The 71745-nt window shown below is 44.2% G+C and overlaps 2 protein-coding genes across 2 annotated transcripts; one reads left to right on the top strand and one right to left on the bottom strand.

The window, feature by feature from the left end:
• The first annotated feature begins 3083 nt into the window (after positions 1–3083).
• Positions 3084–9018, top strand: Aqp8 (aquaporin 8). The gene is made up of 6 exons (XM_021167154.2): positions 3084–3272; positions 3389–3636; positions 5001–5127; positions 6029–6243; positions 7577–7711; positions 8412–9018. The coding sequence occupies exons 1-6, from the start codon at positions 3261–3263 to the stop codon at positions 8458–8460; spliced, it is 786 nt and encodes a 261-aa protein (XP_021022813.1). The 5' UTR covers positions 3084–3260; the 3' UTR covers positions 8461–9018.
• Positions 9019–16494: 7476 nt separating this feature from the next.
• Zkscan2 (zinc finger with KRAB and SCAN domains 2) lies at positions 16495–41340 on the bottom strand. Its single transcript, XM_021167942.2, has 7 exons — positions 40310–41340; positions 39315–39501; positions 36107–36177; positions 35618–35744; positions 30682–31368; positions 25988–26479; positions 16495–21836 (listed from the first exon to the last, which is right to left on the bottom strand). The coding sequence occupies exons 1-7, from the start codon at positions 40706–40708 to the stop codon at positions 20914–20916; spliced, it is 2886 nt and encodes a 961-aa protein (XP_021023601.1). The 5' UTR covers positions 40709–41340; the 3' UTR covers positions 16495–20913.
• Positions 41341–71745: the final 30405 nt, after the last annotated feature.

Raw genomic sequence — 71745 nt, 5'->3', positions numbered from 1 at the left:
GTTACTCCTCATCTTCCACTTTGTTCTTTTGAGACAGAGTCTTTGCTTACTAGTTGCTGTACACACTAGGCTAACCAGCCCACTAGTATCTGGGGATTCTCTTGCCTCTGCTTTCCACCCTGCCTCTGCATCTCTGTGTGGTAGGGACTCTGGAATTATGACTCGCTGGATCATTTCAGGTTTTATGTGAATTCTGGGGACTCAAACTCAAGTTTCATGCTTATGGGGCAAAGACTTTAACCACTGAGCCACCTTCCCACTCCTAGTTTGACTTTCTAAAACAGGAAGCGGTGCTGATCTGGGCAGAAACAGAGAGAATTGTTCTGGAAGATCTGCTGGGAGGATGTGTGGTGACTATCTTATCTTGCTCTCACAAGGACCAAAGAAACATACTGTGCACCGTGATGTTGGGGTAGAAGGAGGCAGGAAACAGGATGGGAAGACAAACAGCGTGAAAGCAAGGCCTAAACCTTTGGCCATACAAAGATGCGTAGGGAGGCCTGCTTCCCTGCCCTGGTTTACAAGGCAGGCAATTGTCTGGGTGTGTCTACCTCTGTCCTGGAGTGGATAGTTTTAATCTGTACCAGTGTGCTCAAGGTCTCTAGTCTTTTTGTGTCTCCCTTAATCATCTGACAGTAAGGACAATGACCAACAGGACTAATCTCAGGGATGCTGGGAAGAGATTCAGCGTGATGGTGGGGCTGGAGGCACATGTTGTGCATTCTCAGTAAGTGCTAGAAATGATGGTTAAACTCCGAGCCTTTAATATTAGTCCTCTGTCTCCATCCACACAGTCAGACCAGAGCTCTCAGCCTAGCAGAATCCTGAAACTCATCGGTTACAATAGTGATGGGCTCACAGCAGCTATTTAAATATTTGTGAGACAAAGAAGAGGGAACATTGCATCGCCCTGCCTCCCTTCCTCCCTCCCTCCCCCCTTCCTTATCTCTCTCAGTCTCTCCTGTCCTGAGAGTCTCTTGAAAGCTAACGGATATAGTTGAGTTTATAGAGTCTTTTCTTCCACTAAGTGGCCAAGTGTGTGTGTAACAGAAAATTGACCACTTTAACTATTGTGAGTGTACAGCTTAGAGGTGTTAATTATCCTCAGCTGCTTGTTATCTATCTCTAACACTCATCTCTAGAATGTCTTCATCTCCCCAACAAAAATAATCACTCTACTTCAGGCTTTGGAAACCACTAACTAAACAAACAAACAAACAAACAAACAAACAGACAGACAGACAAACAAACAATTTGTTTATTTATCTATTTATTTATTTAGAGAGAAAGAGAGAGAGAGAGAGAGAGAGAGAGTGTGTGTGTGTGTGTGTGTGTGTGTAACTCAGAGGACAGCTTGCAGAGGTTGGTTTTCTCCTTCTACCACATAGGTAGGTCCTGAGGATGGAATTCAGTTATTAAGCTTGGGGAAAAACTACTTTGACCCACTAGGCCACACTGCACAGTCTCCCTCCCCGCTGCCCTGTTCCTACTTTTTTTTTTAAGATAAGATCTCATAGAGCCAGGTTGGCATCAAACTTTCTGTGTAACTAAGGATGACCTTTCTGCGTAGCTAAGATGCCCCCTCCCGCACTAACCTCCCACGTGTCGGCATGACAGGTGTGTACCACCACGTCAGGTTCTGTGTGGTGCTTAGGAGAGGATCAAACCCAGGGTTCAGTGTGCAAAACACGCATCCCACCAACTAAGCCCCTCCTGCCCCCATCCCTCCTTTTGTATTTATAAACCCGACTGTCCCGGTTCCTTATATAACTTGATTTACATTGTCCTTTTGTGACATTTCACTGTTATTATGCTCTTAGGCTTTGTCATTGTGAAAAAGTGCTTTTTCTTCTGTGGCATGCTGTAAAGATTGGACCCTCCTCATGGAGTGCTCTCCAGGTGAACGTGAGGCAATGTATGCAAGGCTCTTAGCCAGCTGCTGGCACTGTAACATCCGAGTGTGCATTCTAAGGTTGGTGGACGTTAGTACATATGAACTCTTGCCCGTGGGTGTCTATATGGGTATTACAGGTCTGCGGGGAAGTGGTATAGCTCAGAGGGGGAGGGTTTCCCCTGGTGTAAGTTTTACAGCTTTGAAGGGAAAGGTTTCCTGGCAGTCAGGAGCCAAGGAATACCACAAAGCCATTCTGCATGACAAATTTCAAACAAGAGATTTATTGGAAGGGAAAAACCCATGAGGGTGGCTACCTCTGCTCAGACAAGAAGCGGCAGAGAACTGAGCAGAAGACAGGCTTTATTTTGGGCTTAGGGGTGGGGGACAGAACTTTCCAGGGTGGGGATTAGTGGGGCTTCAAATCCTGATCTTGGGCTTTTTACTCTGTAGGGCGGAGCTGGGCCACCTGAGTGGTGATTATAGCAGTTGGAGATCCTCAGGGGCAGGGCCTGGCCACTCGCACGCTGTGAGGGGCCTACACTTATATTCTGAGTTCATGGACTCTGGCATTTTTGTATTGTATCTGGAGCTACCTTGAGCCCTTTTCATTTCTTCACTCATTGAAGCCCTGTAAGAATGCCATGCCATTAGCTCAGTCGCTGTCATTGCCGATGAAACAGTGAAAGTGACTTGAGCTCAGTGGCACTCAATTGCGTGGTTAGCTCTTGGCTTGTACAGGCTGAGCTGGGGTGTCAGTGCAGGCAGTGTGAGCAGAGGGGTGCATCTCACTGGTGGTTCCCTGGCTTTGGGTAGGTAAGCCTGTAGGTCCTACCCATCCCCAGGTTTCCAAAGTCCACCAGCTTTACCGTACACAACAGTGCCATATTGTCCCTACTGCCTTAGGCAGCCAGCAGCCATCATCAGCTCACACACTTGCTGGGTCAGGTGATCAGGGTATTTGTGGAAAAGGTCCTGGGTGGGAAGGAGGCCCACGAGGACGGTGGAATGTCAATGGTAGAGGAGCTGGCTGTTACTGAGTGTGCAGTGTCTCCTGCTGGGACCCTCCTCAGGCCTGCACATGATACAAGCAAACCACGCCTTTCCTGTTGCTGGCACTAAGCCCAGCAATCATTGATCCCACGTGGCCCTTGCCCTGTTGAGATTAGAAAAAAAAAGTTGACTCTTCTGGGCCACCTCCCATTCGGGCTTTATTGCTTTCTGGACACCTTTGGTGAATGTCCCCAGTCCTTTAAAAGCGCAGAGTCCGCTAGACTCTACCTCCAGTCTGTGACCTAGCGATAAGTGAGTACAATCTAGGGCAGCCGGTGCAGCTCCTGGTAGCTCTGGCTTGGATCTTCTTGAGCAGATGTCTGGGGAGGTGAGTCTGTTGCCTGGGCAAGGGCACTAAGGATTTGTTCAAGGCTGGGGGTGGGGGCTTCTGTCTGGGGGCCTCTGCCACCCGTGTTTCCTGTCTTTTTTTTCTCCCTACGGCAGACACCGATGTGTAGTATGGACCTACCTGAGGTCAAGGTGAAGGAGACCAGCATGGCTGGCAGATGCCGTGTGTTCTGGTATGAGCAATACGTACAACCATGTATAGTGGAACTTGTGGGCTCCGCTCTCTTCATCTTCATCGGATGTCTATCGGTCATTGAGAATAGTCCGAATACTGGGCTCCTGCAGCCTGCCTTGGCTCATGGGCTGGCCTTGGGGCTCATCATTACTTCCTTGGGGAACATCAGGTGAGACCAGATCTCAGCATTAGCTTAGTGCCAATCTGGGGAACTCTTGGGCACCCACTTATTGTCTTACAAACGTGGGGGTGGGTCATCTAGCTCTGCAGCCTGTGAAGACTATTAAATAGGAGTCATACTGTTACTACATGTTAAAGTTAGCTTCAAGCCAACATATACCCGTTGCTAGCTATGCCTCTGCTCTATACTGAGCACGATTTAGATATTTGATTCTAGTGACAAACTTAAGAAACAGGTTCTGTTAGTTCCCGTTATATTTGCAAAAGAGAAAAGTCCACATCACTGAGATGAGGTATTTTCTAGAAGGTGGTGGAGCCAAGAGTCAAATTCAAGCTGTCTGGCTTAGTGTCCAAAGCCGAGGGATTGTCTTGGGGAGATGGGATTGTGGGGTGCTCAGTATTCACTACTGTTGCTGCTACTCTTTGGGAGTGAATTGGAAAAAGCAAAGCGCCGGGTTCTTGTCCACTGCGATGCACAGAAAGTGCAGGGGCTTCAACCTGACAAGAGCCTTTTGTTTTTTTTTAGAGGCAGAAAAATGACCATCCCTTGGTTTTTTATCTGGGTAGGAGCCCAGTAGAATGGGTTGAGGGGAGGTGGACTGTTTCCCAGAAGAGCCAGCTGTAATGGTGGACATTCCGATTGGGTCATCTGACAGGGGGACTGGGATAGGGCTGTTCTCTATCTCACTCGAAATCAGATCTGAGTGAGGACATTGAGTTACTGCCCTCTGGGAAGAAACAATGGACAGTTTATTTATTATCTCTTTAAATGGGTGGGTGGGGGTGCAGGAGTTCTGAGCAGGGTGAAAGGCACATGACTGTCTATCTAGGTAGGCCTGGTGGCTTCCTGGCTGGGCAACCAAGGCGAGCCTCTGAGCTTGTGTTTAGCTGTGTGATGTAGAAGAGGGCAGCATCAGCTTCAGTGAAGCCCGGAGTATGACCAGCAGGCAGAGCTGCCTGCTGAACACGCACCGGCATCTTGCTTTTGCAGTCAGCTGTGCGGACTGTAGGCACAGCACTTTGGCCACATTTCTGAAGGGCCAGAGCAAGCTCAGAGGAGTCGGAGTAAGCCATGGATGTTCTCTGTATGTGTTTGTCTCTAAGGCCACCTAGGGCCTGGGGTTAGGGCCTGCTCCACCCATCCGCAGCTACCTCTGCTCCTCTCACCCTAACACAAAGCTCTTCGTGGAAAAACAGGAACGATTTGCACATTTCTGCTTATGGAAGGGACTGGGCTGACTCCAGCCTGCAGGCTCAGCTTGGGGGACAGGCTGAAGTACATATTCCCAAGGGATGTCCCTGTGGTGAGCCTTGGAGCATGTCCTCATGGCTTCCTTCTCTTCTTGGTTGTAGCGGTGGACACTTCAACCCTGCTGTGTCGCTGGCAGTCACAGTGATCGGAGGCCTCAAGACCATGCTGCTAATTCCCTATTGGATCTCCCAGCTGTTTGGGGGGCTGATTGGGGCTGCCTTGGCTAAGGTGAGTGGTCCCTGCTGGAATAGGGCTAGTGGCTTGGTACTGATGGAGTCCCCTTTCCCCTCTCTTACCTTTGGGTTTGCTTGAAATCTTAGAAATCTTTCCATCAGTCAAAAAGGCTACTTCCCGGGCCAAGGAGATGCCCCAGCAGTTAAGAGCACTGGCTGCTCCTCCAGAGGACCTGGGTTCAATTCTCAGCACCCACATGGTAGCTCACAACCATCTGTAACTCCAGTCTGAGGGCTCTAACACTCTTTCCTGGCCTCTGTGGTTACTAGGCATGCATGTGGTGCCCTGGCATACATGAACACAAACCACTCATATATAAAAATAAATAAAAAATATATTTTAAAAAGCAAGTTCTTCTTAGATGCAGGTTCCCCTTCCACAAGCACTGGTGATGGAACCAAGAGATTTGAGCATGCCAGAGAAACGGTCTACCATAGAGCTTCATCCCCTGGCTGGGCTCTGTATATAATTCCTGGGGCTCCTTCCATCCATCCCTCCTGCTCCCCCTCCTTTCTATTCTTCCCTTCTCCCTCACTGTTGACTCCCACCAGTGCCTGCCCCCGTGAGACTGACTCACTTTCAACCCCTCACTCTGTCTTCTCAAGGCCCTCAGGTCCCTCAATGTCTTCATCTTGGAGAGCTTGAGGCAAGCTAGTTTTGCGCTCTTTTTCTCAGTGAAGATTATATAGGGGGGATTAGGGCCCAACACCCATTATCCTCAATTTTCAGAGGTGCAAAGCAAGGCTCAGGGAAGTCTTGTAGCTTCTTCGGTTACACATGAAAAGGGGAGAAACTGGGAAACAGACATGGCTCTGCCCAACTGCAGATGGGTGGGAGCACGGACCTGTCAGCTCCCAGCTGCTCTTGTCTAGGCTGAGAGGCTTTTTCTCCACAGGTGGTGAGTCCAGAGGAAAGGTTCTGGAATGCATCCGGGGCAGCCTTTGCCATCGTCCAGGAGCAGGAGCAGGTGGCAGAAGCCCTGGGGATAGAGATCATTCTGACAATGCTGTTGGTATTGGCTGTGTGTATGGGTGCTGTCAATGAGAAGACAATGGGCCCTTTAGCCCCATTCTCTATTGGCTTCTCTGTCATTGTGGATATCCTGGCAGGGTAAGTATCCTTCAAAAGTGTGATGGCTGCCCTGTGGCAAATGGAGAGAGTGGGCTGGCTTTGGGCAGGCAAGAGGCAATGGTGGGTAGGTGGTATCAGGCAGTGCTAGGTGATTTTTGGCTAGAGAATATGGCCACCCTTCTACTTCATTTAGGGCTAAGTCAGAGGTCTGGATGAAAATTCCTAATTTCTGTAATAAGAAATAAAGCATTCTCTCGGGGTGTTGACTCTGCCTTACGAAAAATTATCTCGAACCCTGGTCTCTTTGATTTCGAGCTTCTTGTTAGTTTTGGGAAGGCATTAAGGAGACAAAGTTTGCTCAGGAAAGATTTCTCCCTTGTATAGGTAGTCAAACTGTGGTTCCGAAAGGCAAGAAATGACTCAGGGTCACTGAGAGTCTAAAGTGACAAATCTGGGACAATTACTCACATCTGCTGAAATGTAAGAGGTCAATTCCAAAAGTCCAGTTCCTTTTTTTCCATTTGGACACAGAACCAAACCTTTCTCAGTCTCCGGGCTCTGTCCCCTTGGATGGTCTGGGAATGCGGTAGCTCAGCAGTAGTGGTGCTTTGCTGCCACCTAGTGACACTTGCTTCACTTACAAGTGTGCTCCCCTACCTGGATGGGCTTCTGGACACAGAACCCACTGAAGGTTATAGATCAGCCTGAAGGCACTGGGTTTGGAGACAGAACCCAGAGATGAGGTGTGCCTTGGAAACAAGCTCCCTCTGACAAGCCCAGGGAACGTGCCTCCTTTGGTGTGCCTGGGAAACAGAGCCCCTCTGGAAGTAAGGCCCAAGTCTGTGACATGAGGTCCTCGGTGTGCCAGACACACTTTAGTAACCATCAGGACACGCACATTGTGTCATTTTTTCCTGGCTACAGCCTATGGAGCGGATACTGCCATCTCAGTGGATATGTAGAGAGGTTAGACAAAGGTCACAGAGTAGAACTGCCCGGGCTGGACTTTGAATGTAGGTCAACTGGACTCCAAAATGGGCGGTGCTCCTTGGACTTTGCTTTCTAGACTTGGGAAAGGAGCGTGTTCCACTTTCCCCTCCTGTCGTGACTAAGCAAATGCTTTTGTTGACCATTTGTTCTAGAAGTGTGTGTGTATGCGGAGGGGCTGATATGGTGGTCGTGTAGCAATCACCCTTTGCCAGCCTAGAGCTAAGCAAGGCTCCCTTACAGCCTCTGGGATCCACCCAGGGGCCCTGGTATGGGCGTTTAGAGAGGATGTCTGCTTGGGGATGGCTGTAGGCCTGGTTAAGGATGTGGGTTTGAGGTAGGGCCTTCTGAGATGCTGGTAACTTGGGTACCTATGTGTCTGCAGTGGTAGCATCTCTGGAGCCTGCATGAACCCTGCTCGTGCCTTTGGACCTGCTGTGATGGCTGGCTACTGGGACTTCCATTGGATCTACTGGCTGGGCCCCCTCCTGGCTGGCCTCTTTGTAGGACTGCTCATCAGGTAGGAGGGTGACAGAGAATCTACAGCTACTAGATTGGCATTCACATAACCTTGGAGGAAAATGGGAATCTTCAGAGGGAACTGTGATGCCTCTGCCTAGGGCCTTTGGCTCCATGTGACAGAGACCCACTTTACAAGGGGGAACTAACTGGCTCTTAGGATTGAAGTGTTCACGGGTGTCACTGGCTCCAAGTAGGACTCAAATGTGTTTTGAAGGACTTGGGATATTCCTATGGGTGGGCTTCATGTTTAGGTTGGCTTTAAAAATATTTTTATCTATTTTTTTTACAACATATTTAGATAATATTCTTTCCCTTTGGGGCACCAATTCCTCCCAGACCTTCCCTATCTTCCCTTGGCTGTGTCTGGGAGGGCTGAGTCTGGGCTGGATGTATAGCCTTCTTGTAACGTTGCCCACTGCAGTCTAGAGGCTTCAGGCTATGCCTGGAGTCGGGTGTAAAACACCATTAATCACTCTGTTGGTGATTTCTGCATGGCTACCCATACACACCCTTCTGGACAAGGTATGTGTGGGACCAGAGAGGAAACTGCCCCCCCCCCCCCCCACCACCACCACTGCCTGAGAGGACTCAGCTCAGGAAACCACCTGTCTAGAGAGTTCTGGGCTTAGAGATTTGTAATGGAGAGCTGGGTCTTTCTTGCAGAGGAATGGAGACCTCACAGGGCAATTTATTTTTAGGCTCCTCATTGGAGATGAGAAAACCCGCCTAATTCTAAAGTCGAGGTGAAGAAGAACTGCTGGTGACGTTCCCACTGCCTGGAGTCCTCAGCTGCTTGTCCTAAGTTGAGGACGGAACCATTCCATTATCTCCTGCAGGACCTGAGCTCACAGGAGTCACCATGGCAGCAGCTGACCTAGGCCTGGCTTCTCAGGCAGGCAGGCAGGCAGGCGGCTGCTGCTCTGTCCTGAGCATGCTCCTTGAAACCTGGAATTCCTTTGTGCTCATGGAGTGGGCCTGGGGCCCAGCCTAAAGACAGGTAGAGACCACATAGAAAAAGATGGTAGGCCTCTCTTCTTTCGAGAGGGCAGGGATTAGAAGGGCTGAGAAGGTGGAGAATGTGGTTGCTAATGCCCACTGTCCATTTCTCTAGCCCTCTTTCTTTTTTACTGGGTTGGGTTTGGAACCCAATTCATGCATACTAGGTGAGCACTTTGCTACTGAGCCCCCTGCTCTCCACACCCTCTTTCCTCTTGATTACACTGTTACAGAAGGGCTTTCAGGAGCCCAAAGATCTTGCTTCCTCAGCTCCCAATCTGACTTTGTAATAAATGGTGTAGCATTGCATCCCAGGTGTCTGTTGACTTGTCTTTTGTTTAAGACATGGGCACTGATGCGGAGGAAATAAAAGTCTGGGTGGAGAGGCTGGCTTGCAGAGCCAAGGTAGGTACTTATATGGTCCCTTTCAGAGTCTGTCTGCACTCAGATGGAGCCACTGTGGCATTCAGCCCAGAGCACAGTGTTCATTTACTTACACTCTAGTTGGAAAACCCTGCTGAAAATTTAATGTAAAGCCCAGGGCCTTGGTGAATGCCCAGTACTACCTGGATATGGACCAATCCATTCATTGCACTCTAGCTGGGGATGAGGTGGGGGTGGGGCAAAGATGCAGGAATTCTTCATGGAAGGAGAACAGCAGCAGACAGCATAGACTGATGAGCCACTGGCATGTGGGTGAGAGACATGAATAGAATAAAGAAGGGATAAGGAGACACAGTAGTAACACATCTTCCAAGTGGAGCATGGTTCTACTCTAAGAACCATGGGGCATGGGTTTGATTCCCAGAACCCACATGGTGGCTCATGAGTGTCTCTAACTCCAGTCTCAGGTGTGTCTGGCTCCTCACTCTGGTCTCCTGGGAATGGCATACACATGGTGCACAAACCTAAATATAGGTAAAACACTCACATACCTAATCTAAGAACACATCAAAAAGATCATCCACCATGGTCAAGTTGGCTTCATGCTAGAGATGCAGAGTTTGTTCAACATACTAAACCAGATAAATATAATCCATCACATAAACAGACTGAAAGAAAAAAAAACACATGATCATCTCACTAAACTCAGAAAAAGCCTTTGACAAAATCCAATATCCCTTCATGATAAAAGTTCTGGAGAGATTAGGGATACAACGGACATACCTCATCCTAATAAAGGTGATTTGCAGCAAGCCCACATCCAATATCAGCCTAACATTGGCCAATCAATATTAAGCCAATATTAACGTAGTTCCATTGAGACCAGGAACAAGACAAGGTGTCCCTTCTCTCCATACCTGTTAATTATAGCACTTGGACTCTTAGCTAGAGCAGTAAGCCAAGTGGAGGAGATCAAGAGGACACAAATAGAAAAGGAAGATGCAAAAAAAGAGTGTTTATTTATAGATTATATGGCTTTGTGTATAAAAGGCCCTAAAAACTCTGCCAGGAAACTTGTACAGCTGATAATACACTCAGAAAAGTGGGAGGGTACAAAATTAACAGACAAAAATCAGTAGTCTCTTCCTATACACAAACCATCAGTGGTCTCCCTGTATACAACCAGTGTCTTCCTATATACAAACATCAGACTGGGAAAGAAATCAGCAAAACAGCACTATCTTACAATAAGCTAATTCCCGCCCCCCAATAAGTCTAACCAAGAAACTGGAGGACTTGTATAATAAAAGCTTGAAGAATTGAAGGAGGAAACTGAAGAAGATATCAGAAGATCAAAAGATCTGTGCTCATGGATAAGTAGGGCTAATACAGTGAAAATAGTCATCCTACCAAAAGCAGTTTACAGGTTGAATGCAATCCCCATCAAAATTCCAAGGCAATTCTTCACAGTAATTGAAAAAAAAGTTTAAACTTTATATGAAAACTCAAAAATAAAAATCCAAGATAGCTAAAACAATCCCCGATTATAAAAGAACGGTGGGAAGTATCACCATCTTCCCACAGAAGTGTACTACAGAACTACTGTAATCAAAATTGCATGGTACTGGCATGAGAACAGACATGTTGGTCAATGGGATCGAACTGAAGATCCAGACATATTTCATATATCTATGAGCACCTGGTTTTGGACAAAGAACCTTTAAATAAAAAACACTAGAGAAAAGACAAAAAATGGTGGTCAAATTGGATGGGTGGTATTTGGAATGATCCGCAGAGATCCATACTTATCAACACACACAAAACTCAACTCCAAGTGGATCAAAGGCCCCAACATAAAACCAGATACCCTGAATCTGACAGAAGAGGAAATGGGGAGTCGGTTTAACTTGTTGACATAGGAAAAGATTTTCTAAACAGGGCACTAAGAGCACAGGCACCAAGAACAACAATGAATAACTGGGGCCTCATAAAACTGAAAGGCTTCTGTATGGCAAAGGACACCATCATTTGGAAAAAGCAGCAGGCTGCAGAATGGGGAAGATATTTACTAGTTACACATCCAATAGAGGGTTAGTATCTAAAGTATGCAAAGGCCTACAAAAACTGGACATCAAGGAAACAAATAACCCACTTTGAAAACGGGGTACAGGACTACGCCGAGTGTTCTCAGAAAGTGGAACACAAATGGCTGAGAAACACCTTAAGAGATGGCCAACATCTTTAGTTATCAGGGAAATGCAAATCAAAACTACTTTGAGATTTTTTTAATATTACATGAGTCAGAATGGCCCAGATCAATAAAATAAATGGTAGTACCTGCTGGCAAGGATGTGGAGAAGGGGGAACCCTCATCCATTGCTGATGGGAATGCAAAGTCATACAACCATTATGGAAATCAGTGTGGCAGTTCCTTAGGGAGCTGGAAGTAGATTTATCTCAAGATTCAGCTATACTCCTTTTGAGCACACCCCCAAAGGACTCTACACTGTACTACAGACCCTTGCTCATCTGTGTTCATTGCTGCTCTATTTATGACAGTCAGGAATTGGGAACAGCCTAGATGTCCATGAATGAATACTGAAAATGTGGCACATTTACACATGGAATATTACTCAGCTGTTAAAAATTGAAATTATGAAATTATCAAGATAAATAGATGGAACTAGAAAAAAAAAAAAAAAAACACCGCAAGTGAGATATCCCAGATACCAAAAGACAAACATTGTATATTTTCCCTTATATGTGGATATTGGTTTTTAAGCCTTTGGTATGCATGCTACAGTCCATATACCACAGAGGTTAGGTATCAAGTAAGGGATATGGGGAAGAGGTGGACCTCCCAAGGATGAGGAAATAGAATACATAGTTATGGAGAAACGGGGAAAAATGTAGTGGGAGGATTAAATGGTGAGGGGATGGAAGAGAGGGTTAAGGAAGAGGATATGGTGACAAACAACTAACTTTAAGGGCCATTTGAGGAGCATATGAGAACCTATTATTGTAGAAGCTTCCTAAAATATATACATATATGAAAGAAATCTAAGTGGGGTCGGCAAATAAGAGGGAAGGCAGAGCCCCAACTAGACATCTTTCACCACTGAGTGAAACATCAAGTTCCAGGAATGGAATTGGCCAATGGAGCCCCAGGGATGCCCTGTAAGTATCTCTGACTAATGCCAAAGCTGCTGGTTGCTTTCTGCGAACTAATGGTAAGACTCTATAGCTGAAGACAATACTGTCTTAGGGTTTCTGTTGTATGAAGACACCATGACTCTTATAAAGGAAAACATTCAGTTGGGGCTGGCTTACAGTTCAGAGATTAAGACCATCATCATCATGGCAGTAAACATGGCAGCATGCCAGCAGACATGGTGCTGGAGAGGTAGCTGAGAGTTCTACATCTGGATCGGTAGGCAGCAGGAAGGGAGAGTGCCCCGAGGCTTGGCTTGGGCTTCTGAAACCCCGAAGTCCACCCCCAGTGACACATTTCCTCCAACAGGGCCACAACTACTCCAACAAGGCCACATCTCCTAAAAATGTTACTGCCTATGAGCCTATAGGGCCAATTTCATTCAAACAACCACATTTACACAGCTAACTGAACACAGAGAAGTTGCGCTGGTGTCTAACTAGAGGCTTCTCTCATAATGACTAGTGTTCACAGTACTGGAAGGTGCCAGAGGAGAAAGGTAACCATCAGCCTAGCTATAAACCCTGTGATCTACAACAGTGACCTGCTTGCAAAAATGCTGGTGCACTAGTGGCACAATGTTGTAGGGGTAACCAATCACTTACTGAGTGGTTTAAGATGCAGTCCATGAGATGGAACCCATGTCTGACACTGCTCGGGTGGCCAAGAGCCCGGGACTGGATAGGCCACTGGCCTATGGAAAAACCAAACACTATTGTTCTGCTAAAGGATTATAGCACTATTATGGCTCCTAATGATATGGCCATACCCACAGATCAGAGCCTTGCTCAACCATCATCAGAGAAGATTCCTCTTGTAGTAGATAGGCACTAACAAAGAGACCCACAACTAGACAGTATGCAGGGAATAAGTGGTTTTGAAACACCCAGTCCTAAATAGGATGTCTTCATCAAACCCGACCTCAGGGCACAGGGATCTACGTTGAAGAAGAGTTAGAAACATTGTTAAGAGCCATGGGGGATGAAGGACGACAAAGAAACAGTAATTTCCAGATACAACAGGAGTGATGCACAGAGATGCATGCACGAGATGGTGCGAGAATGCAAAAGGCCTGTACAGGTTCAAGCCAGATGGGGTCCCGGTGCTGAGGTGGGGAAGTGGACATGGCTTCCACTCCTAAACAAGAATGTCTCTACAATCAATATCAACCTGCAAAGTTAAAATTAGTTTTCTCCAATGGAATCTCATTGGGTATGTTAACCACACTTTAGCATAGGCCCCGTGCCCAGCAGTAGATGGTCAACACAGAAGTAATTTGTAGACATTTTGTCTCTTATTGCTTTGGCTATTTTTTGTCTTATTGGTCTTTTGCTTGTATATTATGGTTTCTGATTTAGTGTGTTTTTTTTTTCTGTAAGTTTTTTTTTTTAATGTTTGTTTTCTAAAGAAAAAGCGAAAGGGCATGAAGTTGGACAGGTAGGTAGGATCTGGGAGAGTTGAGGGAGAAAAAAAGCATGAAAAATAATAAAAGAAAAAAAATCAAAAAGAATCCTGGGCTATTTATGAAAGAAAATAATTTTGATACTGTAAAGCAGCTCCCTGGAAAGACCACACTCACTGTGTTCACACTCATTGTGGCAGTTTGAATATGCTCGGCCTAGGGAATGGCACTATTAAGAGGTGTGGCCTTGTTAGAGGAAGTGCGTCACTGTGGGGGTGGGGGTGGGTGGGCTTTGAGACCCTTTACCTAGCTGCCCAGAGGACAGTCTCTCCTGGCTGCAGTAAAATCAAGATGCAGAACTCTTTAGCTTCTTCTCCAGAACCATGTATGTCTGGATGATGGGTGCCACACTTCCTGACATGTTAATGGACTGAACCTCTGTAAGCCATTAAATATTTTCCTTTATAAAAGTTGCTTTGATCATGGTGTCTCTTCAGAGCAACAAAGTTCAAACTAAGACACTTGCCATCTCTGTAAGCAAAGCACCCAGGGTAAAAATGAAGAAGAATGCTCCTTCCTGGGGAAAAGGCTCCATTACAATGGAGGGCTTCTGTGGCTGGCAGGATTTCTGTCTACATGGAGCTTCAGAATATGATCTTATTTAGAAATACAGTCTTTGTAGATTCAACTGAGGGAACTATCAAAATGAGACTATATTGGCATTGGGTGCTAAATACAAAGAGAGGGTTATTGTAAGAGACAGAAAAAGACACACGCCAGATGCAGTTCCTGAGCACACCACAGGAAAATGCAGACAGCTGATGTGAGAGGAGGCAGGAAGCCTTTTCTCTAGAGCCTTTGGAGGGGACACATCCTTGTGGATACCCCAACTTTATGTCTCTTGGCTTTTAGAATGGTGAGAGGATAAATTTGTCATTTTAAGTTACAAAGTTTGTGGAAATGTATTAGGTCAGCCCCAGGAAACAAATGCAGGGTTTGTGGAAATGTATTAGGTCAGCCCCAGGAAACAAATGCAGGTGGGCACTCTTATCCTCATCTTCCAGTGACATTAATGGACACTGGAGTTACTCAAGGTTACAGTATGTGGACAGACAAACTTGCTAAGATGAGCTTCATTTGGCTGCAAGTTCATTTCTGTTCCTAAGGGACAATATTATGTCTTTTGCCTTGGCTCTTGTCCATTTGTCTCGGCTAACACAGGGACAGAAAGGCATGTTATAATGTTTCACTTTAAGTTTACAAATGAGTTTCACAATCCAGTTTTCAATTAAATTTCTCAACTGCAACCCCCCAGGATGGATATGAACTCATCCTTTTAATACCACAGTATGTGTTTAGGGTTTGCTCTATAGAAGGGTCTCAGAATGTACCACAGTTAGACACTTGAAATCTCTTGGTCAACTGCCAGATCCAAGCCATCAGGCTTAGCTCTGTAATAATACTTGCCATACTATGCTACACTTGAATATGACTTCTATCTCTAATTACCTACTATAGAGATACATGTAGATACTGGCACTCCGTAGTGACTCAGCAATTAAAATTCTTGAAGTCTTTGGGTGGTATTAAAAGTTTGCCACACAAACCAGCAGCATATAAAATCCATGTGACAGAAACCCTTCATGTGGAATGCACTCTGTATTCAGTGAGTGGACTGAACCATCTTACTGCTCCTTTCATGGTTTCTGCATGTATAGCTGAGAGCATACACCCATGGAGGAGCTGGCCTTCTAGACTGTTTCAAAGGCCAATGAACATGATTTGGTGAGGGCTGTATGGAGACCACAGAACTTTTCCTTCTATCAAAGCAGTGGTCAAAAGCAACACTGTCTAAGGGTTAATGGCATATATCCGTAGTTTCAACACTAGGTTGAGATGGGAGAATTGAGAGTTTGAGGTAAACTTAGGTTAGACAGGTCTCATATTCCACCACCCCCCCAAATCAAAAAAGTGCAATACTGTGAAGGATGATGGAATCTGCCACCTCTAAGCAAGGCGTCCTTTTTGGTATAGATATTTTGGGTTAAAAGCACTTGGAAAATAGCCTATGCAAGAGGTGGTGTTTTGATTCTTCTTCTAGAAGCAGCGGGTACCTATGTAAAATACATTTCCCCTTACCAAGAAGAAACATTCTTAGGATGAGAGGTGGGGAAGTGGGGTTGAGAGAATTTTATACAGATCTTGTTAAAACCATGTGTCTCCTTTTAGCTTTTCCATCCTAGAGATGTTCCATAGTCATTTGTTTTTTCTGCTTGGTAGACAAGGACTCAGGGTTTACATTTTTGGGCCTTTATCTGGAAGACCCTCCTACATACACATAAGGCTCTGTATGCTCAGCTCCTGCTGTTTGTTTTTGTGTTAATCTACTCCTCAGGCCCAGCAGGAGACCCTAAGAGAATAAAATCTTCATTTTCTACAACTGTAGTGTGAGGGTAACAGCTAGAATTTCTTCCAGTTAGGCTGGCTTGCAAGTCTTATCAAAACCCCAAATAGTATGTATGTCTAAAATTAATTTTACCCCGAAAGTAAAGCAAACCATTATTTGGGGTAATGGTACTGGCATTTCAGAGGACTGCTGTACAGGGACTGCTGTGGATACACATGTCCCCTTCTGCTGGCTATGCAGGGCAGCTCTGAACTGGTATGAAACTCAAGTTCTTTTAACTAGTTACAAGGATTGGCCTTGAACTGTTTACATGTTTGCTTTTCTAAATAAAGACATCCTTCAAATTATAGCAAACCAAAGGAAGCCATTTATTGTAGACATTTCACACACAAGCTTTCAAGAGGACATCTAGATGAACAGTAATACAAAATGAAGACAAATGTCCATTTACACTTGAAGTGCATTCGAGTGGAGGTAGAGGCTTGGATCACACAAACCACTCAGCTGCTCCCTCCACTGGGGGTTTCCTAATCCATGAATCTTGTCTGTCACTGAGCACCAGAACTCACAAAATCCTTTATTCACTGTACCTACCCAGCTTTGGCTCTCAGAGTGATGGGGAGGAGGGCGGGCTTTCCTGCTACTGAACAGAAGTGGCTTGTCCTTTCACCTTTCTGAGCAAGCTGGGGTGACACTGCTGTCATCTTTCTAAGGTATGAGATGGACTCAATGTGGGCCAGAGGTGGCATTCAGTGGACAGCCAGGGTCTGAGTCTGGCCTTACTGTTTCTCCATGGCTTTGTGAGCATGAACTCCTGCAACCTTGGCTTAACTACTCAGAGAGGTTCTGACTTACCAGGTTATATCCAGGAAGTGGTTCTTCTGGCTTCTGGTCTAATGCACATTCCTCAGTGGCAGGATGCCCTGACCTGTTTAATGTGTGAGTTTTCTTCTTTACAAAAACATGTTTCTTTTCAGATGAATGAATTAGGTTGAATATGTAACAAAGTCATCAGTAAAAATTAGTGAGGTATTTGTAGGAATCAATGAAAGCCTAGGCAGAAAATCCAAACAGCTTCTAAATTTTTTTGACAGAATGCCAGAAAATAAAGAATCTGTTTACACACATACCATTGCTCAAAAACAGGACTTGAGGCAATCTCCAAAGAAATATGATGGAGTAAAATAAACAGGTGTAGACAGTTGGCTGAAATTGAGCTTTTCAGCAGCCAGAACAAGAGAGAAGCAGCAAGTTATAAAAATCACAGTGTAAGATTTTTTTTCTTTAAAAAACCCCCTTTTCCTCCTTGAAGTCCTTGGTATTGAGATCTATTGATTACTACAGAGATGTGGTAAAGATTTATTACTCAGTGCATTATTCTAACTCTCACACATCAGCGGACAAGAGAACCATGAAACAAGCATCTTGGTTTAAGATGTAGAAGATCTGTTGCTTAGGAACCGAGATAAGGCCCACTAGATTAATACGCATACCAACAGATTGTTTACAATTAGGTCTCTAGGTATGAGAACCCAAACCTCACTCCCACGGTTTCTTAGACACAGGAGACAGTCACGTGGTTGTGGTAGAGACAGAACAGGCCCTGGATCTTTTTTTGTTGCTGGGAAAGTGAGTCAAAAAGTGGTGTCCAAACCGGTTTTCTATTTGCAATTTACAGAAGGTCTTCAGGATGTGATCGCAACTCCTCTAGATGGGGTGATTGACCTTCCACATCACCGTGGAGTTAACTAGATTATCTTCTGTAACACTTACTTGGTGGAGTGTAGCCATGACCCCCATCATTTTTTAATTTCTCTTTGTGGTTAAAACATGGTCTTATCACCTCAATCCCTCTTGGAAGGGAGAAAAAAAAGCAATCACAGGAGCAGGCAGGGAGGGAGGGAGGGACATGGGTGGGAAAGCAGACAGGGAGGGGAAGAGGGTAACATGATCAGATATTGGGGGGCGGGCAGGACTGAAGCCCTGAGGGCCAGCAGGAAGAATGGAAACAGGTCACCTCAGAAGGTAGGAGGTGGGGGAACCTCCAGAATGTACCAGAGACCTGGGGGGTGAGAAACAATCCGGACTCAAACAGAGGGACCTTAGAGGGAATGCCCTACAGTGGGAAGAGGGAGCTTGTAGAACCCGCCTCCAGCAGAAAGGCAGGGCATCAAGTGGAGGGATGGGGTTGCCATCCCACAGTCAAAAACTCTGACTCATAATTGTTCCTGTCTGAGAAAACTACAGGGACAAATATGGAGAAGAGTCTGAGGAAAAGGAGGTCCAGCGACAGCCCAAAGTGGGATCCAGCTCAGGGTAGGCTCCAAGGCCTGACACTATTACTGAGGCTATGGAATGCTCACAAAAGGCACCTGTCATGACTGTCCTCCAAAAGACCCAACAAGCAGCTGAAAGAGTCAGATATAAATATTTACACCCAACCAATGGACAGAAGCTGCTGACTCCTATAGTTGAATTAGGGAAAAGCTGGCAGAAGCTGAGGAGGAAGGTGACCCTGTAGAAGGACCATCGGTCTCAACTAACCTGGACCCCTGATATCTCTCAGACACTGGATCACCAACCAGGCAGCATATACCAGCTGATATGAGGCCCCTAACACATATACAAGAGAGGAATGCTGGGTCTGAGTTCTGTCATAGAAGATGCACCTAACTCTCAAGAGACTTGATGTCCTGGGGAGTGGGGAGGTCTGGTGGAGTTGGGGGTAGGAGTGGGGTGGGGACATCCTTGTGGAGATGGGGGTGGGGTGAGGAGGTATGGGATGTGGAACAGTCAGTGGGTGGACCAGGAAGGGGATAAAATTTCAAGTGTAAAAAAAAGATTAAATAAAATTAAGAAAAAACAAACAAACCATGGTCTTATACATAACAGTTCTGAATCATGCTTCCATATAAGTATTGATCCTGTGTACATGTTACTAAGTGGCAATTTAGACTAATGTGCATCTTTTCTAGAGCTGGAATTCCAGAACATCTACATAATTATAAGCACAAGTCCACTGGCATCACACAATCTTACTGCTCTAGGCACAATACCAACATGTACCATTAGGAGTCTCTATTTCAGACAATACACAGGAAATTAGCTACTGTTATAGTTGTCAACAATTATAACATTTCCAACAAACACACATCACAAACAGTTATCAGCATTTACCTGAGTCACTTGCCTTCCAACAGGCTATCCTATGTTGGCACCATAAAGCACTTTTCTTTATACAATGTCTACCCTCTTTGATACTTTGCTGAATAGGTCTCAAAAGATTCAAACATATTCACATAAAAAATATCATCTCTAGATGTTTTCAAATGAGAGCATCTGACAGGAGAACCTAGAAACACCTGACTATGGCTCTCCTTCCACTATTGGGACTTCTCCCTCCCCAAAGCAGAGCTACATGGGGCTACCTATGTACTAAAGGTATGAACACCACAGGCCTCTACTTCAAGTAACTGTTTTGGGAAGATCAAATTTCTGAATTTCAGGTGTAATTCTATACGAGTTGATTATTTCCCACCAGAAACTTTCTGACAGATTATACCTGGTTAAAGTTTTTTTTTTTTTCTTTTTCAGAACAGGACAATGGGGAAAATAAGGTGGTAGAGTGGAAGTTTGTAAGTAATTTCACTTTCACTGAGTGAACTATAGAGTGGTGTTATTATTTAGGACTTTACAGTCAGGTTTATGATCTCACAAACAGGAACTAAACTTCAGAACCAGAGACTAATAGTGTAACAGTCAACCCTGGAAGTGTAGTCTGGACTGAGGTAGCGCTTTGATCTAAAACAGGCCTAAAGAGTCAGTTAAATACTTCACAGGTCTTATCTTCTTCCTTATAGCCTTAAACTTTTAGAAACACTATTATATTACATTGAAATGCAGAGCTAGGCAATTTGAAATATACCTACATACCATAGGTCTTGCTCTAAGTTAAGAGTCAGAGAAATGATGGGGTAGAAGTAGAGTTGGAATCTGATTGTCTCTTAATGAGACAGCACTACTGTGCATCCTCTCCCATCTGAGTGGGTCAGGCAGCCCAGAAGAGTCAGACAAGAGCACCCAGAACAATTAAGAGGTAAGTATAGACTTGTGATAAATAATACAAGGATCATGTGTCACTGGAGAAGCAGCAGCCACTGGAGTTAAGTCTTGAGGAACAAAAAGGGAGATGAAGGGTGAGCAGTTGCTTATCTTGGTGGAGGACAAGGTATTAGCAACATGATTTCTGTAACAACACAGGAAATTAGACCCTAGCTATTTGGATCAACTTCTTGATACAGACTTCTGAAGGAAGCTATAAACCTCCACTCTCCTTTTGTACCCTCAAAACCAAGATGGATCTGATACAGTTCTTACCAAATTCTTAAAAGTTCTACCCAGATATGAAAATCCATTGTCAAGCTGCTGCCAAGGTCTCATAAGGGTGATGGATAACACCATAAAAACCTTACATCATTCATATATTTGAAAATATATGGATTCATCCATGTGCAAGAGTTTTGAAATTTGCTGGACAATAGCATTAGCCTCAACATTCTAGTGAGAATTTTATTTTGAATTTAAAAAATCTTATCATCTCATTTATTGAAACTGCCAAGACTCATAGGAGAGAGGCAGACTGAGCATGTCAGACTATGAGGTGAGAACAGATGAGAGGTTTAGTTTACTTCGATTCTCAGGCCTGTCTTGGGAACTGTGATGTATAGCTAAGAAGATTGCTTCTAAGAGCAGAACTAGGATCAGATGGCTAACAGGGTGAGTGGAAAGGCAAGCTCACTGTCAAAAGGTCTTCCTGAGCTCGGCACTCTTGCCTTTCACTAGGTTCTCTGGGGAGTACACAGAGGGGGAGTATGGCAGCAGCTTTTCTCTCATGTGGACTTCCCGGTGTTTAGTGAGGAAAGAGCTCTTATTGAAATGTTTGCCACACTGGGCACATGTGTAGGGCTTCTCTCCATTGTGGATTCGCCGGTGTTCTCGGAACCTTGCACAGTTATTGAAGCTCTTCTCACAGTCCCCACATTTGTAGGGATTCTCTACAGTATGGATTCTGCGGTGGGCACTGAAGTGAGAACTGTTGGTGAAGCTTTTCCCACACTCTTCACACTGATAGGGCTTCTCACCAGTGTGGGTTCTCTGATGGATGATAAGACTTGAGCTCTGGCTGAAGCATTTCCCACACTCCCTGCATCTGTACGGCTTCTCTCCAGTATGGACTCTCTGGTGGGCTCCAAAATTTGAGGAGTCATTAAAGCTTTTCCCACAGTCAGGACATTTGAAAGGCTTTTCCCCAGTATGGATTCTTTGGTGTCTGATAAGGCTCCTGCTCCTACCAAAGCACTTCCCACAGACACCACACTTATAAGGATTCTCCTTCTGGTGGGTCATCCTGCACACAAGACGGGCACTCCTTCCAAAGTTTTCCCCATATTTGAGAAGTCTGTATGGCCTCCTCCCCACACAAGGCCTCTGATGCACCACAGCCTTCCCTGTATCTCTAGGTTGAGACATCAGCTTTCCCTGTCTAAGTCCTTGAAGGTTTTCACAGTGTCTTCCTGAGAAGTACTCCCTTTTACAGTACTTACTGGGGTTAGTATTCTGGGAAACAAGTCTTTTAGGTTTTTCCATTAATACCCTATGGGGCTCTGTGTCCTTAAACATTACCTGTGTTGGGTCTTCCTTAATAATAGTTCCAATTTCAAAATCTGGAAAAGGAAAAGACAATAGAATTTCACAAAATTCCAATATTAACAAAACAATTAACCAGGCCCACAATGCTTATGATCCTCTAATGTTCATGGCCACACACTGTGACTTGACTGAGCCACCATGCTTTACCATCTTTCACTTCTATAAAAAGGCCTCAAATTGTGTTTTTTGAACTGAATTGTATATCAAGATACTAGTCTCTATTTGTATCCTGATTAACTTAACAATAACTAGGTTTATCTCCTTGAAGTAGCTCATTCTGTTTCTATTCTTTACATTATTCTAAATATTGTACTATACCTCATTTAATAGACAACTAATAGACAATTTTAAATTCCTCATACTTCTCAACTGTCCACAGCTAGTCAGGTTCTACTTTAGAGTACTGTTTCTCTCACACCATCTGTAGCTTTTTTTTTTTTTTTTTTTTTTTTTTTTTGGCACCTCATGGACAACAATAATACAAACATTCTGTTTTACTGTTTCGAAAGCTGGAATTTTTTTGCTCTTTCATTACACCCCATTCACTGTAAGGTGCATCTTGGATTCAGCTTCTCTGTGGAGTTTTATGGGAAGTATGAATGACGTATGCCCCATGGAGCAGAAACTTTGGAATGACCTAGTATGGTTCTGGCAACATTCTGGTCACTTGTTAATTCTGTTTTTGATGTCAATTTTTAATTATGTGAAATTCATACACAGAGAAGAATAAACAGTGTAATATGTATAAAGAACTTCCATAGATGCTGGCGAGGATGTGGAGAAAGAGGGACACTCTTTCATTGTTGGTGGGATTGCAAGTTGGTGCAACCACTCTGGAAATCAGTCTGGAGGTTCCTCAGAAAATTGGACATAGTACTAACAGAAGACCCAGCAATTCCTCTCCTGAGCATATACCCAGAAGGTGTTCCAACTTGTAATAAGGACACACATTCCACTATGTCCATAGCAGCCTTATTTATAATAGCCAGAAGTTGGAAAGAACCCAGATGTCCCTCAACAGAGGAATGGATACAGAAAATGTGGTACATTTACACAATGGAGTACTACTCAGCAGTTAAAAACAATGAATTCGTGAAATTCTTAGGCAAATGGATGCATCTGGAGGATATCATCCTGAGTGAAGTAACCCAATCAGAAAAGAACACACATGGTATGCACTCACTGATAAGTGGTTATTAGCCCAGAAACTTAGACTATCCAAGATACAATTTGCAAAACACATGAAAATCAAGAAGAAGGAAGACCAAAGTGTAGTTACTTCACTCCTTCCTAGAATGGGGAACAAAATACCTATGGAAGGAGTTACAGCAGAGACAAAGTTTCTAAGATGGAAGGAAAGACCATCCAGAGACTGCCCCATCCGGGGATCCATCCCATATACAACCATCAAACCCAGACACTATTGCATATGCTAGAAAGACTTTGTTGACCGTACCCTAATATAACTCTCTCTTGTGAGGCTATGTGCCTGGCAAATACAGAAGTGGATGCCCATAGTCATCTATTGGATGGACCACTGGGCACTCAATGGAGGAGCTAGAGAAAGTACCCAAGGAGCTGAAGGGATCTGAAACCCTATTGGTGGAACAACAATATGAACTAACCAGTATCCCCAGAGCTTGTGTTTCTAGCTGCATATGTAGCAGAAGATGGCCTTGTTGGCCATCAATGGGAAGAGAGGCCCCTTCATCTTGCACACTTTATATGCCCCAGTACAGGGGAATGCCAGGGCCAAGAAGTGAGAGTGGGTGGATAGGGGAGCAGGGCAGGGGGGAGGTTATAGGGGACTTTGGGGTTAGCATTTGAAATGTAAATGAAGAAAATATCTAATAAAAATTGTAAAAAAAAAGAACTTCCATGAACTACCTACTTACCTTTAACAATGATCTATTTATGATTAATGAAGTTTCAAATTCATCTGGAAAAACAAATAACCCAGAATAGAGAAAACAATTCTTAACAATAAAAGATCTTCTGGGGGAATCACCATCCCTGACCTCAAGCTACACTACGAAACAATAGTGATAAAAACTGCATGGTATTGGTACAGAGACAGACAGGTTAATCAATGGAACAGAACTGAAGACCCAGAAATAAAAACCACACACTTACAGACACTTGATCTTGACAAAAACCCAAAAATATACAGTGGAAAAAAGAAAGCATCTTCAATAAATGGTGCTGGTCTAACTAGCAGTCTGTACACAGAAAAATGAAAATAGATCCATATTCTTCACCTTGCACAAAGCTCAAGTTCAAGTGGATCAAGGACCTCAACATAAAACTAGACACACTGAATCTAATAGAAGAGAAAGTGGGAAAGAGCCTCAAACTCATTGGCATGGGGAGGCAATTTCCTAAACAGAACTCCAACGGCTCAGGCTCTAAGATCAAAAATTGATAAATGGGACCTCATGAAACTGAAAGGCTTCTGTACAGCAATGGACACAGTCAATAGGGCAAATTGGCAACCTTCAGATAGGGAAAAAGCCTTCACTAATCCCACATTTGATAAAGGGCTAATATCCAAAATATATAAAGAACTCAAGAAGTTAACCTCAAAAAAACCCCCAAACAACTCAATCAAAAAATGGGGCATAGAACTAAACAGAGAATTCACAACAGACAAATCTTGAATGGCTGAGAAGCATTTAAAGTAATGTTCTTAGTGATCAGGGAAATGAAAATCAAAATGACCCTGAGATCTCACCTTACACCAATCAGAATGGCTAAGATAAAAAATTCAGGTGACGGCACATGTTGGTGAGGATGCAGGAAAAGAGGTTTTCCCATTGGATCCAACATTGTTCTGGGATTCAGAGGAAGTCACAGTCTATTAAGTTGATTCTGACAGTAACTGATAATTTGATTACGTTCTGGAGGTAACCTAAAAATATTCACAGGGACTCTTTTTATAGTTATTAAAAGGAAGCTGGGATCAGAAAGACGGCTCAATAGTTAAAGAATGGGTTGCTTTTCCAGAGGACTTGGGTTTATGGCTTTCAACTATCTATAACTCAGTTCCAGGGAACTAAAACCCTCTTCTAGCCTCCGTGGGCACCAGACATATACACCTTACACAGACATACATGAAGGCAAAATGCCCACAGATGTGTAGAGCCAAATTTGTTCAAGGTGTGGAATTTGGCAGGCATCATGAGCCATGGCTTAGATATGAGAGAACTTAAGGTGCGTGTAGAACACAGCACGGAGTTTTATTTCCAAGTAGCCTAGAGAAAGAAAACAGTAGCATATAGGCCTTGAAGGATAGGATGAGCATAGAGTAAGTGCTGCTTAACAAAACCCAGGTGAGAAGCTGGGCAGGATGGCACATGCCTGCAATCCCAGCGCTCAAGTAGGATAGGCAGGAGGATCACCAGTTCAAGGCCAGCCTGGGCAACAGTTTCTGGCCTCTTTCTCTAAAAAAAAGTACGGGTGAAAAATTTTGGTTTTCAGACTTTTACAGTTTAGGCAAGGAACAGAGAAGGACAGAAGGACTAGAACAGGGGCTATGGCAGTGGAAGTTGGCAGGTAGAGGTGACAGTCTACTCAGCAAGCCATGTCTCCTACCTGGGTATAAATGCTGAGTAAGGAGGCATTAAAATGGTCTTTACAGGACACCTGTGGGTTTTAGGTATGTCTATGCTTAAGCTAGTAGTTTAGCTGCCAACAAGCAACTCAGTGGACAGTGGTGGGCAAGCTGCTGAAGCCCAGGAGCAGAGTAAAGCCTCCCACCTGGTCCCTGCCTTCCTTTTTCTCACACACCACACACACAGCAGCCAGATGTTTCTCATTGGACCTTACTGACCACCCTCCTCCTTCAAGTATTTTTTCGATGTAGAATCTCACATTCTTCTCTATAGTTTTTCCAGAAACAAAACACTGTCTGACCCACCAAGGCTAAAGTCCCAGAGTCTGAACCAACAGAATGTGAGCAGCTGAGCCTCAAGCATGGTACCTGACAGGGAAGTACCATGACAACAGGGACCATTTTACTTAGTTCCATTTCCCTCTTCCTCTAACAGCAAACAGCACTCAAATATCTTCTGAATGAATAAATGTACATGAGCTGTGGGCCAGGTGTCCTGATTTTCAGGCAGTCCCACTTTCTCCTCCCCTTGACCAGAATCCCCGTGATCCTTACCAGCTGGGCTTTGCAGCAGGCCTGAAGGTCCTTCAAGTTCTGGCTCTTCTATTATTTCCTCCTCACTCAGTCTCTCGCTGCCAGAATCTTCTAACACTGCTTCCTGTGAGGTCTCCACAGGTTCCCAGGTTGTAGGCTCTTGGGGTTCAACCTCAATATGTCCCCTTTCCTGCCTTGAGAGGGATGGGACTTCTTCTGAGGCGTTGGTGGAAAGGGAGGATGGACGGCAGTTAACCAGGGCATCCATCTCCTTGTAAAATGCACAGGATTCCAGTACATGGCCATTCTTCACTTTTCGGTAACTCTTCTGAAGGCTTTTGAACTTGGTTCGGCATTGCTCTGGTGTCCGGAGAAAGCCACATTCTCGAAGTTGTTCAGCCACGACTCCATACAATTTGCTCTTCCGGTGACAGGCTTGAAGTGCTTCATAAAATCGGGTCTCTTGAAGGATATCAAGAAAAGTCTTGGTTTCTTCATAGCCCCAGTGCACACCTGCCATTCAAGGATAAAGTTTGAAAATATAAAAAAAGCAGCCTGGAACTTTTCTATTACACACATTCTATAGTGTAATAGAATACAAGTCTTATTCAGGGAATAGGACTGTGGAACACAGTCTTCTGGACATGACAGGCTACTGCACTCATGAACTCACAGCAGGGATGGCTATTTGTAGAAGAAGACCTACACAGTCAGTCAAAAGTCTAGCATAGGTGTGTGTGTGAGCATGTGTGTGTGCGTGCTCTCAAGTCCCTAGCACTTGAGAGCTTTTGGAAGAGAGAGAATTGTTCTTTCTGAGGAAGTTCCTACTGGTAGATCGCCTATGTTTCAGGGGATGGTCCCATACCCATACCCATATGGGCAGCACTAATTGTATTTAGTGGGTTAGTAAACAAACAAATAGATAAGAAACACATGAAGTTGGGATGGGGACTTGTTTCGGGGAGTTGGAGGTAATTGGTGAGTGCATATGATAATATTTCATTGTATACATTTACAAACTTCTCAGGGATAAAGAAAATTATGAGTAAAAGTTCTATTCATGATAGCAACAGGAACTAAGGAATATCCAGAAACAAGCTTTGTAAAAAGCAGAAAAATCTATGTTAAAAATCTACAATTATTTATTTAAACACATTAAAATAACTTGAAAAAATAAGATGTTCTGTTTCTGGCTACAAAGATTCAACCTGCACAAACGCCAAGTTTAAATAATCACCCAAAATTCCAATTCCAAAAGGGTTGACTTGGAAGAGTCCATGTAGTCTCCCATACTGCCACTGCTATGGAAACTAACTAAAGTACTTAGCTACCTACAAGTGTCTTTCCCAAGTAGTTCAGACAAATGGACTACAACCCCAAAAGAACAGACTGAAAGTTCTTATTACTTATTTTTACCAGTTTTCCTTGAGACTGAGAGCTATGTCCAAGTAACTATGGGTTTGATATATATATATATATATATATATATATATTTAAAAAAAAGAAATATATATATATATATTTTTTTTTGAGGCAGGGTTTCTCTGTGTAGCTCTGTCCTGGAGTTCATGCTGTACACCAGGCTGGCCTTGAACTCACATAGCTCCACCAGCCTCTGCCTCAGGATTAAAGGCATGTGCCGCCATTGCCCAGCTAACCCTGTGAATTCTTAATCATGTATTTCACATGAGAAAATTAAGCCCAATGTAGTTATATGATGCTTCTATGGTCACATAGTTATTAATTGGCTATTTAATTTGGTATGTCTTGGTTCCCAAATATTCAACAGATTTGCATAGAGTATCTATTCTAGTTTTTGGTAAGATCTTGCTGTGCAGTCAAGCTTGTCTCAATCTCACAGTCCTCTTGCTAGGTCCCGAGGGCTGGGTTTACAGGTTTGCAGCACCAGGCCTAGTCTCTGCATTTTAATGCCGGTCTTTTATCTGGGGTGCATCTCCTATGATGAGGAATATGCAGTCTTTTTTATAAAAGTATGTTAATCTTGGTTTAGTAAATTTGTAATTAGTGATATATTTAGATTTATCTCTACTATCTTACTCTCGTGTGGTGGTTTGAATGAGATTGGTCCCCACAGGCTCATACATTGAATGCCTGTTTCCCAGTTGGTGGTATTAAGACAAAAGTTAGTACCAGAAATAGGTACTGATGTGACAGGCCTGACCATGATGGTTCTTTGGAGGAATGTGGAACTCTTTGGATAGGGAAGTGATTGAATGCTCTCAGTGGGGCTTAATGGGCAATTGAGGAGGAACATGGAGAACAATAGTGTTGAGAGCTATGCATACTGTGGAGGCTTAGCTCAAGAGGTTTCCCAGGGGAACAATTATTAGCTAGAGACCATTGGGTAGAAAGCATTCTGGTGATATTTTGGTAAGGAATGTGTCTGCTTTTTGACCGTGTCCTAAGAATCTGTCTGAGGCGAACTTCACATTTTGGACAGTTTGCTGCCAGAGGAGATTTCAGGACAGACTAATGCTGAGTGTATCATGTGCTTATTAGTGATTGCTCTTAATGTGGGACTATGATGAAAAAGGACAAGCAGGCAGAAAGAAATATAAGTTGTACTATTTGAGGAGAAAAAGAGCACCAGGAAATTGAAAGCTGAAGAAAAATCTTGTGTTCAAAGAGATGAGAACTTTAAAGACCGGTGTCTGATGTGAAATGAAATAGAGTAGTGTCTTCAGGATAGCATAAGTTTCCAACTTATAAAAAGGAAATGCCAAGGAGTCTTCTGCTTCTAAAACAAATGAAAGCTTATTCAACAAATGAAAGCAACAAATCGGAGCTTATGTAAATGCGAATCAAGGAGAGGGCCAGACTTCACTCACTCCAAGCTTGCAGTACTTGGCAACTTCAGCAACAGGATTCTGGCTTTCGTCATAAAGAATATAGGAGTAAAGGGGTTGTGGGAACTTCCTTGCCAGTTAAGCAAAGCCACTGGGGACAGGCATGCGGCAGGGTAGTTCTTGTATTGTCCAGAAAGGCCAGTGTGAGGCTGTGAAAGTGAAGCCCAGATTGTGTTGGAGACGCTAGGATGTTGGAGGCACCCAAGCCTTGGGATGCTTGCCAAGGAGAGCTGCATGTAGGAAGTGAAATCAGCTTGAGAGAAGTGTGTAACAGTTAGCAATGCTGGAAGAGAAGAGCCATCAAAGGTTTCTGAGATCAGACTCAGAACTACAGGATTTGGAGTTTGCCCTGCTGGGTTTTGGTCTTGTTTTGGTCCAGTATTTCCTCACTATGCCCCATTACTCCTTTAAAGATGTGTTATTCTATGTTGGAAGTATGTAATTTGCTTTTTAAAAAAAAATTTACAGGTAGTTACAACTAAGAAACTGCCTTGACTCTCAGAAGAGACTATGAACTTTTAAACACTCTTGAGACTGAAAGATTATGGGGACTTTTAAAGTTGGACTAAATGAATTTTATTATTTTACAACAAGCCTGTGGGGGGGGCCAAGGAGTCAGGTGTAGTGGATTGAGTGAAAATGGCCCCCAGGCTCTCATATTTGAATCCTTGGTCCTTGGTTGGTGGAAGTGTTTGGGAAGGATTAGGAGGTATGGCTTTGTTGGAGAAGGTGTGTCACTGGGGAAGGTTCTGAGGTTTCAGAAGCCCACAATTCCCCTCCCCCTCCATCTTCCCTCTCTCCCCTGTCTTCCCTCCCTCCCTCTTTTTGCCCCTCTACTTGCTGATAAGGATATAAGCTCTCAGCTACTGCTCCAGCTTCATGCTTGCTTATCCACTGCCATGTTGGCCATGGATTCTAACCCTTTGGAACTGTGAGCCCCAACACACTTTCTGTAAGTTGTCTTGGTCATGGTATCTCTTCAGAGTAACAGAAAAGTTAACTAAGACATCTTGTTTCTGTATTTGTGTATTTAGAGAAGGGGTTCTGCTATTAGTCCACGTTACCTTCAAATTCTTGATGTTTCTACTTCCCAATTTTTGGCTTTACGGTTGTATGCCACCAGGCCTGGCTCTTACTTTTGTTTTTAAGTGACTGTCGTTCTGTGTTCTGTTTACTCTCCTTTCTTGTATTTTAAATTGGGCAGAAAAAAGTTTCATTTTCTTTACTCCTTTATACTGTTTGTTATTGGCTATACTGTATGGACTAATAATGCATCCTTCACTTATTATAATACAACTGATTCTAGTAATCCTTAAATAATAGTAGACACTTAGAACTCTTATGTTCCACTTACTTCCCTTCTATATGAAGGACTATAATGAATATGATTTATTATATATGTGTATATGAAAGCCTGTAGCTATGTATGAATAGTATGTGTGCCTCGTACCCAGAGGCCAGAAGGTGTTGGAATCACTGGAACTGGAGTGACAGATGGTTATGAACTCCCATGTAGATGCTGGGAACTGAGCTTGGGTCTTCTGTAAGAGCAGCCAGGGCTCTTAACAACTGAGTCATCTCTCTACCCGGACTCCCAAATGTTTAAACCCATGCTTCACTCTAAGCTGAAAAGAGCCTGAAGGCTCCTGAGAGTTGTACTCAGGCTACACTGGGGACAGCAGCAAACACCCTGGTGCCCTTTCAGTTTTTGGGGCATCATTTTGAAAGCAGCCTGGAGTATGAGAGCCCTCTCTAGGATTAGTCTAATGTAATGCTTTCCCCCAAGAGTACACTTCTATCTTCATACCAAGCCTGTGGGTGGGGTTGGGAGAACAATACAATTCTTACCACTTAGGTTTTGAAATAAGACAGGGGCAGCACGGATTTCAGACTTGCGTATAAACTCAATGCCCACTTCATCACCATCGGAGTCTTCAGCACCTTCCTCCTCCTCCTCCACCAAACTGACCTGCTCTTTAGCACTAATAGCAGTTCTCTTTAGTGGGAGAGAGGTCACAACCGTTGGCCTCTCAGTAGATGAAGTGTGGGCTGCAGGGTTTAACAAGGCATCCATGTCCTCAAAGAAGGCACAGGGTTCTAGCATGTGGCCATTTCTCACTTTTCGATAACTCTTCTGAAGACTTTTGAACTTGGTCCGGCACTGCTCTGGTGTCCGGAGGAAGCCACATTCTCGCAACCATTCAGCCACAGCACCATATACCTGGCTATTTCGGGGACAAGCCTGGAGTGTTTCATAAAAGCGAGATTCCTTGAGAATTGCAAGAAAAGTCTTGGTTTCTTCATAGCTCCAGTGCACACCTGCAATCTTTTCATCTTCCAAACCCCACTGTTGCTGCTCTCGCCACACTTTCCCTGCATTCCTAGCTGGGATCTGAACAGCACGAACCGACTTCTCTTTGATGTAGTTGCTTTGCAGGACACTATTCCTCTTGTTTGAGGAATGAAGACCTACACTCCAGGGTTCCTTTTTTTGTTCCAACTGGGCTATTTTGTTAGGTGCAGACACAGAGTCTCCTACAGTAAGAGAAATATATTTCACAGTGGGTACAATGCCATTGCGACACACCCTAGCCTCCTGTTTAAACATGTTCTCCTGGATTATTTGTTTACACCAAAGCTTTCCTCAGCCAGGACCATGCACACTGTAGTCATTTAAATGACTTCTTTGGCATGGAAATCTAGAAATGACATCATCTTGTCCCATATATGTACTGTTTCCATCTAGCCAGTTCTTTCAGAAGTGCCCTCAAGGGCAAGAAATGTCTCATTACTTTTGACCCTTTGTTTTGGATGATACTGTATCATATTGTAGCCCTGGTTAGCCTGGAACTCACTATGATGGCTTCAAACTTTTAACAATCCACCTGCTTCAGTTTCCAAGTGCTAGGATGCAAGTCCTGAGCCACCACAGCTAACTCAGTATTTGTTTCATTTACTTATATTTATATGCCCCAAATACTTCCTTGTCTCAGTGTACACACACACACACACACACACACACACACACCCTCTGGGGCTATTAAAAAAGTAAAGAATTTTTATTAAGTTGTATTAATCACACAGAATGGTATTGCCATAGAACAAAGAAAATGGAATAGACATAATATAGACATAGTAATCTGAAATAAAACCATTCATATATGGTCAACTAACCTTTGACAAGGGAAGAGGAGAGTATGTCCAATGAACAGCACTGGGAAAAGTGAGTCCATGTGCAGAAGAGTGAAACTGACTATCAGCTTATACCACTCACAAAGATTAGCTTGAAGTATATTAAATACCTACACATGGGGCTGGGGAGGATGCTCAGTTGGCAAAGTGCTTGGCACAAGGACTTGAGTTTGATCCCCAACATCCATGAAAGACAGGCATGGTGACAAGTGCTTGCAATTGCAGCAAAAGGACCTCCCGGTTCAGTGAGAGATCATGTCTCAGAAAATGTGATGGAAGAGAATTGAGGAAGACATCAGACACTGACTGCTGGCTTCCATCTGCACCACCCCCATGCATGCATATATGTGAGACCTAAATGTGGGTCCTGAAACCATAAAATCCCTAGAAAAAAGCACAGGGAAAGGGGAATTGACACTAATCTTGGAAATGGTTTTTCCTTTGATGTAACAACCAAAGTAGAGGCAATAAAAGCTTAAGCACAACAAGGAAAATAATCAAAGCAAAGTAACAGCCTACAGTCCAGGCAAAAAAATTTACAGCCATATATATTTTAAGAAGCTAAAATTAAAAATGTACAAAGGATCAGACAATTATTCTAAAAAATCTGATAAAAATGGGCAAAGAATCTGATGTGCAAATGGCCAACAGGCTCAACACCATTACAGGGAAAACAAATCAAAACCACGAGTTAGCGCACATCTGTTATAGTGGTTAGCATCAGAGATAAGAGGCACTGGTGAGGAGGTAGAGAGTGTGAACCCCATGCACTGCTGAATGGGAACGCATCTAGCCATTGTGAAAACAGTAGGGAGGTGACTTGAAAACTTTAAAAACCACAACAACCATGCGTCCCAGCTCGCCCACTTCTAGATATATTTGTAAAGAAAACCAAATCACTGTGGAGGCACCAGCTCTCTGACATTTATTGGAACATCATTTACAGTATCTAAGGTATAGAAAAAAAACCTCCAAATATTTATCAATGGATGAATAAAGAATATTTAAGTGGCTCGGTGGTAAACAGTACTGTCTGCTCTTCCAGAGGACCTGGGTTTGATTCTAGAGCCTACATGTTGGCTCACAACTGCTTATAATTATAGTTCCAGGGGATCTGATGCTCTCTTCTGGCCTCCCTGAGCTTCAGGCACACATGTGTGCACAGACATACATTTAGGCAAAATACTCATGCACATAAAATTAAAAAAATGAAAATACAGAATATGTGATAATATGGAAAAATTTATAAAATGGAACATAAAAATTATACCAAGAAGGCAATCCTAATGTTTTAAAGACTTAGGACCTGGAGAGCATTTTATCAAGTGAAACAAGCCGATGGTGAAAGACAAACATCATGCCATCTCAGCTTTATGTGGAATCTTTAAAAAAAAAAAACCCCTCAGTGTACAGAGGAACAGAACATTGGTTTCCAAAGGGTCTGAGGTGGGCAATATGGACAGCTATAAAGAATGTATTTCAGCATTAAGCAGGATACATTCTGGGAATCTAGTGACGTCTGTACCTTAAAATAGTGTACTTCAGACCTCTTGCTGGCTGAGAGTAGATTTTAAGTGTCCTTCCTGTTAATGATGTGAGTGATGGATGTGTTAATTGTGGTCATTATTATGAAACGTATATAAAATAATAAAATTGCACATTTTAATTACATAAAATTTTATTTATAATATAAACAGTAAGTCTGAAAAGATTTGTCAGAAGAAACAGATGTTCAAACAAAAACTTTGATGAAGACATATCAAATGAATAATGTGAGTCAGTCTGGCTTAAAGAGTGTGTATACAATGTATGTATAGTACCTTTGGAGGCTGGAAGAGGGTGCTGGGATCTCCTGGAATTGGAGTTACATGAGGCTACCATGTGGGTGCTAGGAAACAAACTCAAATCTTCTGCAAGAGAAGCCAGTGTTATTATCAATGAGCGCTCTTGCCAGTCCCAAACTCATTTTTTTTTTAAATTGTTTTTTTTTGAGACAAGGTTTTTTTTGTGTAGCTAGCCCTGGCTGCTCTTCTCTCTCTTGTCAATCAGGCTGGCCTTGAACTCAGAGATCTGCCTGCCTCTGCCTCCCAAGTGCAGGCATTAAAGATGCACACCACCATTGCCTATCCCAAACTGAAAATGTAAATGTATATTTGGCCAGAAATTACTCACCAGACATACATACAGTATTATGGTATTTGTAATACTTGTTTTATATCCATTGGTTATAAACTGGTATCAGTGCATACATACATATAACTTGTATGTATGTGTGAATCAGAGGATAACCACAGGTGTTCTTCAGCCACAGTCCAGCTTTGTGTATGTGTGTAGAGTTGCACTTGTGTGCCTAAATGTGCAGGCACATTTTGTTTTGTATTTTTACAGACGTTCTCTCACTGACTTGTAAGTCATCCAGTAGGCTGGGCTGGCTTGCCAGTGAGCCCTAGGGATCCACTTGTCTCTGCTCTGCTCCCAGGACCAGGATTTTAAGAACATAGCACTATATCCAGTTTTCTGTCTCTGTCTCTGAAATGGGTTCTGAGGATTGAATTCAGGTTCTCATGTAAGCATTTTACGAACTGAGCAATCTCTCCAGCTTATCCTCTTTTTTGTATGTTGGGGGATCAAGTGTTTCATTGTTGGGTAGGCTACACTGGTCAGTGAGCTCCTGGGATCTGCCAGCCTCTGCCTCTCCATCTTGGGTTTATAACATGCCACCACCCCTGGCTTTTAAAACTGTGGGCTTTAAATGGCAAGCTCGTGTCTCCACGCTTGCAAGTGAGTTACTGACTGAGCTGCTTCCCCAGCCTCGGCCTATAATATTACACCAGTCTGACTTCTGAATAAAAGCTCCCACGGGAATGGATCACACTTATCGCTCCTGTTAAAGCAGACGGAGACAGCCTCTGATAATCGGCTTATAGAGTGACACTCCAGTGGTCACGTGTGCCTGTGCACTTGTCTACTTAAATAATTCACAATGTGCTACCAAGGTTATTGAATTTAAATTGCTTTTTATTTATTAAGAGTTCTACCCATCCAACAAACCTGTTAGGCAGCTCTATGCTAGGTGTTGAGGTCATTATGATTAAATAGAAACAAGCTGTACAAAGACCTGGTGATATCACAGACATTCAGCTGATGGATGTGAGTTTACATTTCCTGTAATATAAATATGGCACTCATATCTAACTCCTGTTTGGAGCTCCAATTACTGTTATGATATTCTTACTGGAAAGAGACATGAAAAAGGAAAGGGAAGAGATATGTAACTCCACTGAGTGTGATCTGTGGGAATCTGTTAAGCCAGGGCTTCTCAATCTTCCTAATCCAGCAACCCTTTATTTAATACAGTTTCTCATGTTCTGATGACCCCCAACCAAAAAGTTCTTTTTGTTGCTACTCCATAACTGTGCTTAGGAATTGTAATGAGAACATTTTTGGAGATTAACAGGTTTGCCAAAGGGGTTTCAACCCACAGGTTGAGAATTGCTGCTTTAAGCAATAACGTTTACAACTATTAATCACCAGTAAGAATGAACATATATGAAACCTGCTGGTCTATTATTTTAAAGGAAATAATGCTTACCCAGGGAAGCCATGCTCCCTGCACTTTCCTTCCTGATGTCGTAGTAGAGATCTTTGTGCGTAGGAACTTGCTGTACACTTTTTTTGTAGGAAAAGCTTCTCTCTGTGTGGACATCTCTTATTGGTTCCTGTAACAACACTAAAACCAGTGACTACCAAGACACCTGCAGGGGTCTCTGAAGGATGATCAGCCATGGATGAAGCAGAGAAAAGCCCTAAAGAAGAACTGAGTTAAGCAAACACGTGTGTATCATGTATCAAGTCAAGAGGAAGATACAGTAAAGAATTAGGATGAGACAGTGAAAGAGCTGATCCAGCAAGGGGCTCCATTACTGAGACGACTGAGTCCAACATCTTCTGCAAAAGAAATGAAGGGAAAAGTCTTTTGGAAGAAGTATAAACAATGTAGGCTAGCACAGGAAATACCCGACTGAATTCCCTAGAAGAGCAGGCAGGGAGGACAATTACAATTCACCTGGGAGTACATTACCTGGGTTGTCACTTCCTCATCGACAGCATTCCACTCATCACTAGGGACAGGAACCCAGACAGAAGAGTGAGCTAGAAAAAGAGAAGAAACAATTATTGTGTATAGTATTCTGAAGTGTGTGTGTGTGTGTGTGTGTGAGAGAGAGAGAGAGAGAGAGAGAGAGAGAGAGAGAGAGAGAGAGAATGAATGAGAACACATGGGGTAAGGATCTGTGTAGCCCTGGCTGTCCTGAACTCACTTTGAAGACCAGGCTGACCTGGAACTCAGGGAGCCAACTGTCACTACCTCCTGAGTGCTGGGATTAAAGGTGTGTGCCACCACACCCGGCAGCTGTTTCTCCTTTTAAGAAATAAGAAGATATTAAAACCGACACATAGAAATGCTTTTCAGTGAGTTCAGAGCAAGTCTACCTTATCCTAACGCTGGGCTCACAAGTCAAATGGTTCAGGAACAAGCAGGTAAAGTGCATAAGGAGAGGGTTGGGACTGGGAACTGAAGGGCACAGTCTATGACGATGTTTCAGTGGTACTGAAGTACTTGGAGACTCATCATGTCTGACTTTTCCAAGAGAAGCCAGATGGGCTGGCTAGTTTTAATGTAAACTTGGCATAAGCTAGTCATCTGGGAAGAGGGAGCCTCTATTGAGAAAATGCACCCCTACATCTCCACCAGACTACAAGCCTGTAGACAAGCTTGTGAGGTATTTTCTCGATTGATGACTGATCTGAGAGGGCCCAGCCAGTTGTTGACAGTGCTACTCCTGGGTAGGTAGGCAGAGATGGTATAAAAAAGTAGGCTGAGCAAGTCATGAAGGGCTAGTTGGTAAGCAGAATCCTGTCATGGTCTCTGTATCAGCTCCCGTCTCAACATTTCAGTCCTGACTTCCTTTGATGTGGAAGTGGACGTGAAATCAACTCCTTTCTGCGGTGCTTTTGGTCATGGTGTTTATCACAGCAATAGAAACCCTAAGTAAGACACCAGAAACCGGGGACTTCTGTAAAATCTCAAATTGAAAATCTCAAGTACAAAGAGCAAAACCTCCAAATCCCAAACGACAATTCTTTGTAGGTAAAATGTAACAAGTCCCATTTGGTGCACAGGTCATCAGTTTGTCATCCCTCACATAAGCTGACAGTTTCAGAACCAAGAACTTACTTAAGTCCTGACAACACAGCCAACAGTACAGCCATGGGCACAGTCAACATTAAAAAAGCCCCCTCAGGGCAGGAGGAAAGTGAACTTTTTATACAGCAGTCCTGATGGTCTATCTCCTGCTCAGAGTTCACCAGGGAACCTGACAAGTGTACCTTACTTGTGAGCAGATCTCAGAAGCTTGAGCTACCTAGTTTCTATAGAGATAAAAACAAAAACAAACAAACAAACAAACAAAACCCAGCTCATTTCTAAAAATTACTTTTTTTTTTTCCCCCGAGATAGGGTTTCTCTGTATAGCCCTGGCTGTCCTGGAACTCACTCTGCAGACCAGGCTGGCCTCGAACTCAGAAATCCGCCTGCCTCTGCCTCCCAAGTGCTGGGATTAAAGGCGTGCGCCGCCACGCCCGGCTAGAAATTACATTTTATCTGAGTATTTTGAATGTGTGTGTGTGCGCGCGCGAGAGAGAGAGTGCTGGTGCGCTCCATGACTTGTGTATGGATGCTAGAGGACAGCTCCCAGGAGTAGGTTCTCTCTTTCCACCACGTGGGTCCTTGGGACTGAACTCATGTCATTAGGCTTGGCAGGAAGCATTTTTACCCGCTGAGCCATCTTACCAGCTCCCAAATAATTTTCTTGGAAACAGCATAGTCTCTGAAAAGCATATGGCTGGAATCACATTCCTGTAGAGCTAGTCATCTTTCTGGGAAATCTAGCCCTCAGATTTCGGCTCTCCGTTCCTCAGTCTTCAATAAGCTAAAAAACCTTTTTATTATCACGGATGCCAGTGAGGATAAGACATTATAAATACCCATCTGCTGTCACACTGAGTTTATCAGCTAAAGTCATTTAGAACTATCTAACTCATACAATACAGGGAGCTAGGATGCTCAGGAACGCCCTGGCTAATTCAGAATCCACTAATATTAACAACACATTCTTTTATTTAGGGTTGGATTCAGCAATGGCAGTATAGCCATTGTGAATATTTCCAATTTTTTGAGTCAGAGTTGAAGTTTAAGAATAATTTTGACAGTTTCGGAGAAAATAAAAATGGGGGAGCTGGGTTATGAACTCAGGTCTGTTTGCCTCTTCCAGCCTAAGATCTTAACCTCTAGGTATTAACCCTTGTTTCCCGGCTTCTTGCCCAAGATCATAGTCTTGGGGAAGACACGATGTGAATGAAGCCTTCAGATAGGATCCTCCCTCAACTCGCTTCTGGCCTGGGATGAAGCCGCACTTCAGGAGATGGACAGGAACCTGGACTGGGAAGGACAGAACATCTCTTTCCCTCATATTTGACTTTCTGTATTCATATGGAGGGCAGATCTGAATGCTGGTTGTCTTAGTATTTTACTGTTGTGAAGAGACACCATGACCAGGGAAAGTCTTATAAAAGAAAACATTTAATTGGGGCTGGCGTAGAGTTTCAGAGGTTTGGCCCATTATCATCATGGAACCAAGAATGGCAGCGTGCAGGCAGACAGGATGCTGGAGAAGAGAGTTCTATATCTGATCTGCTGGCAGTGAGGAGACTGTGTGCCACACTGAGTGTAGCATAAGCATAGGAAACCTCAAAGCCTGCCCCCACAGTGGCACACTTCCTCCAGCAAGACCACACCTCCTAACAGTGCCACTCCCTATGGGCCAAGCATTCAAGCACACGGGTCTGTGGGCACCACACCTATTCACAACACCACACTGTCTCTTGTTTGGAAGTCTCACCATTTATCCCTCTCATACATCATGCTGGGATGCCTGTTCTTATGAGTCAAGTTTTGGAATAAAAATGCCCCGTTTCCATTTCTTAATAGTTTTTCAAGAGCATACACACATATGGCATAACTAAAGACACAAACTGAACGTTGAATGAACATTTTAAAATAACAATAAGAGTCAAGGTTTCCCTGGACAATCTAAGTTTGCATAATTTCCATCTCTATGATCCCATTTTATTTTGGTAGTAAAAAATTCGGATTCTACTGAGTGAGCCATAGTGTTAGGGATACAGTATAAACTACAGGGTCTCTGACCTGGTGTACTCTGAGTCCTTACCATTCTTAGGTAATGGCCTATGTTCCCTTTTTTGGTTCAGCTGTTCTTGGTGTCCTGAGTGGAGGCTTCCAGCTTCCTCCAGAGAAACAACCCTGTGCCGGGTCTCCAGTTGCTCTGGCTCAAAGTCAGCTACTTCCCACACAGTTCTAGGTGGGGCTTGCGTCTCTGAAGGCAGAGGGCTACTGACCTGCAAAACAAAGTCAACATCAACATAGAAAAGCGGAGGAAAGGAACTGCAGACCTGGGTGAAATCCCCCAACAGAGACGTTAAAGGGCAGGAGAACTGAGCGGGAACAGGATCTCCACGGACTGAAGTGGGCTCACAGTCATTCGGGAATATGGGGAAAGGAGAGTGCTCTTTGTGTAATTTTTTTGAGGGGTCATTACTACAAAGTCCTCTTATACATCAGGTGCACAGAGAACTAATCAGAACACCAGTGACGTGAAGAGTCACAAAATCAGCTCCTGAGCACACCCTGTGCAAGGTGAGATTATAAACCTGTCAGACACTGCGGACTTCACGCCGTTAGCAAGAGAGCGCTGAGAATAACTACAGACCAGCAAGCAACATAGAAAAATGATGATCTGGCCGTTAAACTGGATGAGTGCGGAGGACCACGGCACACAGAGTATTTCGTAGGTCACCTGCTGGAATGGTAAGGGTTAGGGAGGATTCTGGAGTATTCCATGAGATCTCCCTCTCTCACCAAACCCTGTGAGGCATTAGCTATTTAATACGGTCTCTATCGTTTTGGTAGAAACATTATACTGAGGATTAGAACAAACAAACCATACTTTTAGTTTAATTTGCAAGATAATAGTTCAACCAAAATTCTCTCCTCCATTTAGTATGAATTTCAAATCTGCTTTTAGGGGAATTTGGTTTACGGATCTTTTTAAAAGTCCCGGTTTATTTCTATAATGAGCTCTTCTTCCAGAAATGTAGCCTTGCCCACCTGCCTTTCCCACCACATCACTTTAAAATCCTCGCTCACCTGCTTTCGAAGTCTTCTGGTCTCTTTCTCCAAATGCACTACTAGGGCCACCGCCTCCTCTCCGCTTTCTGGACATTGCTTCTGCGCCCAGGTCTGAATCTTCTCAGGCAGAATGGTGAGAAACTGTTCGATTACCAGCTGCTCGAGGATCTGTTCCTTGGAACGCATTTCTGGCTTCAGCCACCGACAGCAGAGTTCCCAGAGTTTACTGAAAGCTTCATGGGGTCCTGTCACATCCTCATAACAGAACTGCCTGAAGCATTTACGGAAGGACTCACATTCAGTGCTGCCTGATCTTTCCAGAATGGGCTCCGATACCCACGCGGAGTCCTTTTCCACTTTCATTATGAGGCACTCCTCAACTTCCACGTCGATCTGAGGGTTCATGACAGTAGCCATGATCCAACGGGGCCAACAGGTCTAGCTCCAAGTCAGGGCCCAGAGAAGCTTCCGAGTGCCCTCCACTTAATGTCCTTGGAAATATGGGACCGTAGAGACATAAAAGACAGCAGTTATCCGGGACAAGGAACTCCAGGCTGATTAATCAAATTTGTACAAGGCTCTTGAAAGGGTGAATGTGCACCCACCCCAAAGTCTGCAAACCCGGCCTCTTATCCAATCAAGATGCGCCCCCTCCCATGAGGTTCTTTAAGGTGCAAGGTCGGAAAGAGAACCAGACGCTAGGCTGGAAGGGGACCCAGGGGACTGATGCTGGGCGGAGGCGCCGATCGGGAGGGGGTGTGTCCGCGAGGCGCGGCCGGCCCAGGGGTCCTGGTCCAGGTCCAGGCCGCTGCAGGTGCCACCAGGGGCGCGAGCGCAGGAGTGTCCGGACTCGCAGCGGCGCCTGCAGCGCTCGGGGTTCCTCCGCACGAGGATGCCGAGAACCTCGGCCAGAGGGGAAGAAGCTGCGGGATGAGGCTAGGCCTCGCGGGGGGCGGCGAACGGCTGGCGCGCTGCCCTGTCAGCTCCGCCAGCGCAGAGCGCGGGGAGCGCTGGGAGCCGCGGCCACGCATGCGCCGCTCGCGACCCGGGTCCGTGCGAGGCTTCCTCGCGGGCAAGGAGGGGGGCGGGAAAGCATGCGTGGAGGAGTCTCGCGAGAGCGCGCAGCACCGCGACTTGCCGCCGAGGGACTTTAGGAATGAGGGTGCAAGGGCAATTTGGGGCGGAGGGACACGCTGAGGTCGGATCCTATTCCTCTAGAGATCGTGAAGCAGGACGCGATCGTCCTGCTTCAGGCCAGGCAGACGTTGCCGGGAGGCTGGAGTAATTTCTTTAGTGGAAGGGGTGCGCGCGCGTGTGTTGGGGTTGCAGGTGGAGGGACTTCTTTGTGACAACTGGCGGAAGGATTACAGTCAGGATCTGGCTGTGCATAGATTGCTACTGTCTGGGAGCCTTGGTTGGAGCCAGCACTCTTGAGGAAGGATGTGTGGCTAGCTCTCTTCAAATGTATGGTCAGGAGAAGGCTTATTTTCATTTTGGGGAATCTCTTAATTACCCAAGGCGCTGAGGTCTGAGTGGCTAAGCATGATCCAACGGGCCATCTGGGACCTAATAGGACCGGGCCTAGATTCCCCTACTGCTGCAAAACTTCATAGCTAGATGTCCCAGAGCCTGCTGGCTCATAAATGTCTGTCCTGTAAGTGCCTACTTTGTGACAATGTTTTAGGCTCTTGGCGTCGTTAGTGGGCAGCACAACTCTTAATCTCAGAGGCAGGTAGCTTATTAGAAAACAGGCCAACGACTTATTTCTCAAAGGTTTTGTCATGATTTGGCTAATTCTAGCATCGAAGCGGCATAGAGAATACCATAAGGATAAACGGCATAAACTGAAGGAAGGTCAGAACTGAAAAATCCGTGGGTGCATCTAGTTAGTATCTGCCACAGGATATATGGAGCCAGCACACAGCCTGTTGTAATTGCATTTAAAAATAGTATTATTGAGTTCTGGTTTCTTACCAGACATGGTGATAGGTGATAAGCAAAACAAGATCTCCTATTATTAGTAAGTCACAAATAAAGTTCTGTATACCTGGGGTGAACCCTTTCAAGAAGAGAAACACATTCAAGATTTGGTTTAGGTAAGAGGTCTGGGTAAATCTCTTGGAAGAAGTAGTAATAAGGATGAGATCCAAAAGACAGACCTCTAGTGGGGATTGAGCAAAGTCTGGCCTTTACAAGAATCCCATAGAAAGGATGAGGTTGTCTCTATTTTAGAGTTTAGGGTGCTGAGACCTCAGTAAGGGTGGTGCAAGCGCTAAAGGTGATGGGGAGTCATGGGAACCCAGGTTCAGAATCAGATGAGAATAGGGTCTTTTATGTTCCTGGCCCTCTTGTTGGTATTAAACCAGGTGCACATCTCAGCAGCTCAAGGTCACAAACTTGAAGGCTTGCTGGACTTAGGGAGATTTACCATGAACTGTGTGAAGGAGAGTATAAGATAAGAAGGAGCTGGGTGTGATGGCACATGCTTGCAATCCCAGAACTTTGGAGGTGTTGAAGGCAGCAGGATCAAGAGTTCAGGGCTGTTCTTCACTACAAAGCAAGTTTTGAGGCCAACCTGGGCACACGAGGCCCTGTCTTAAAAAGTTGCTAGTTAAGCATTATGTTTACTTGAGCACAAGTGTTTGTGTCTTGAGAGAAGAAGAGAGACATTTCAGAAGAGAGAGAGATGACATTTGTCAGCAGAGAAGTGAATCCACGCACAAGTCAATAAATGCAAGCTGGAGACATCAGAGAGTGGCAATTTTCTTAAGACTCACTAGGGAATGGTAGGGATCGAATGGGAGGTTCTATTTTTCCTTGTAGGTGCAGCCATTAGTCTAGTCTCTTGCTGCTAGACTGGGAAAATGGATCAAGACTTACCAGATCAGGTTAATTAGAGGAGGCTGGCTAGCAGTGGTATAATCATACTTTGGAATAACTGGGAAACACATCCATTCTACACACTAGGATGTTAGCTTAATGAAATATGAAATAGGATGTAAAATATTTTTTGAGATAATCTGGCTCTGTAGCCAGCTGGCCTTGGCTTGTAATCTTTTGACCTCTACTTCTGGAATGCTGGGGTTACAGGTATCCATAACCATGCCTGCTTGGAAGTGCTCCTCCCTTTGTCTCGGGCTTGGTACAGGAGTTTGTCAAGGGAGGTACGTGGCAAATTTCCATTTGTTCCTGGTCTAGAAATTGCTCTCCTAAGATCTTGCTTCAGAAGAAAACCATTATTCTTAGATATTTGTACTTCTCTGTCACCTGGGCAGAGTAAGACAAAATCTCAACTTTGCTGTGAGAAGTTGCAGCTTGTCTTCTTTAAAGTTCTATCTGGAGCCGAAGACATTTGGACTCACTTTTATTATCTGCTAGGGGTGGGGATTGTTAGATGTTGTGGTCTTTCAGAAGTAGATAATTATATCTTAGTGGAAAATTTCAAATATGTACAAAAGAACATGTTAACTCATGTTCCTGTCTTCCAGCTTTAACTGCTAACAACTCATGGCTTATCAGTCTACTCCATTCCCTACCTAGTCTTTTGATCCAGAAATATTTTGAAGCAGATCCCGAGTGTTTTATGTATTCTGTGAAAGCATCGGAATGCATTTCAGAAAGTCAGGGGCCCCGATTTGAAGCAACTTCACCAACATAATATGCCCACTGCAGGTGCATCAACGATTCTTTTGAAGGGACAGTTGCAAAGGGCAACAAAGGCTCCTGTAGCTGGTAATGTTTACTTTAGTACAAGTGTTTTCATCTTAAGAGCAGAAGAACACATTTGTCAACAGAGAAGTGGATCCACATGTAGGGCAATACACGTAAGTTGGAGACATTGGAGAGTGGTTATTATTATTATTATTTATTATTAGTATTATTAGTATTATTAGTATTATTAGTATTATTAGTATTATTATTATAGACCTCAATTCCTGGGTAGATCAGAGACATCTTACTCTTTGAACCCAAGAAGAGCATTTAACCCATTGCTGCTTTGGTAGACCTTCTCATCACAAGCCTGCTTTCCTTTGCTTCTCCTCTGTCCATGGTGCTGACCCTGCAGCCCTTTGGCTCCAGTCTGAAGAACTGTAACTTAGTTTGGTTAATATGATTTAATATAGGGTCACAGTAAAAGTGAGCATTAAAAATGCATTAAACAGCTGCATGAAGTGCTGTATATGCCTGTGCCAAGTAAAATTAGCCCCACATTCCAAGCTGGAAAATGTCCCAGTAATACTGGTTAGCTTTAATTTTTTTGTTTTGTTTTGTTTTGTTCTCATAAGAGAAATAGCCAAACTCAGACAAATACCACATGTGTGTTTGTGTGTCTGTTTCAGACATGTATTTTCAAGTATTGTTTTTTAAAACAAAGGTAATTAATTGTTCATTTTGCAAATTAAAAATTGCCTTTTCACTGGCTAATAACAGTAATCGTCACCATAAATATAGTTCTTAGACTATTGAGCAATACAATAGTAAGGAATGTTAGACTATTTCCCCCTTCCATACTGACAGAGACAGGACAGAGACAGACAGGGGCTTGAATTTAGAACCATTTGCATGCCAATCAGCTTTTCTACCATTGAGTTATAGTCTCAGCTCTCAGCTGTTTCTTGAAATGCTTATGTAGTTCTCAAAATTTTTTTTGATGTGTGCTGGAGCAATGGCTCTGTGGTTAAGAGCACTAGCTTCTCTTCCAGAAGACCCAAGTTCAATTCCCAGCACCCATATAGTGCCTTATAACCATCTTTAATTCTAGTTCTTGGGGATCCATCTCCCTCTTCTGACCTTTTGGGACACCAGGCATGCATGTGGTGCACAGACAAGCATGCAGGCAAAGCACCCATGCATATAAAGTAATTATAAATTTAACAAAATTTAATGTGTATTTTTTATGAGGTACTAGTAGGGCAGATTGATAATATGACCTATGGCTCTTATTTAAAATATTAACAGAATTAATACTAAAATAGACAAAGTTAGAATTACCTTTCTTAGATTGAATGTGGCTGAAGTCTGTATAAAGGCCGGTGATATCACAGAGTAATTGCCTGTACAGCTCTCTCAGGTGTTTTCCCCCTCACCCCCATGTGTATATGTGCTTCCATTTCTGAATGCCATCCCTTAGGTGGTGTTCATTTTGGTGTGGGGGAGCAGGCGTTCACTGATGAGGCTAGCCTGGCTTGACACAGCTTCTAGGCATCTTTCTGTTTTCCTAGTGCTGCGATTATAAGCATGTGCCATCATGCTCAGTTTTTTCTATAGTTAAAAGTTATTTTATTGTTGAGAATTTCAGAGATGTATATAATGTGTTTTGATCAATTCTGCTCCACTTTTGCTCTCTTCCAGTTTTCTCCCCACCCCTCCTCTTCTCTCCAATTTCGTGTGCTCTCTCTTTTAATTTTTAGATTTATTTAACTTTAATTTTATTTATGTGAGTGTTTTGTAGGAGTGTATGTATGTGTATCACATGTGTGTCTGGTACCTGAGGAGGTCAGAAGAGGTCAAATTCTCTGGAATTTGAATTATGGACAGTTGTGAGTAGCCACGTGGGTGCTGGGAACTAAACCTGAGTTTGCTGAAAGAGAAACAAGTGTTCTTTACCTTTGAGGCAACTCTCCAGCCCTTCCTTCCTTCCTTCCTTCCTTCCTTCCTTCCTTCCTTCCTTCCTTCCTTCCTTCCTTCCTTCCTTTATTTTTTTTAAAAACCCCACTGAGTGTTGCCTGTGTGTGCAAATATGCAGGGCCATCTACTGGAGAATGGACAGCTTCTCAAGAGCTGTGTCCCTGAAGAGAACTTTCTCTTCCTCTTCCAAGAGCCATCAGGTTCCAACAGCTCCTCAGCGAGAGGTGGAACTTCATGAATCCCTCCCCTGCTTACATAAGGACTTTTGCCGACTTGATCTTCTGCAGGTCTTATGTATACAGCCCAAGCTGCTGTGAGATCATGTGTACAATGACCCTGCCATGTTCAGCATGTATATTTTGCTGCAGACATCCACTACTCACTCTTAAGGTCTTTCTGTCTTTCCTTCTATGACCTTGGAGGTGTATGTAGGGATGTGATATAGATGTTCCATTTAGAGTTGATCACTGCACAGTCTCTTATTCTTTACATATGACTAGTTGTAGATCTTTGTATTAGCTGCCATCTATTGAAAAAAAAAAACCAAACCAAAAAACCAAAAAACCAAAAATGAAAAAACCCCGAAACCAACCAACCAAACTTTTTTCGATAAGAGTTGAGAGATGCACTAATCGGTTAGTATCAAAGAAACTTAGGGGAAGTTTATTACCATGTCCATGTAGCAAAATAATAACACTAGTCCTGCCCCCTGCCCCCAGGACCTCTCACCTAGCCAGTCACAGGGTTTGGTCCAGTTGGCAGTAGCAGGCATGAGTGCCATCTTATGGAGTAGACTTATGCTGAACCAGAAAGAGTTTGGTTACTTGGACAACATTCATGCCACTACTGCACTAGTGGGCATATCTTGTCAGGGCAGGGTAACTGTGTATACCAACTTCAGTACTGTGGAAGCTGCAAATATGAGGAAGGATGGGGCTTCCAGATTGGTACCAGCTTGATTTCCCATGCCTCCTGTATTATATCTTCAGCAATACAGTCTATGGTCAAGTTCTGAGGGGCCTGTAGCCTGCATAATAGGCTATTCTGCTGTATGACTCCTGTCCCCATAGAACTTTGTTTACACTTCTGGGAGGAAAGCTTCTGTCTGCCTCAGGAATGCCATTGGTAAGATGTTCCTCCCCACCCCTGCCCCTCAGCAATACAGCCTAGCACTCAAAGACATCATGCAAGTAACCCCCTTTTGGCCAGGAGACCTTTTTATCTTGAGCATATTTGTTGAAAATGATGAGAAATGTTCATTTATCATTTGTTTCCTCTCCCTTCTTTGAACCTGGAGCTATCTTGGAATAAAAGCTTCAGAAAAGCCCAGAGTTCCCTGGTTTTACTGAAACTGGACTTTGACTCAGTACCTTTGCAGCGGTCATTGGTGGGTTGTGGTAGACAATGAATTTCAAAATGCTCAGCTTTTCAGGTAGAATCTGGGGCTGGAACACTGTCCATTGTAAAATTCTATTTCAATTTATGATTTGAATTTGTGTACACTTGTGATCAACTTTTTAATGTGTGATCTTGTATTCTGAAAGAGGTATAAGTGCTGAGGACAGAGAGAAGACTCAGAACTGAGCTTAGGAGGACTTTTTAGAACAGAACTGAGGATTTTTTTTTTTTTTTAGTCAGCACACAAGAGAAGTTTTTAAACAGAACTGAACTCAAGAAGAACTTAGAAGTAAAGGCATACATAGCAGTGGGAGAAAAGACATCGAGAGTAAGGTCATTATTGTGATATCAGAGCAGGAGGAGAGAGCAAGATTAGAATGAGAATGCAGAGTGGAATAACATGTAACAAAAAAGAGAAATTATAGGTAACTTAAAACACTAAAAGAGCTATAATGCAGAATATAGAGGGAAAGGGGGGAGGAAAGAAGCTGCAGAGAGCGCAGAAAGGCTTCTCCTTACCATGGAACAGAACAGAACAGGTCTTTTCTTAATAACAAGGCAGGCTTAGACTTTTTTTTTTTTTTCCTGAGACAGGGTTTCTCTGTGTAGCCCTGGCTGTCCTGGAACTCACTTTGTAGACCAGGCTGGCCTTGAACTCAGAAATCCGCCTGCCTCTGCCTCCCGAGTGTTGGGATAAAAGGTGTGCACCACCACACCTGGCTAGGCTTAGTCTTATTAAAGGAAAAAAGCCTTCTTCTTACAAACTTGGGTTTAATTCATTTAGCATTGAATGGGTAGAAGCTCTTTCTTTCTCTATGCAGTAAAGATTGGAGCTCATTTTCTCCCAGAATGAGTGAGTTCTTTCTGCACTGGTGCTTGCTCTTTTGCTCCATATGTATATGTAAGAATGGATGTGTGTATGTAAGTGTGTAATTGTGAGAATGTATGCAAGTTGAGCCCAACTGGTTTGAATGAAATGCATAAATGCGCATGCGTGAATCTGTATATGAACTTATGTGAGTTTATGCATATTTGCTTTTGTGAAAGTTTTTCCTTCTGCAAGCATTATTTTCTTCTTCTAGTTCAATAGAAGTTTATTGCTCCAAACTTCCTCCTAGCCTTATAAGCAAGAGGCATCTGGAAAAAAGGGAAAGGCTCTAGCAATTAATTCTTTACTTAATCTCCTGCTGTTTTAGGATGAGGTGCTAAGTGTCTGAGGCTGCAAAGAGAGGAGCTGGAATTTTCCCTTGCCCCGCTTAGGATCTTTCTACTTTCACCCTTTTCTTAGAGAGCTTTCATAGGAAACTTTTTACAACTTAGTAATAAACACTATTATCGCTTTTCAAAGTGTCCCTTTTTCTTCCTGTGTCTACTAGCAGGCTGAAAGTTAGAGCCATGCAGTTCCTGCTGAAATAGAACAAAGGCCACATTACTTAATTCCCCGCTGTTAGGATACAGGTGTCAATCACCTAAACCAGCAGCTTTTTGCCCTCAGAAAGAGCAAGAAAGTTTTTAGGACCTCTTAGAAGTTATCATCAGCATTTCAGTACAGTTAGAGAACTAGAATGCCCGGAGACCATCAGTCTTTAAAGCCATCCAAGAGTCCTATTCTCTGTCCTGTTTCAATCCACTCCAAGCCAGGAGGCTTCCAGCAGTAGGCAAGGAAAGAAGAGCTAGGACTGGGCATAGCATTTTACTGGGAAGCAAACAATGAATGTGCGTTTCTAAAACTATACAAACAGCTGCAGGTTGGCTTCCAAGAAACAGCAGCACCTGTGGTTGAAGGCGTCTTGGAGATGCCATTTCCCTGCTGCTCAGGGTCAGAATTAGTGAACTGTCAGGCAGACTTGAGCTGACTATAGTTTGTGAACTTGCAGTTTATGGGATTGCATAATTTTGTTTTCCTTGACATTTTGCTAATGTGGTTTTGCGAACAAACACTGCCTATAATTTAAATCAGCCACAGTCACACCACACACACACACACACACACACACACACACACACACACACACACCTTCCAAGCACTCCACAGTCCTCTAATCCTCTGATTAATCATGTGTAAAGCATCATGCTCACAGGAAGCCAGCAGGTGGCAATTAGCATCTTGGAAATTTGTTGAGAAACAGAATTGGAGCTGCCACTTAGGGTGGGTCCATGTGGAGAACCAATAAAGTGACAAGCCCCTGTGGAGATGGAAATGAACGGGTGGGGGGGGGGTGGCAGTGGTGGTGGTGGTGGTGGTGGTGGTGATGGCTTGGTGTGGATTGCAGATGACTTGCCGGTCTCCTTTTCCTCCATTCAAGAAACAATCTGTGGTGGAAACATGAGATTGCTGCCTGTCATTAGAACAAACTTTACAGAATACTTGGACCTTATCCTGGACACAGGAAGCAGTGGGACCAGCACACCAGTCCTTAAACTTTTGAATGATTTCCAGACCAGCTGCAAAACAGCTGCTACCTTGAGCATCCTGTGGGCCACACTCTATCGGCCCTAGCTGGCAACCCCTTCCCTTTTGGGACCCAGCGATTCAAATGTCACGGTCTCGGCTTTGCTTTCCTGTTAATTTCAGAGTTCATTTAGACTGATCAACGCTCTTTCTGTCTGATTATTCCATATGTTAATTGTAGGTATGTGCAGTGACATCTTCAGTGGTCTCTCCAGAAAGCAGGGACGTGAAGTAGGCACTACCCAAGCAGGAAGAAGTTCTTTGTATAGTTCATTTTTTAAAAAAGATTTATTTATTTATTTATTTATTTATTATATGTAAGTACACTCTAGCTGTCTTCAGACACTCCAGAAGAGGGCATCAGATCTCATTACGGGTAGTTGTGAGCCACCATGTGGTTGCTGGGATTTGAACTCAGGACCTTCAGAAGAACAGTCAGTGCTCTTAGCTGCTGAGCCATCTCTCCAGCCCTGCATAGTTCATTTTATACTTGACATGTTCATCATCAGTAATTGAAAAATGTATCAACACATAGTAGGTATGAATGTTTACAATTACATCAATGCCTGTATCTAAGGCTATATTGATATATCTGGAATGCACATGTCAAACGTTTGTGTGTTTGAGAGTTAACCCCTGAATCTGTATGTTAATGTGTTTGGAGGAGGGGCCTTTGTAGGTTATTACTATTTCCTGGGCTCATGAGATTGGGCCCTCTTGTGGTCATCTTGTGTTTTATACAAAAGAAAGACTAGAGCTGGCTCAGTCTCTGTGGTGGTTTGGATGAGATGTCCCCAGTAGTCTGAGGCATTGGAACTCTTGGTTCACAATTAATGATTCTGTTGTGGAGGTCTAGAGGTCAGGCCTTGCTGGAGAAAATGGGTCCCTGGAGTCAGGCTCTTGAGAGTTTAAAGACGTGTGCTGATGTCTGCTTAGAGAAACATAGAGAAAGCTAAGGCAGGCTCTCTGAGATGGTGGCTTCTTGTTCCCAGAAAGACTCTGTAAGGAGATGGCAGGAAGGCACAGGGGGTATCTATCTAGACAAAATCAACATGGGAAAGAGGAGAAGAAGGGAGCCTGTAGAATACCCAAAGCAGCGCCTGTTTAACAGACTTCCAATCTCTGGCCTCTCACATCCTGAATGTATAAAGTTGTTACTTCTCTTTTCTCTGAGGCTTTGTCTTCTGTTTTCTGGTCCATTCAACTCCCTGTTTATGCCAGAGGATGCCGTTATCCCCATTACAGTGCCGTTTTTAGTTCAGTTCTCTCCTTGTTATATCTCAGCTGTTACTACAGCTACCATGGCTTCTGCCTGCCACTGTACACACCAATCCCCCGCAGCAGCAATCCCAAACAAACTCCTTCTTCTATTAATTGCCTTTGTCATGATGTCTTACCACAGTAATAGAAAAGGAACTAATGTAGTCTCACCATGTAATTCCTCTTCCATGCTGTGGTGTAGCACAAAGCCCTGGCCAGATGCTGAACAGTTGCTAGCGCTGTGCCCCACAGCATCCAAGTCTCCTGAACCGCAAGCTAAGGAAACGTCTGTGCTTGACAAACTACCAGATGTTTGTTAGGGCAACTGAAGGGCCACATGTGAATTTATATACAAATCTATTTCTTGCTCTTTGTTGTGCGTGATGTGACAGCATGGACCTAAATTTCAGACCCCTGATCTGCCATTTGCTAACAATGTGACCTCCTAAGGAGAATGACTGATTCTCAGCCATGTCTGCATATCACATACACATGGGATATTTTATAAATACCTTCAGCTGGAAAAGACCCTCAGAGGTTCTGATCCCTGAGATCGGAGGGGAGGCTCGATTATCAGATCAGATGATTTTGACTTGCCCCTGAAGTTCACCAGCTTATTTTCTAAGCTCCAGCTTCCAGGTTTTGGTTTTGTTTCCCCCCATTTCACAGGACACGGTGAGGCAATGCATGTGATGCTTTTCACAGAGGGTGAGCATGGCCTTCTACACATAGTTTGGCTTTTTCCTAATTTCTGAGGTAGCAAGTAAATTCATCTTAGTCGCCAACAGGTCAAGCGGCACAGAAACCAAGGAAAAAGGAATGATGAGCAGGCACAGCTCTTGGGCAGAGGTAAACGCTGCTAGGCTTCTATGTGAGTCCCTCTAGAAATGTACCTTTGCCTTCATTCACAGCTTTGCTTATGTATCTAAGAATAGACCAGGATAATTTACATTGTTCTATGATTTCCCCCCACCCCCTGCCTTGTGGTCTCAGTAACTGTGTTTCATGAACAGCATGGAGACCTCAGCACTAACCCCCCTGATTACTGTCTGGCAATTCAAGTTTTCAGTCTCCCAAGAAAGTCTGTAATGATGCTTTTGTGTGTCCATCCCTATAATCGTGGGTGAGTTTTTCTGTAGTTTATTCCTAAGATTTCTATCTCTAGATCAGACGTCATTACATGTAAAAGAGTAAATTCTGACTACATTGATCCTTCGTTTTCATTTTCACTTTTGAACAATGCTGAATAAACTGTTTTCCAGCTTTTTCTTATTTATTATGTTTTCTGGGGTCAGGTTTTGTTTTAGGTATGTCATTTACAGCCTATAGCTGAACAGCAGGGTTACAAACCAGAGGGGCTGGGAGATTGGCTCAGTGGCAGAGTTCTGATTTCCAACACCTACATGAAAGTTTGGCAATGCAGGCCATGCCTGTCATATCAGCTGTGGTGGGGGTGGAGAGAGACAGACCCTGGGGACTCCCTGGACAGACAGTCTAGCTGAAACTAAGTGCAGTTTTGGCTAGAGACCTTGTTTCAGGAAACACTCTGGTCACAGGACATGGAGAAATCAAGTTGATAATGATTAGGAAATATCTTTCTTACTGTCTAGCTTGCATAGTACTGGAAAGTACTGTGTATGCTGCTGGGGAAGAAGAGTCAGCTGTGAATGCCTGAGCTGCACTAATGACTGGAGTGGCAGGACAGACCCAGAGGTGTAATAGTGGCATGGATATTCCAGGGATAACCAACTGCTTCTGAGTTGGTTGAAGGTCTGCTATGATGATTAGTGCAATTATATTCCGGCCAAGAACTTATGGTTGGGGAGTTCATAGGCTCAGGGGATGAACCTACTATTATTTTGATAAATGAACATAGTATCAAAGTGCCCTCTAAATTTATATCCCAGAGATGACTTCAGCTCTCAGACGTCATAAAAAAAGCTTCCTCATGGAGTGGGTGTTAATTAAATTTGCAACTCATAGCTGGCCGAGGTGCAGAGAGTAAGTGGAGTGCTTAGCCACACGTGGGACAAGTGCATCCTACCCAATTCCCCAAAGGCTCAGGGACCACTGAGGAAGAGGGGGTGGGTCTAATTGGTCAGCATTAAACGTGTGCTCACAAGCGGCACTAAATATACCAGTACAGCTATAGTTATACACACATGGTCATGTAACAATAATAATTAAGGAAGAAGAGGTCACAAATTTGAAAGGGAGTAGGGGACAGGGAAAATTTGTAGGGGAGGGGGAGGGGGAGGGGTGAAAATGATATACACATAGTACTCTCGTATAAAATTATGAAAACATTTAAAAAGGGAGACTTGGTGCTCTTTGTATGTTGTTTTATGACTCCTTAGTAGTTGTTTTCTTGGTATGTGTTGGGATAGAGGCAGAGGTTCTTCCCCACCCCTTCTTTCAGACTTGCAGTAGTTCACGCTGACCTCAGAGTCATGAACTTCATACCTCAGCTTTTTGAGTACTGGTTGTGGCATGTGCAACCATGCTTAGTGAGGTAGAAAGTCTTTTAGATTTTTCTATAGTCCATTGAATGGTTTCAGCACCATTTGTTAAAATGTCTTCTCTTTCTGCACTGCACTGACTTGACACCTCCGTTGAAAACAGATGAATTGAAAAGCATTGTATGCTTTTGATTGACTCCTATCCCCATTCTGTTCTTTTGATCTATTTGCCCATCCTTGGAGTCTGTCATTCAGCTGGAGATTATCAATATCCTCTGTTGACTCTTTCTATATATCCTAATTTTCTTAAACAGGAGCAATCTTTTTCAGTAGCAGCAAGGGAGGAAGAAAGCAAACAAGGCAGCGAGCTGTCTGACAGCTGGGAAGATGATTCTCAAGGCGTCAGGAGAATCTGCTCTGTTCTCTGTGTGCTGCTGTCCCTTTGCCATGATCAGTGGCCACAGTTAAATATGGCAACAGACATTTAATCAACATTTTCGCCCAAGTCATGTCAATGTCAGTGAAAGGTAACATAGGATCATGGAGGTCAAGAATTTCCCAAGCTTCTCCTTCAACCCAGTGATTGAATTTATTTCCAAACCTGTTGCTTATTCTCACTGCCTACTGATAGAGCCTCCATTACTCCAGCCCTGCCAGAGAAGAGCTGGTGAGACCACATATTGCCAGGATAAAGTTGGTGAGATCACACACTGCCAGGGAAGAGCTGGTGAGACCACACACTCCCAGGGAAGAGCTGGTGAGGTCACACACTGCCAGGGAAGAGCTGGTGAGGTCACACACTGCCAGGGAAGAGCTGGTGAGGTCACACACTGCCAGGGAAGAGCTGGTGAGGTCACACACTGCCAGGGAAGAGCTGGTGAGACCACACACTCCCAGGGAAGAGCTGGTGAGATCACACACTGCTAGGGAAGAGCTGGTGAGACCACACACTGCCAGGGTAGACCTGGTGAGACCACACACTGCCAGGGAAGAGCTGGTGAGACCACACACTGCCATGGTAGAGCTGGTGAGACCACACACTGCCAGGGAAGAGCTGGTGAGGTCACACACTGCCAGGGTAGAGATGGTGAGACCACACACTGCTAGGGAAGAGCTGGTGAGATCACACACTGCCAGGGAAGAGCTGGTGAGACCACACACTGCCAGGGAATTGCTGGTGAGACCACACACTGCCAGGGTAGAGATGGTGAGACCACACACTGCCAGGGAAGAGCTGGTGAGATCACACATTGCCAGGGTAGAGCTGGTGAGACCACACACTGCTAGGGTAGAGCTGGTGAGACCACACACTGCCAGGGTAGAGATGGTGAGATCACACACTGCTATTTCTGTTCTGCACCCTCCCTTTACAAGACCTTCTGTGTTACTCTGTTAGGGCTACCATAAGGGATGTCTGGCTTACACAACAGGAGGCCAAGCTCTAGGTGTTGGAGGTTAGAAGCTCAAGGCCAGCTGAGGCCACTCTTATTGGATTGCAGGTGACCTAATTATAGTTTAGGACTTTAGTATTTCTCAAAGGCTCATAGATTGGAATGTTAATTGACAACCTGTAGTGGCCTTGGGAGAGGGTAAAACCTCAGGGAAGTGTGGCCTAGTGGGCAGAAGTTAGGTCATTGGTTGTGTGCCCTTGAAGGAGATATTGACATCCTGGCTCTTTTCCTCTCTGCTTTCTTACCACATGGAGATGAGAAGCTTTGATGCACAAAGATTCCTCTTCATGATCTCTGTCTCACTCACTACAGCTCTACAACAAAGATCCCAAGTGACCACGAGACTGTCAGCAAATAACCTTTTCTTCCTTTAAGGTGAATGTCTCAGGCATTTCATCACAGTGATAGAAAACGCACTAACATGTCTTCTTTTCTGTAAATGCCTCTGCCCAAATTTCATATTCTCAGGAGACCAACTGTACTGGGTGGGCATCAACCCTAATGATCCAATTTTAATTTACCTCTTCAAAGAACTTATCTGCAAACACAGGCGCATTCTGATGCCCAGACCCTTAGCTTGAGAATTTTAAGGGTACAGTTAAGCCTGCACTATCCTCTAATGGACTGGTCACAGCAGCTGGACTCCCTGTAGTAACCAGCCTGATGTTTGCTATGGTTTTGGCTCAGTGCACTCGGGAATCATAGAATATTCAGGCCTCATTTTAAATTTTCTTCTTTCCATGTCTTTTTCTTCCAAAGTCCTCCCTAAATTCACAACTTAATTTTATTGCTGTTACCATGAACGTACACAATATGTCTAAACCCTTTATCAAATCCTATGTAAATCTGTTTCTTAATCTGCTTCTTGTCCTCAGTATATTAGGCTGACTTCCCAGTCAGTTTGACTTTTTTTTTTTTTGTGGCTATTATAGCATCCGTTTCTGACTCTCCACACTTCCTTGTTTCGGCCGCCCTTTCCTCATCCTCTCGCATATCGTTGCGTTGATTGCATTTCTTTGGCTCATTTTTTTCTATATTGGGTTTTGGAAGTTATAGATCCTATTCTATTCTTCAGTGGTTGCTCTAATATTTTAACACATTAAAAAATCATTACTAAATTAGAACACAAATATGAAAAAGCTAAGCCATATAGAAAGGCAGGGCCTCCTCTTCCTGCTTCATTCCCCAGAACAACCACGTTTTACCCATTTCTCTTTCAGATGGTTCTGGCAGTTAGAGCCACAACTTACATAAACAATAGTTCTAAACCTTTGCCTAGTAATTTCTCATACATACCTCATTTTTACAGATGTTCAATTTTGAAGTTACAGAATGGTCTCACTTGAAATCCTGTCTTATTTAGTTAAGGTTTCACTGCTGTGAACAGACAACATGACCACGGCAACTCTCAGAAGGACAGCATTTAAGAGCTGGCTTACAGGATCAGAAGTTCAGTCCATTATCATCAAGGTGAGAGCATGACAGCTTTCAGGCAGGCCTGGTGCAGGAGGAGCTGAGAGTTCTACATATTCATCTGAAGGCCACTATGAGAAAACTGGCTCCCATGGTTAGGAGGAGGGTCTCATTGTCCACCCCCTCCGTGACACACTTCCTCCAATAAGGTTACACCTGTCCTAACAAGGCAATGCTTCCAAATAGTTCCACTTCCTGGGTCAAACATATTCAAACCACCACAGCGCCCCCCGCCCCCAGACTTAGCCAGCCTAACATTTGTAGTTCTTTGTCACATTAACTAGAACTTTAAATACACATTTCTTGTTCTGTGATCTGAAGGCAAAATTTCTTGGTAGGATATTTTCAGATGTGGAAATTTGGAAATTAGTATTCCTAGAGTTTTCCCTTCATGTTCCTGTTTCATCTTGGCTCCTGACTTAGACACACTGCAAGGTTTATAACATTTACATTAAAAAATAGGTTTAAAATAGAAATTGGATAATGACAGACACTAGATAAAATAATATATTAATACAAATGTCTTTCTTTGCATACTTAAATAATATGATCATGTCTGTAGAAAATTAAATTTGATCTATGTTGATTGATAACCCTCATGCCTGTTGGTAAATGTTTCAGGGAATCAATGTGAAGAGAATTTACCCCCCAGAATGCATTAGTTGTCCCAAACCATCCATTCTGTGGCTGGTTATGAGTCCGTTTTTATTTTTTTTTTGTAGATTTTTTTTTCCTGTTTGGTTATTGGATTTCATATTACCTTTCTTTTCTTCTTAGCCCCAGAAGCATGTCTCTGTGATTTAATTTGCTTAAGGTTAGCCTTATGTCTGTCTTCTTTACCTTTTAGTGAACATGCATTGATTATACACACTAGTGGGATGTGGAGTAACATTTTCACATGCACAGCATACTCTGGTAATTACCACCTCTCTCTGCTGTAAGAAGACATAGCCTAGGTTTTTATGGTCACCTACTGTGCTGTTGGACACCAGGACTCATCCTTTCCAACAGTGTTTAGCCCACCCTCCCCTTTGACTTCCTCCCCCTTTGACTTTCAGCACTGGTCTACGACCAGGATGATATTTTCCCACATGTGATAAGAGACACCTGGCGTTTGGATTGCTGTGTCTGGCTTATTTCATGTGACATCGTGTCCTGCAGTTCTATCCATTTACTATAGACCTCATGATTCCATCCTTCACTGTGGGTGAAGAGTATGTCATTTATGGTATGCATTTTCCTCATCAAGTTATCCAGATGATTCCATAGCCTAAGTATTATAAATAGTGCCACAATAAACACGGAAGTGCCATGATTTCTAATTAATCTTTGTTGAATGGGGGATATTTTCGTACTTAAAGATACTTGACCCAAACCCTTAACTTTTGCATTTGTAGCGTTGGGGGTGCAAGCCGGTCCTAGTGCATACCAATCAAGTGCTCTCTTGCTTAATTGACAGCCGTGACCCTCCAGTGACTCTTAAAGAAAAGTAGTTATACCTAAGATATTTTTCTGTGATCCTTATTTTCTTTTGATCTTGGTATACCTGGCTATCTACATGTTAATAGCTGGACGTAATCTAAGTGCCCTCTGGGCACACTGCGCAGGTGCCCCTGGCTCGCCTCGCCTCAGTGACCTCCACCACCTCGGACCTTATGCTCCCTCTTCTTTTTGTCATTAAAAATGATAGACTGGGACATCTGTTTCTGAGTCCTTGTAAGTCTGGAAAGAAATCAAGATATATTTTATAGCAGTTTGGCATTTATAGACTTGGTTTATCTTGGGTGACTCCTCCCTGCGTTGTTTCTTTCATTGCTTTCCCCCTCTGTGACCCCTGTTCCCTCTTCTGGGTCTCCTAATGGGCGTATGGATAACCCTTATAGTGACCTTTGTTCCTCTGAACGTCGTCTCATGTGCTTTGCTTCTAGTTTTCTGCATTGCTGAGACTTGAACACAGGGCTTTGTGGATGCTGGGCGCTGTGAGAACAATTCCCAAAGAGACAGCACCACCCCTGACAGGGCATGCCTGGAAGTACAAGGCCACCAGAGGCTAACCTGAGGAATCAATAAGTTCATTGGTCCCAATGACAGAGCAGGCATGAGAGGTTGCTTACAGGAGTGTGGGTGACCCCAAAGCAGCCACAGCACTAAAAATTCCCACCCCAGAATGGATCATGACCTTCATGTAGCTGCATAGCATGCCCCTTCAGCTAACCTTCCCTCTCTCTCTACTCCAGCACCCCTCAAGACCACAAGGCCATGCAGATTAGGGCAAGGAGGAACATCTCAGGTGATAGTCCAATGCCCCCCCCCTCCCCCTTCTGTAGAGGAACATCAACTGTCAATAAAACTTGAGCAGTCACAGATGCTCTGATGAAGATGACGGCTGTGTACTTGGAGGCCAGCGCTCTATAACACTGGGCAAGTCTCTCATGGAGCTAACTAGACTAGCACTCTACAGCGCTGGACAAGCAGTTCACTAGCCAGACCATGGTCCTGTCCTCACTGCTGCCCCCTTTTTGACTCACTTTGGAAATCTCTCACCTTAATCTTTTAGATCATCAATTCAGACTTCAGCTCCATGTGGTGTGTTGAGGCGCTATGACATCACAGAGACTGTGTCCATAAGGTTTTTTAGGTGTTTATTTTCCATAACATAGATTTTGTGCATGCATCTTATGAAGATCTAAAAACACAACTTACATGTTTATGACATTTTCTTCTGTTTCTGTACTGACTATAACTGTTAGAGGCCGATTTTCTCTGTCACGAGTTCAGTACTCTTCTTTCATTCTTTTCTTCATAGGATGACACGCGAGCTACACACCCAGGTCTCACACAACTTTCCTTCAGGTCTATATCAACACTGTTTCTCCATCTTCTGGTGTGTAGTGCTGTTAAGATGTTGCACGAGGCGCTGGAGCGGTGGCTCAGTGGTTCAGAGCAGTGGCTGCTCTTGCAAAGGATCCAGGTCTGGTCCTCAGCACTCACATGAGGCAGCTTACAACTGTCATGTATCCTGTTCCTGGAGAGATGACGCCGTCTGCTGGTCTCTGTGGGCACTGCATGCAAGTGATGTACATACAGGCAAGCATAAAAATGTATTAATAGTGCTGTGCCCCCCCCCCCGTGGATGACTGAATTTTCAATTGTATTTCATAGATCTTTTTTATTTCTTATTTTTTGGTCTGTGTGCAGGTGTTTTCAAGTATATCATCACGACTATCTTTATTTTTCTACATTGCTTTTGGGGATCAAACTCAGGTCTTTGTGTTTACAAGACAATCACTTTACCAATAGACTTAATTCCCCAGCCCTAGGTTTTCCTTTTGTATATATATATATATTTTTATAAGCATCACCAAATCTTTGGGAAACGACAGCATTAAAGTGTAGATTACAGACTATACCAAAATCATAAGAAAATAGGAAATAGAGAAAAAGAGTTTAAGCATAACTTTTCCTTTAAGAGGCACTGGAGGGCCGTTGCTCCCTCAACTAAGAGAGCACCTGATCGGCATGCACTAGAGCTTGCCTGCACCCCCAATGCTGCTTATACAAATAACCCTGGGAGAGCCTTCACAGGTATCTCATAGGCTTGTGTAAGAAGACCCATTGAGGACCCTAATGTGAGGGTGCTTCCCGAAAGGGTTGGTAGAGGGAGGGGATGCTCTGAGTGTGGGTGGGACATTCCATGACTGATGGAAGAGCCTGAATGGAGTAAACAGAGAGCTAATAGAGAGCTGGCCCTTTCTTCCCTGGTCTCTGACCTGCCGTGATGTAAACGCGAGGACAAGACATGGTGTCAGAGTGTCAGGCTTCGACAGATGGACAGACAGCCCATGAAACTGTGAGCCATGACAAACCTTCCCCTACTCAGGTTATTTCTACTGGGCACTTTGCTACAGCAATGTGAAAAGCCACTAAGCATTCCCATAGCAATGAGCATGCCCTGTACTTCTCAGGGTCTGCCATCCCCAGCAGAAGGAGCAGGGCTTTCTGGGAGAGATGGATGACTCCAAGGTGAGGATGGGGAAAGGCCACAAGAGTGTGAAGTGTCTTGTCCTTGGGAGAAAGAAAGTTCCCCAATGATGGGGACATATATCAGCATGATTCAGGAGACATCTTAACACCCCCCCCCAGCCAAATCTGCAAAAATATAGCATTAAAAAAAACAATAATACTGCTTTATAATCTAGAGATAAAAGTAACCCACAAATTCATATAAATTTAAGTAAATGTATGGATAAAATAAACAAATGGGAGAAAGGAAACATTTTGTTAATAGTAGAATCTCAATTAGTAAATCCAGAAGCCACCAAGGACTTAGAAAATCAACACTTGGCAGTCACCATAGCAACAATTGTTTCAGGCAAGAATCGTAAGTGAATGTTAAAGTCAGTAAGTACATATATAATAAACAGAGCATTTACGTGATCTCAGAGCTTCTCCCAGGAGGGGCCACAGAGGCTTTACAGTGGGAAGCTGGCTGGCATCACGTTAGCTCGCAACTGTGTCTTCGCCTTTTTGTGCTCTGAGTTGTGCCAGCACAGAGATGTATGCTTTGCTGTCTGTGAGACAGTGATTGGGACAGCAATCCTTCGCCCTGACTGACGCCGGGCACAGATTAGGGGCTTAGCATATGCTTTTGGGCTGGACTCATGTTCATAATCTTAACTTCTTTATTTGTTCTATTGTTTGTATACTTTGTTTTCTTATGTTTATCAACCTGATCTTTAAAGGCTGAGTCAATGAAACAATGGTTTCCTGCCCTTCTTGCATGCTGCCTAAGGTCTCCTGTTGCTTTGTTTATCATTAGTTCCAGGGCTGTTTGGAATGTACATGTTGGTGCTTCGTAGAGGTCACATCCTTGTCATCATGATTACAGTGCCTCTTTGTTTGTTATATTGGCTTCTTCCTTCCTCCCCACTCTCCCAGAGCTGGGAATTGATCCTAGAGCCTCTTTCACGCCAGATAAGCACTTTACCACTAAGCTATAACCCAGGCATTCTCTTCTTTTGGTTAGCTTCATCTTACAAGAGCAATGAGGCTTGTGCTGAATTTTCAGTATATACACAATATGCACATACACACATGCACACACACAATATATGTGTATACACAAACACACTTACACACAAGTACACACACACACACACACACTTCTTTTGTGCATTGCTTAGTTTCTTCTAAATTCAGTTCAACTGGTTTCCCTAGGACTTACTGTGCCCTCTACAGCACTGTGGCTCACAGGATCCATGACTCTTTGGGGATGGTTTCTGCTAGTCACAATGGCAAGAGTTTGTCTTTTCTCCTCTACTTTTCAAATGGCCATTTTACCTTGTGAAATTCTCGTCCAGTTTTCAGTAAAGGTAGTCTCCCCACCTACCATGTTCTTGCACCAGCTTATTGTATTTATCATCTGTGTGTTGACAGACACTTAGGTTCCTATCTTGTCTCCTGTGAGTGGTGCTACTGCAGCAAACACAGACCTGTGGGGCCTCTTTGTTCTGCTTTATAACTTCCTTGGGTGAGGATGTAGCAGGGGGATTTTAGAATATGCAATTAGTTTTATTTTCATTTTCGAGGTGTCTTCACAGAGTCTTCCGTAACATTCATATTAACTTGCTCTCCCCCATTTTTTCCATCTCCTGATCATCTACAGCAGGACTCGGTATTTCTTCACACACCCTGAAAAGGAAAACCCTCTTCCCTAAGTAGCTGCGGACAGTGTGGACCTCATGGAGGATCTTGAGGGGAGGAATCATGGCTTGCATATGGACCACACAGAGAGCTGTGGTTAATGGCTTGTCCCAAGTTTGTAGCATCTCTCAGAGGTGGGGCTTAATGGCAGGAAGTGAGGTCTCTCTGAGTGTGTCCTCAAAGGGGGAATGTTTGGTCTTTCCTTTCTTTTCTCTGCTTCTCACTCCCCAGGAGGTGAACAGGCCTCCTATGCTATGAGTTCCTTCCAGATGTTCTCTCACCACAAGCCCCAAACCTAAAGACTAAGTGACTGTGAACCCAAACCTCTAGAACCTGAAGCCAGGATAAACCTTTATGTTCATTGATTTCCTCAGGTTTTGTCACAGTGATGGGAAGCGGGTTGACACAGAAAGCAATGGAACTTCACACTATCCAACATGGCTGCATCTTCAAAAGTCCTCTTCAACGTGTCTCCTTCGCTTCTGATGTGCTGGGCTCTAGCCCCCTCCTTTCTTCCATTTCCCTAATGATGTCTTCTTTCCCTGTCTCAGATTTCTGGCTTTTAATTGTGAGTGTGAACATTTAATATTGCTTTCAGATTCACCAGCAACCAGTTTATAAGGAAAAAGATAGTTTACTGCTGGGCTCAGTGGCATTGGCTTGTAGTCTGCTATACTTGGGAGGTGGAGGCAGGAAACCTGCTACAAGTTCAATATACCAGCTTGGGCTACATCAAGTAAAAAGTCCCCCAGTTCCACCTTCTTCAGAGTAGGGATGGGGATGCAAATAAAGAGGGGTCCACTTGTCCCTCTGGTGGCTTGTTTCAGGGTAAAGTTCCAAGAGAGGCTTCAGTCCCTGCCTGGTTCATGGATCTTGCTAAACCACATAGATGTTTCCTTCATCCTAAAGGAGATGAAGGGGTTTATCTTAAGTCACGTTCACCCTGGATAAAAGGCGCTTTCAAGACCCCCTCCCGGCTGCTTGTTGAACTATTTGTACTTTCCACAACAAGTAGTAAGTATGGTGTCTGTTTCATCTTCTAGCTTCCCAAACTGACCTGGGGGTTCTGTTTTCCACTGTTGCTCCACCTAGGGTCAGTGGGGCAGGTGGGCATCCTAAGAGGTGGATGTTTACCTGTGGGAGCTGGCACTCACCTGTGCTGTCTGTCAGAATCCACATTTTTCTTCCCCCAGTCCAGCGGGGCTCTACTGTCTCCAAAGGCAGGAGGGCACGGCGCATCACCAGTGTGGGTCACCATCTAGTGGTTATGTAGGATTTGTGGTCTGTGCCCAAGGCAGATAGATGCTCAGGTCCATTAAGGCCTGGCCTGTCCCATGGCCGCCTGGGCTGGCTCAGAGGCTTTCTCTCACCTGAGTCCCTCCGAGTTTTAGGAGAAGTTCCCGGCTACAGAGCAGAGGGTCCACGTTCTTTCCTCACGGATTTTCCGATCTAACAAACTCATCCTGGGTCGGGACCATAGAACATTTCTGCCATCTGAAAAACTCGGAGGATGGAGGGGGAGCAGGAAACACTCAGCAGTGAAACGTGGATCAAATTAAGAATATTACCCAAATACATCCAGTGTGACAGCCGCCCGCCATCAAGGATCCCCTGTGTGCTTCTCCATCCCACTGCCGATGGCTGTGAAGCCTTCACACCCAAAACCAAAGTCCCTCATGGGCTATGTGGAGACTCAGGGTGGGCAGGACAAACTGTGAGGCTCCTTTGATGGATGCATGCTAAGCTTTAATTTTGGATTTGCCATTTAAATTTGTGGAGCAAGCCATCCATTCACCCTGTGGTTTATTTGCACTTGAGCAGAGGTTACAAGGTTCGGACTCTTACTGTGTTCCCCCACCCCCCTGCATTGGTCAAGGAGGCAAAGTGCATGCTCTGCAGTATCCCTCAGCCTCAGTTTTTCCTTCTGCAAAATAGGCCTGTGATGCCCACACAGCTCCACCTGAAGGTGCTAATGAACAAATGAGTGACTGTTCTTGTTTTTGAGACCCAGTCTTTCTGTAACCGAGACAGGCCTCAGATTTGCAATCTGCTTCCTTCAGCCTCCCAAGTGCTGGGATTACAGGAATGCACCACCACACTGTGCTATGTTTTGTGTTTTGTGGAATGTCATCTAACTGGAACACACAGTATAATTCCTGCTCAGATTCCTGGTAAAACTGTGGAGGTGTGTGTGTGTGTGTGTGTGTGTGTGTATCTCTGTGTATGTATCTGTGTGTGTGTGTCTCTCTCTGTGTATTTGTATCTGTGTATGTATCTCTGTGTGTGTGTCTGTCTGTGTGTGTGTGTGTATTTGTATCTGTGTGTGGTGTGTGTCTGTGGCTGTCTATGTGTGTATTTGTATCTGTGTGTGAGTGTATCTCTGTGTCTGTGTGTATCTCTTTGTCTGTGTGTATTTGTATCTGTGTGTGAGTATTTCTTTGTGTGTGGCTGTCTGTGTGTGTATTTGTATCTCTCTCTCTGTGTATCTGTGTATGTGTCTGTATGTGTTTGTATTTGTGTGTCTCTGTGTCTGTGTGTGTATTTGTATCTGTGTGTGAGTGTCTCTGTGTATGTGGGTACAAGTGCACAGATATTAGCATACTTATGCAGGTCAGAGATGGATGGTGTTATACTGAGTGAGAAATGTCCCCCAGGCTCAGGCATTTCAATACTTGATCCCCCAGTTCTTAGGGATGTTTAGGAGGTGTGGCTTTGGTGAAGGAAGTGTGTCACTGGGGCAGGATTTAATAGATTAATGTCTTGTCACTTCCAGTTTGCTCTCTTTGCTTCAAGCTTGTGGTTCAAGATGTGAGCTCTCAGCTGCTCACCCCTGCAGCCGTGCCTGCAGCCTGCTGTCCCCACTTCTAGTGTCAGCAAACCCAAGGAGAACAGATGACCTATGCAGAGACACAAATCTAGATAAACATCCTTTTGTAAGTTGCTTCTGGATGGTGTTTTCTCACAGCAACAGGAGAATAACCAGCACAGGTGTCTTCCAAATCTCCCCACTGTTCTTTTGTTGTTGTTTGTTTTTTTTGAAGCTGGTTTTTTTTTTTTTTTTTTTTTTTCTTAAGCAAGGCCTGGGCTGACCTCAAACTCCCTCTGCAGCTGAGGCTGGCCTCAAACTCCTAATCCTCTTGCCCTCTTGCCTTCGTCTCCCAAGTGTCAGGATTATGGGAATGCACCATTAGGCCAGCTTCTTTTTTTTTTTTTTTTTTGATGGAGAGAGAGAGGCATTTCATTGAACTTGGAATTCATTGATGAAAAAGTCTAACTGGGCAGCAAGCCCCAGGAATTTTGTTGGCTATGTGATTTTAAATCCATGATGACAATGAATATTATCATAGAGGTGAGTGTTGTGAGAAATCTCTGAAACTTCTCAGTTTTACTGGGAGCTCGTAACAATATCACAAGGTCTTAGGGGCTGGGGCTGGCTGGGGCTGGCTGGGGCTGGCTGGGGCTGGCTGGGGCTGGCTGGGGCTGGCTGGGGCTGGCTGGGGCTGGCTGGGGCTGGCTGGGGCTGGCTGGGGCTGGCTTAGTATGTAGAAGGCCCTGGTTCAGGCCCTAGCACCACAAAATGTCCCCACAGACTTCAAAAGGTAACATACAGGTGGCAGCGATCGTGTTTGGAGAATGCTGTCTCTCAGGGTTTTGAGTTTGCCTTGGATGATCTTATAACCTCCTGACTGGGACAGTGAGTCTGTGGGTGCTAATCCAAAACATAACAGCAGAGGGCAGCCTGTGCCCAAAAATGGCAGCTCTTTCCAACAAATTCCACCAATGTTGCTGTCTGCTGATATCAGAATCAGCGAAAGCAGCTCTGGACTGCTGCCTGCTTGGGGTCTGTGCACGTAAATTTACCTTCTTGAAAGATGTACAGCAACAGAGTCAGAAAATGAGAACTCTACACGAACCCATAAAAGACTCCATGTGGGCTCTTGGTCCTCACCCAGTCTGGCTTCCCTTTCTCCTCTCCGGCTTTGGTCTTATATTCTCTGTGGGCTGCAGCCTACTCCCAGGAGCTTAGCTGTGAGGTTTTCTCACACTGGAAGGCTGCTCCCTCAGACGTCACGAGGCTCATTCCTTTACCTGTGTGAGATCTTAAGTCACAGACCTTATCTCTGAGCCCCCCACCCCTTTTTAAAATTAACTCCTTTCAATACTCTATATCTCGATTTGAAAGGAAGCCAGGGCAGAGACTATACACTACTGTTACTTTTCTCCAGTCTTTACCATTTTTGGTCAGACAAGAGATTAAACTTTATAACTGAAAAAGGAAGGTGGTTAACCCAGAAGGTAACTCCTAAAGTCAGAACCGTTTTCCAGATCATGTCTCCATTCTGTGTCATCCGCCTAGGATAAGCCTCCTGGTGAGAAGTGAGCGCTTTAATAATTGTTGAATGGAACTACAACACAGCTCTGCTTATGAAAGACATCGAGACTGTAAGGAACAAACTAGTATCTTTAGTGAGCTTTTGATTCTAGAATTTGGGCTGGGCTCAGTTAGGTGGCACCAAGGTCTACTGGTCTCAGCTGAATTTCTGTCCCTCCACAGTTAGCTAGCAGGCTGGCTGAGACACCTCAGTTTTACTCCACAGGGGCTCTTGGAATTGTTTATATAAGCTGTGTTTTACCTCATTTAAAATGTATTCACCAGTCAGACAATGAGAAGGTGTCTGTTATTCAAAAGGCATCCTTAAGGCTGCATAATTGATAATAGGCAGAAGCTGGCCTCCGTGCACCGTGTTATGCCCTCCCACTGTGGGTGAGACATCAATGCCTGCCCTTGACTTGGGGCTGGCCACTTGCTTTGGCTGATGATGTATTAGCAGGTGAGATGCAAGCAGGGACTTGAAATAGGCTTGCAGGCTGGTGCTGGCCACACAAGTGTGCCCATGGAGAGACACTTAGAGCAGAGCAGAAGCAACTTAGCTATCTGACAGAGACCAGTCCAGATGTGCAGAAACTAACCGATAGGCACGCGGGCAAGTCATTCAGTGTCAGCAGCAGAGCTGCCTGCCTGACCCTGGGCTGACCCCCTGGCCCTGGGCTGACCCCAGGTATGTGCACTGATTGCTCCCATCTCACTTGCCTCCACAGAGCATCTGTAATCTCCCTAGAGGATTTAAGGAGCCCCACAAGTCTAGTTACAGACCTAGCTCTGGAGGAACATGGTGACAGTGGCCAGACACATGTGGGCTTGGGCGCAGTGCTGGGCCATCCTTCACAGAACTGGTGATCCCTGGTAACATCCCCTCCAATGATGGTGCACAGGCTTCCTTGAGGAAAAATCTCCCTTCTTGTCAATGAGCTGGCCCGGGTAAGACCCTGACATCTGATAAAGAGGGGTCATGAATGGCAGGAAACGAAGCTGGCTGCTGCTGCTGCTGCTGCTGCCCAGAGCATGCCTGTGGTGATGGATGAGAGGCCTGGTGGTCCGAGAAGGATGGTGATGTTTACGTTTTCCAAGGCAGGGCATTTCCTCCCAGGGCACAGGGTGAGTGGACAGGGTCAAAACAATCCCCTTTACATTTCTCCCCCTTTATGTCTTCTTTATAAGAAATAACTATTTTTGAAACATGATAGGTCCAGGAAACTGCATCAAGGTTACATTCTCTGACAGATTTTCCCTTTAATTTTAATGTTTTGATGGAACACTGAACTCTCAGAGCAACCCAGAGATGAAAAACATTGACCCATTTCCCATAAAAATGCTCATAAATATGAAATTTTACTTAAATGTCAGGGGATTTATCATGTCTGTGAAACTCAGGAATCTAGATTGGTTCTAGGGAGAGTTAGAGAGATAAAGAGGGAGGGGGAGGGGAGAGGGAAGGGGCTGGAGGAGACAAGGGCCTTGAAGGTTGAAGGTGATAGTTTGGTTGTGGTTTGAGTATGCCCTCCTAGAGGACTTACACAGTGTGCTGAAGGTTTGATGATCCCTCATGCGGTATTGAGGAGTATGGAAGCCCTAGAGGTGAAGCCCAGTGGGAGGTGGCTGGGCCTTGGGGTGCCACTCCTGGAAAGGATTGTGGCTCATCTTGTGGAGTGGGTTAGTTACATAACAGCCAGTTGTTAGCAAAGAGCAAACCTGGCCCAGCTTCCCATTTGACCATATAATCTCCTATTGCTGTAAACACACCCAAGACTGTGATGTTGTCTGCCTCCGGGCTCCTATCAGAGCACAGGGCGATCTAGTTTTAGACTTTTAGCTTCCAACACTGAAAGCTAAATAGTCCTCTTTGCTTAATAAGCATCCAGCTTCAGGTACGCTGTGGCAGTACCAGAAAATGGGCTAACTGAATAGGGGGAGACAGAAAACTGGCAAGGAGACAATCACTAAGAAACGAAACAAGATTAGAAGCAGGCCTATGGAGGCAGTTCAGCCATGACCCTTCAGGCTATAGATGGAGGCCCTCTTCTCTGGCCCTAGAACCTACCCTCCAGCTCATCTCAGCTGCTGGTGCCACCTTTGCTATCGAATGCTGCAGACTTGCTCTCTTCCATCATGCCTGCTGCTGGAGACTCCGTGAGGGTGTACACTAATTGATTTGTTCCTCGTAACTGCAGAACACTGTTATACAATAAGAACTGATGGCATATGAAGTGCCCACTCCTTGGTAACAGTCACTTAAGTGCCTCCCTTTTCCTATTATTGACAGGAGGTTTCTTCATGCATGTTTCCTTGTCCGTGAGAGAAGCTTCTGTGTGGTCCTTCTTTAAAAGTAGCATTCCTGGGTGATGTCTTTGACATTATTGTCACCAGCTCTGTGAGAGCATCATATAATTTACAATCTCTCCTTTATATTCTTTTCGATGCTTAGTGTTTCCTGACTTACATTTTGCAAACAAGTCTGATGCAAAACGATGTGTCTTAGTCAATGTTCTATTGCTGTGAAGAGACACCACGACCAGGACAACTCTTATAAAGGAAGCCACTGAATTGAGGCTTGCCTACAGTTTCAGAGGGTTAGTCCATTACCAGCATGGCAGGAAGCCTGGAGACACGCAGGCAGAGGTGATGCTGGGGAAGGAGTTGAAAGTTCTATATCCATATCCATAGACAACGGGAAGAGAGAGACACTGGGCCTGGCTTGAGCATTAGAAACCCCACCCCCCAGTGACACACTTCCTCCAACAAAGCCACACCTCCTAATCCCTGTCAAGTAGTGCCACTCCCTATGATAAGCATTCAAGTATATGAGTCTATGGGGGGGGGCAGTCCTATTCAATCTACCATATGATGCATACATACTTTAAAGATGTATATTTTATTTTTATCTTGTCCTTTTTGGGGGGTATTTGTATGCCTTTGCTGATAATTTACTATTTATATTCTTTGCCTGCTTCCTCTTTGGTATATTTAAAGTACGGTCTCTGTGTGTGTATACATATTTACATGCTAAGGTGAAGAACATGTGGAGGTCAGAGGACAGCTTTATAGAGTTGGCTCTCTTCATATGCCTTTTCATGAAGGACAGGCTCTGGGGATTGGATTCAAGGTCACCAGGCTTGTTTGGCAAGCACCTTTACTCACCATGGCACCCTGCAGACCATTGAGATTTTGAATACTTTTAGTTTATTCATAGACAACCTTCTTCAGATTTTAAAAATGTTGACCAGTGTGGTAGAAGGAAGAGCATAAACTGGCTCTGATGGTGGCTGGTGAGACCCTGGGGAGTTACTTAACCACACTGAGCCTCAGCTTCCGCACTGGGGTACTGTTGAGAACTACCTCTGCTCCTCAAAGTCCACGAGAAGCTTAAATGTACTGGTGTCTGTGTGGCCAGTGAAATGTGGATGAGCTAAAGAACACATGTGAGATCTCCATGCCAAGATGCCTCAAATGCATCTCTGAAACCCAGGCTTCATGCTGGGAGGCTTCAGAATCTCACCGTGAGGAAGAGTAGGATGTCTTGTCACCTGCAAGGGAGCCCTAGTGCTGGCTGACCCAGGCCCTGGAAGTCATGAGCCTGCCTTACAGTCCTCACCTTTGCCTTTCCCTTGCTCTCTCCAGATGCCCCATGGAGCATCAACCATCTCCTCCCTGGAACCTTTGCTTTAGAATGCCAGACTGGCACTCACAGCTTCTCTTACTGCCTATTGCTGAGGGTAAATTATTCATAACTAACAATAACAACAACAAAATAAACAACAGCAGCTAGGTTGACTTAAATGCTAACTGAATAAGTAGAAGCTGACCTGGGGCAGCAGGACACTCTTCAGTGACAGGGGCCTAAGGGGAGGGCTAGGGGATTAGAAGATAAAGAATTTATACAGGAAATCTGGAGTCAGGAGGTCTTGTGCAAGCCTTGCCAAGCAAGCTTTATTGAGAAGTATAACATCTTATCATGGCAGTTTTTTGGGAGGAGGGAAATAAAACAGAATCAGAAGAAAGCTATCACACAGTGGGAAAAAGTCAGACAGGAAGCAACCAAGCTTCACTGTACAAATAAAGACAGGGTATCTCTAGAGTGCCACAGACAGCACACTCAGCCCCTCAGGGTGGGAAGAGCTGGGTTCTCAGGATCTAAAGCAGTAGTCTTCCCAAGGCCCTGGTCCTAGCCACTGCTGGGGACATTACACTCCAAGCATGTTTCGGTTTTTAGACAAGAGACTAAGTTTCTTCTCCATATATCAGGGCCCGAGGGAACATCCAGGACCAGCCTAGCCCTACACAGAGGCAGAGCATTTAGAACATGGTAGTGTATGTAGCGTGTGCGACTTAAAGGGTGGTTATGAAGATGATGGTGATGATGGTGATGATGATGATGGTGGTGATGATGATGATGGTGATGACAAGTATCTAGGCTCTGAGTGAAGAACAGTGGACATTCGTTTACTTGATCTTCGCAAACATAAAGACTTTTGCCTAACTCTCAGAAGTCTAAGAAGTTCTGGGGAAGCGTCTCCTTGAAGTCCTTTCTTTAGCAGACCCAGGCTGGGGATGTTGCACTAGCGTGGGGATCATTGTTTAGTTCAGATGCTGCGGCTGCTTCATCTAGTGTCTGTCTGTCCACCAGTCAGTGTCTGTCCATCAGTTAGTGCCTTATAAACTGCTTTCAGACCAAGTCATCCACTCATGAATTTCTCACAGTAACCTTGCATAGATACTTAAAAAAATAATGCCCTCCCATCTTTTAAGAATCATGTCTTGTTCCTGCTGGTTTCTGAGTGTTTCTTAAAAGGTTTGTTGCTGGCTTTCCACCTCCAGAGTCTGACTTAGTCAATGTAATGGGAGAACCTGAGCAGTAATCCTTTAAAGAAATTCCTTAGAGATAATAGGGTAGTGTATTTCTTTAATGCCAGAACCCAGGCCAATCTCTGTGATTTTGAAGTTTGAAATCAGCTTGGTATACATAGTGAGTTCCAGGGCAACCAGAGGTAGAGTGAGACCCTGTTGAAAATATTCTTAGGTGAATTATTGAATAGTCAGATGATGACTCCAACTTCTCCATTCTCTTCTTTCTTCTCTTCCCTCTGCCCCACCCTCTCCCTCCACTTTCCCATTCTCTCTCCCCTCCAATTTGTCCTTCCTCCTTCCCCATCAACTCTCCCCCTCCTCCCTCTCTTCCTCCCTCCCCTCCACCCTGCCCTTCCTTCCTCCCCTTCTGCCTCCCTTCTACCCCT

This window comes from Mus caroli, unplaced genomic scaffold, assembly GCF_978045245.1.
Source record: "Mus caroli unplaced genomic scaffold, Mus_caroli_1 scaffold_8, whole genome shotgun sequence".
NCBI classification, from domain to species: Eukaryota; Metazoa; Chordata; class Mammalia; order Rodentia; family Muridae; genus Mus; species Mus caroli.
The sequence above is the reverse complement of the archived record's forward strand: the minus strand, read 5'-3'. Positions and strand labels throughout refer to the sequence as shown.

Bases quoted from the DNA above. Each gene is read 5' to 3' on its own strand.
- Aqp8 (XM_021167154.2), top strand. The intron at 3,637-5,000 runs GTGAGACCAGAT...TCTTGGTTGTAG, and splicing joins ACTTCCTTGGGGAACATCAG to CGGTGGACACTTCAACCCTG. The intron at 7,712-8,411 runs GTAGGAGGGTGA...ATTTATTTTTAG, and splicing joins TTTGTAGGACTGCTCATCAG to GCTCCTCATTGGAGATGAGA.
- Zkscan2 (XM_021167942.2), bottom strand. From the start codon at position 40,708: ATGGCTACTGTCATGAACCCTCAGATCGACGTGGAAGTTGAGGAGTGC. The intron at 36,178-39,314 runs GTAAGGACTCAG...CTCTTTTTCTAG, and splicing joins TAGGCCATTACCTAAGAATG to CTCACTCTTCTGTCTGGGTT. The intron at 26,480-30,681 runs GTAAGAATTGTA...CTTGAATGGCAG, and splicing joins CTTATTTCAAAACCTAAGTG to GTGTGCACTGGGGCTATGAA.